The following is a 72,089-nucleotide window of genomic DNA, read 5'->3' on the forward strand; positions in this document are numbered from 1 at the left end:
ATCCTGTGACTTGCAAGGTCAAGTGGAGCCAGGATTCAAATCCATGTCTTAACTCCAAAGTGTACACTCTTAACCACCATATGATACTGTCTTATTTACTGAGAACTTGTAAATTTCAGGCACTGTGCTAGGCCTCTGGGATAGAGCAGTGAGCAAAGCACACATGATCCCTACCCTCATGGAGTTTCAATCCATGTTAGAATGACCCATATGAAAACTGGATTCTTTTGTTTTGATATCATTGCAGTTACATAAGTGCCACTTCTATCTTACCAGAATTCCAGAGAGAGAGAGGTGTGCTGTTTATTGATGTTCACGCCTAAGCAATTACAGAAAATGACTAGACTAGCTGTTGACTAGCCTTAGAAGGATGAGGCCTTTGTTTTAGGAAGCTAAATTACGTATGCCGGGATGAGCAGCTACTGATGAAATAGGAAAGTGAAGGTGATTGTTCTCTATCAGTTTCCTACTATATATCAAACAAAAAGGAAATGATTGAAAACATTTATTCATGGTGTCTCTTTGGAACTAAAGAATACCTGTTAATATGGATCTCCTGCCAGTTGTAAGTTTCTTTCTTTCTTTTTTTTTCCTGCTGTCAGTAACTGTCAAAATTAAGATCTCATATTTAGAGCTGCTATTGTGGGGGTTTGTGACTCTCCAAATCTGAACCTTACAATATTATGAGACATGACACCTCAGGTGACCCTGATAATTGGTGTAGCCTATTAAGTTCTGCCATTATCCATTTCTGACTCTACAGGATCAATATCAAAGTCTAAATATATATCACCTCCTTTTAGGATCTGCTTGATCCATACCTAGGTTAGGAATTGGCAACTATGGTGTCAAGGCCAAATCCAATCTGTTGCCTGTTTTTGTATAGCCTATGAGCTAAGAATAGTTTTTACATTTTTAAATGGTTGAAAAATTCAAATGAAAAATAATATTTTGTGACATGTGAAAATTATATAAAATTCCAATTTCAGTGCCTATAAATAAATTCTTATTTCATCACAACCACCCACATTCTTTTATATATGGTCCGTGGCTGATTTCCTGCTACAGTGGCAGAGCTGAGTAGTTACTACAGAGAATGTGTGGCCCACAAAGCCTAAATATTTACTATTTGATCCTTTATGAAAGAGGTATGCTGACCGCTGGCCTAGAGGAAGGGGCTGATCCTGTTTATAGAACATGTACATGAGAAAGCTCATAATTACAGGAAAAGTGAACCATCATTGCTTTGTTTTGGAAGAAACAACAATAACAGCAAACATAAGTTGACCCAGTAGTTGCAAGTCATGTGGAATCTATAAAAGTTAAGAAAAAACTTATACTATATCTCTAATTATAGTCTTCCTAGATATTTCTGAAAACTTCTCTTTATCTTGGCTATGATCAATAGCTATTGGTCACTGATAACTAGAAGCTACAAGCATTTACCTTAAGATTCATATTTTAGCTGACATTTACCTACATAGTACATGTATAATATGTATATACAGTGTAAATACTTTATATGTCTCTGTTCATTTGAGTTTGCCTTCTGGCTTCATTATGACTGGTGTTAACCCTGGAGACGCCACTGAGTCAAATGATGTAAAGACATGATTTACTTTTTGTTACCTGTTTCTCAGAGTTTCTTAGTAATACTTCTGACTCAGAATTGTGGTGCTACTTTTTCCTTCAAAGCGAAGAGAGGAAAGATTTTCTCCCTTGCTCTCTTCTCCCTGGCTTATTTTCCTGCAACAGTACCATTCATTACCTGCTATGCAGAGATGATGAGCTCAAAAATATTCAGTTAAGATATCACTGTCAGTGTTGGTTTAATAAATCAACACTTGAAATTAAACGATTAATTTTTCAAAACATTAAACAGCAAAGGAGCACCAGAAGAAAGATGAAGGGAATAGGAAATTAGCACCTAAGAAATATTTACCCTTCATGGTAGCCCTTGTATAACATTGCAGATTGAGATTCTGACATTTGTAATTGAATAACATAGCAAAGGAAACAGGTTGCTGTACATCTTTTTCAGAGCTGGCCTGGGTTCTGGGTGAGTGAGCAAATGAGCAAAGGTCTAGGGACTGAGTAGACCAGGTCAAAGGCCACTGTAGTGAAATATGGAACAGACTCAGATGTTTTCATCATACTGAGAGAAGCTGATGGGGTTCAGGGTAGGCCATCCCAGAATGTGCCACTTTGGCACGTGGATTATTGTGAGCTGAAAATAATCAAGGCCCAACAGACTCAAGAGGAGCTTTTTACCTCCCCCTTAACTGCCTAAAAGAATTGAGATAGAGGGCCTGGTCCAGGAAGAGGACTATCACCAGAGATAACTACAAAGAGTATGGGCTCAATGTGGTAAGCTGGGGGTAGCTCAGCAGGACTTGTTTGTTCAAATTTCTCTCTGTGCCCCATCATCTCTGCATGGCATGGCAAACATTTATTTACCCAAAATTTGCTCTTCCCATCTTCCTGTGAATTGTCTTCCTCCCCTTTGAAGTTCCAGACTCCATCCCCATCTCCTTAGCTCAGGATGCGTGTAAGCCTTAATTGCCTGACTGTCTTTGAGCCTTCCATGTCTATGTGAGACTCTCGGACCTACAAAGTTAAATTTGTTTTTCTCCTGTTAATCTGTCTTATGCAAGTTTAATTATTACAACAGCTAACAGAACCTAGAAGGGGAAAGGAAAAATTTTCCTCCCCTACAAAGCACAGTGATTGGGAGCATGGACTCTGGGACCAAATGGACTTGGGTTTGAATTCTGGTGCTGCCATTTACTGGCTGAAGGGTCTTAGTCAGGTTATTTAATCTTAATGAACTTTGATTTCCTCATTTGTAAAATGGAGATAATAAGACTACTTCCTTTTTGGGGTTGTTGTGAGAATTGAATGAGATGTTCATAAATGTGCTTAGCAATGGGCCTGGCAAAAGTACTCAATGTATGTTTGTTATTTTTATTGTTAGTATGGATTCTAAGTGAAATCGTACCAGAAATCATTGCAGTAACTAGCCAATACTTTGTTAAATGGCAAATCTCTGCCTACTCATATAAAGGAAGGTAGTGAAAGGAATAATGAGTGGAAATTAGGAGAGCTGTGCTTTAGTCTGAAAAAATAATGACAGCAACAATAAAAGGTTAGAATTTATTAGGCTTTTGCTAAGTGTTTAATACTCACAACAACCCTAAGTATGTAATGTCATTATCCCCATTTTAAATATGGGGGAACTGAGGTTTAAAAAGACTTGGCTATTGTATAAGGTAACACAGCTAGCACTTAGCAGAAGTGGGATTTGAACTCAGGCAGATTGACTCCACATCCTCCATACTTAACCATGAACCTTCTTGGTTCTACAGTTAGCTAGCTCTATGACCAAGGGCCTACAGGATACACATATGGTTGTGCAGGTTGTGCACTGCACAACTCAAAGGGGGGTATTCTACTCATATTGGGTACATGCAGTGAATAACCTGCACACTTATATGGGTGGCCGTGGCTTAGTTCCTTAGCATATCTGAATTTTAGTTTCCTTGTCGCTAAAATAAAAGGTTTGAACTAATGGTCACTGGACCTCTTCTAGCTGAGGGTCTAGTATGAATGTGTGGATAATTTAAAAATAATTTCTAATTTGTTTTGGAGAGTTTTATACATATATTTGAATTTGTCAGTATCTGATGAAATGAATTCCTAGAATAAACCAAATAAAGCCACGGCACTGGGAAGACCTGGAGCTGGCGGATTAGGGGAGCTGCCTAGTCTTCCTGTCAGGTTCCCCTGCTCAGGTTCTCCATGCCATGTAGAGACAGTTCATATCCGCAGCTGATGCAATGAACAGCAGAAACCAAATGTCCCTTTCGTAGATATCCCCAGGATTGGGATATGGTTAAGTGAATGGATTTGCAAGGCTTTCTTTACTATGATGTGAACTGCATGAAAATTAAGTGTAAATAACATCGTAGATTTGAAAGCAGATATTCAAGTAAATTAGCTGTTGTCTACAAAAACCCATTTTAAAGAAGCAATTAATTAAGCAAGAATTTTATGTGCTACTTATCAATAAAGGCACACTTGGTTGATAATATTGTGAATCTATACATATGTACAGGTAAATTAGCTTTAGGTATTAGGATATCACTATCACTATAGTAGGACTCAGACTATCCCCTCTTAGATATTTGCTTTCTTTCAGTTAAATGATGCTTTCTGTAGGCATGCTTAACTGAAAAATAGATGAGCATGTTCTTCTACTCAGTTGTATTCCACCCCTAAATAGAATTCTTTTTTAATAGTTTACACATCACCATTAAAGATATATAGTTAAGGTAAATAAAAAAAGTATAGCAGTCTTGTTCTTCTCATCCTTCCACCTACCCCATCTCCTACACACACACCGCCCCCACCCCCCCGCCCCAACAAGGCTTCTTTCTAACTATTCTTAGAGTTACAATTTCTCCCCATTCCTAAGAAGCTTTCATGGCTCTGGCACCTCACCAAGTGTCATAGCCTCTGCAGCCTGTCCTCCTGTGTAAACAGTCAACTTAGCTCCCCTGTGAGAAAGATATCTGCTTACAGCTAACCTAAGGTCAGGAATTCCTTTGCCATTTCTAATGTTCCTTAAGTTTTAAGGTGACTTATTGTTCCCTATTCCTGTCATACTGGTTTATTCATCATTCCTTGGCTCCATCCTTCTTCTTCCTCCCTCAGAGCTTTTGCTTAGGCTGATTTCCTTTGCCTGAAATTTCTCTCCCCTTTACTCATTTCTGCCTGTCACTCGCCCTGTTCAAAGCCCAATTTAAATTGCAGTTCCTCTAATAAGTCTTTCCATCTTCTGTACCCCACAGCAATTTGCTTATACTTTAGTTATAACTACAGTGACTGCATTTGCTGAACTCTAAAATCAGGACACATGCTTTGACAACTATAAGTATACTTATAGGAACAATGTGATAGATTATTTGAAATCAAGATGTTTCCAGAAAATTCAGAGTGCATGTTTTCCTTAATTATAGCATTCATTACAGTCTGCCTTGTGTTGGCGTTAATTATGTATTTGTTTGGATCCTTTCTGATGTTGTGAGCAAGAATTGTGTCATAGGCATCCCTGTATCACCCCACACCTGTCAGATTCCTTTGTCTACAGTAGGCAATCTTTCTTTTACGCAGTCATCAACTACTTATTAAGCTCATATGATGTGGCAGGCACTGTGCTAGGTGCTGGGGATGAGATGAGGTATTTTCCACTATGAAATAAACTACCATGAGATGAGTGCCATGTTAGGGTAGACCTGAAACACATAGAGGTCCCCCTCACCCAGACTTGGAGAGTTAGGGAGGTCTTGAAGGAAGTGGTTTATAAGCAGAGAACTGAAGGATGAGAAAGATTTTGTCAGGGAATGATAGGGCTTAGGGGCTGCGGATTACAGAGGTGACAAAGATATGGTCCTTTGCTCTCAGAAATCTTGTAGAGAGAACAGTCTGTGTAATAAGTCCAAAGATGAGAGAGAGAGCGGCCTATTGCAGAAATTCAACTTTTTTTCTTCAGTCCCATTTGGAGTGTGGAGTGTGAAGCGGGGAAAAAGAGAAGAGGCTGAAAATGGAAGCGAGTCAGGTGCTAGGGATATAGGCATGAGTAAGACATGGCCCCTCGTCTCCCAGAATTTACATTAGAGGAGAGGTTCCCCTGTACTGTAGGAACACTTATTAAGGCACCTTACCCTCCTGAGGGTAGGGGAGGTTTACCCAAAAATGTGAGCTCTAAGTTGAAATCTAGATCACTTAGTGCAGAAGGAATTAAATTGCTAGTATTTAGATATTTTGCCTTTTCTGCTTTTCTGAATCTTAGCGTGAGATGGAAACTGTCAGGGAATAAGAGAAGGACAGCATCTCCTCTCTGCTTCTGTACTACTACTAGCTTTCCTCTCTACATACATGCTGAAATAGAGAGATTGATTACATAAAACATAATCTGTTTTTTTTTTCCTTCCAATCAGAAAGCAGTTTCTCCAGTCACTTTGTTACTTGGCTTGAAGCTTCTTCCCTTTTTTTCTGATCAATATTTTAATCGAGTCTTATGTAAAATGAAATTTACATTTAGGTGTTCCCTTAGCAACCATAACATAAAATCAAATACATCTGCTTTCAGAATCAGTTCATCTTTTGAAAAAGCTTGTAGTTACCCAATTTTCTATTCTTAGCAAAATTGCTTTCTAAATGGGCTAACAAAGCATTTTAAGAACCATATTTAAATAGAATTTATGAGGTTTTAAAATAGAGATAAGTGGCTTTACCATTTATTTAATCAATCTGTCAGTCAATCAATAAATATTTATTATTACCTATAGGTGCTATGTTAGGTGCTGTGGATTACAAAGATGACAAAGATATGGTTCTTTGCTCTTAGAAATCTTGTAGTAGGACAGACACCTACAGCAATAACTGTAATACAAGGTTTAAAGATGAGGATGCAGATTAAATGTGGGAGCATGCACATATGAGTTTGTTTTAATAGGATTTGTTAAAATGATCTTTAACTTCTTTTGAACTGAATTTGAGAGATATCAGCTGTCAGCTCCTAAAGCTCTAGTCCCAGAAGTAAATTCTAAAGATCTAAAAAGTCCTTGCATCTCGGAGTTCTCACATTGTCATAGGAATCTGGGAAAAAATATCCTAAAGTGCCATGAGAAACTGTCAGAAACCGTTTGCTACATTAAGTTGATGTAAAGTTCACAGAGGGATTTCTGGACTCTAATTTTGCAGTAAATGTGGTGTTCTTGCCAAGGAAGAACATGGAAAACTGAAAGGATGTAAAATGTTCAAATATTACTATGCTTAAAATAATATTTAAAATAACCTGATAACCTGAGCTAGGCTCACCAGCAATTTAGACTTGCAGTTGTCCAACAAAGCAGGATTCTGACCAGGATTACAAAAGACTGAAGAGCCAGTGAACATGGATTCTAACAGTGGTTTAAAACTCCATAATGTGGAATTATGCACAGTCTCTCCCTTCATCCTTTTTCCCCCAGTTTTCTTGGGAAATAATTGACATACATTACTGTATAAGTTTAAAGTGTACAGCATAATGGTTTGATATACATAATATTGTGAAATGATTGCCACAACAGGTTCAGGTAACACCTATCTTCTCACTTAGATACAGTAAAAAGAAAAGAAAGAAACAAAGGAAAAGAATTCTCCTTCTGATGAGAACTTTCAGGGATTACCCTCTTAACTTGCCTATATATTATCAGCAGTGTTAGCAATAGTCATTATCTTCTACAGCATTGTTTCATCTTGCTAGCCCCCCTCCTCATGCTCACCTCTGTTCCAAAGCCTGCCCTCCAAACATGTGATCTTCCGGGCATCATTTTAGCTCTCTGGAAAATGTAGGATAATCACTCTCCATCCAACCTACTCGCTACCCTGAATGTTTCTTTTGTGAAGAGTAGTCTCTTAGGGCCCATCTGCTTTTCCCAATTCCTCCAGAAATTAGGGAAATATTTTTTCTTTATCTTTTTATGCCTTCATCATATAGCTCTTAAGGTTATATTCAAATGGTTTGCTTACTTGTTTCTCTCTTCCACTGTAAGGGTGGAAGAGACCACATTTGTGATATTCATTACTGTGTCTCTAGGGTTTAGCACAGTGCTTGACACATAATAGATCCTTAATGTATGTATGGTAAACTGTCTTTTGAACACATTTTGGAAAGCTTTGAGTTAGTGCTCATGCTAATGTGTTCAAGGTTTGTAGGTTTTGTCTCTGGGTAGGGCATTTTCTTTTGTTTAGTTCCATAGTCAAATTTATACCACAAACTCATGTTAACTGGGTACTTTGTAAACAGACACTGTATCCTATACTGTGTACTAAGAATAGGTTAAAAGAATGAATAAAAGCTACCTAATGAAAACTGGCCCTGTTCTAAGCACTTTATGCATAAATTACATTTCACAACAATCTCTATGAAATAGATGTTATCATCTCCATTTTCCAAATGGAAATTGAGGCACAGTGAGGTTAAGTAACTTGTCCAAGGTCATGCATCTAATAAGCAGAATAGCTGGGATTTTTGCCTAAGTAGTCTAAGAACCTGCTCTTAGTCACTGTATAATGCTGCCTTGAGAGCACAAGGATAAGATTGTCATGTACAGATTGTAAAGTCTGTAAGCATTAGAGAAGAAAATCTTCTCAAGGGATGGAATAATCACAAAAGTCTGCATGAGAGAGGTGCACATTGCAAGACAAATGGATATCTATTTTTTATTCAACTGTAATTGGCTAGAATTGTTTTTGCCACAACCAAATTAATATAAAGACTATAACCTTTGGATTGATGGTCAGCAAAAGCCAAAGCTGTTGGCACTGGATGGGCCACTTGACCTTTCTTCCACTGTGTAAGTTATTTCAAATGGCCAGTATATTCTTGGGATTGGCTTACTGGTAGTAGGTCACCTGGTTTGTTTGAATTGCACAGGAATTAGAAATGCCTTGGTGTTGACAACTTAAAAACATAATTCACACTGATGGTCTGCTACCTTTTTTGTGAATATAATTATCTGGGTTCAGATTTTAGTGCCCAGAAATTTAGAAGCCATGTGTCCTCAGAGTTATTTGCAATTCCTATAAAAAGGTGCCCATATTCAAAAAGTCCTTTTTCTCTTAAATATTCAGCAAAATACTTTAAATTATAACAAGTATTTTGTAATTATCTCTTAAAAGCTGTAATGAAACTCATAGATAATATAATCTTTATCTAGGAATATGTATATATTCATAAATGTACTATAAATGCTAAAGGAGAAGAAATAATTTTTAATGGAGTATGTATTTGAATATGTATATGCTCAGGTACTACTATTGATATATATAAGTTATAATAAATATTTCCATTCACACGTTGAACTACTACGTATACAACTTCTGTAAATGTAGGGTGGTGTGTTGATGACTTAAATGCAGTGATATTTATTGCCATTGGTGATATAATTATCTTAAATGGTGAACAATTCTTGCTTAAGTTGTGAACTTACATAAGCAGAACAGTCTTCTGCTTATATAAGTAGATGCTTTCCTGGAAAATTCAGTGTATATTAAAACCATGCAAAAGCATTTTATATAAAATGAAGTTGAGATCTTGGCTCAGATAGTAATAAACAGATTTTTCACCTGAATAAATATCTGGTGGGGTGTCAAAGATTGGGAGAAACATGGTCACATTAAGTCTTGGTTGTATGGTTGCATTTAGGAAGTCTAGCAACCCTAGACCTCTCCTGGTCAGTATCTCCTCCCATGCCAATAATGTAGACTTTAAGGCAAAAAGAATTACTAGGGTATAAACCAGATTGTATATAATAAAAGTTTCAACCACTCAGGAAGAAAACAATTATAAATTTGTATGCACCTAATAACATAGCCTCTAAATATATAAAGCAAAAATTGACTGAAATACCAGGGAAATTTGGCAAATCTGCAATCAAAGAGATTTTACACACCTCTCTTGCTAAATAATAGGAGATAAATATCTTTGTTCAGGCTGCTATAGCAAAATACCATAAACTAGGTGACTTATAAAGAACAAAAGTTTATTTCTCACACTTCTGGAGGCTGAGACGTCCAGGATCAAGGCATCGGCAGATTTGGTGTTGGCTGAGGGCCCACTTCCTTATATATCGCCATCTTCTAGCTGCAATCTCACATGGCAGAGGGGGACTAGAGAGCTCTGTGGGCTCTCTTTTTTAAGACCACTACTCCTATTTATGAGAGCTCCACCCTCATGACCTAAGCCCCTCCAAAAACTCACACCTTCTAGATTTCAGCATGTGAATTTGGGGACACAAATATTCAGTCCATAGCAATAAATCAGTCAGGATATCAAATATTGAACTATTCAACTGATAACTTGATCTAATAAGACATATATACAGTGATAAAGTAGCCCATACTGACTTGTGAGAGTCACATGTGTGCATCAGTGATCTCATGTTGATTGCTTGCAATTGGATGGTGAGAGTATTTACCCCATGGACATTGTCCAGCAGTGCACATCTGGGTATCTGAGAGTCAGTTGTTAAACATTTACCAACATAACACTGCATGTACAGAGAACTGCATCTAACACTTGCAGATTATACATTTTTTTCAATTACATACAGAAATGTTTCCCAAATTGGCCATATGCTGGGCCATAAAGCAAATCTCAATAAATTTTTATGGATTTAAGTTACACAAAGTGTATCATTTGGCCATAATGGAATCAAGCTAGAAATCAGTAGCAAAATCATAACCAGTAAATTATGAAATATTTGCAGAATTAGCAGTATACCTCTATATAATCCGTTAAGTCAAAGAAAAAATTATAATGGGCATTAGAAAATATTTTGAATTGAATGATAAAAATATATATCAACACTATGGGATGTAGCTATTATTAGAGGGATATTTGTAGCCTTAAATACATTAGAAAGAAGACAGGCTGAAAAGCGATGATACAAACATCCATTGCATGAAGTTGGAAAAAGCAGCAAATAAAATTCAAGAAATATAGATTGGGAGTTTGGGATTGACATGTACACACTGCTATATTTAAAATAGATGACCAACAAGGACCTACTGTATGGCACAGGGAACTCTGCTCAATATTCTGTAATAACCTAAATGGGAAAAGAATTTGCAAAAGAATAGATACATGTATATGTATAACTGAATCACTTTGCTGTACACCTGAAACTAGCAACATTGTTAATCAACTATGCCCCAATATAAAATAAAAATTAAAAAGGAGAAAGTCAATTATCTTCTGATAACCAAAAAAAAAAAAAAAGTAAAGACAAGAGCAGATATGAAATAGAAAACAAACCTACAGTAGAGAAATTCAACAGCGCCAAAAGTTGGTTGTTTGAAAAGATTAATAAAATATATAAACTTCTAACAACATTGTCCAACTAAAAACCAGGGAAGGCACAAATAACCAGTATCAGGGATGAAAAGGGGAACATTCCAGTAGATTTTTAAATGCAAAAAAGATATGAACAACTTTACGCTGGTAAATTTGAAAATGTAGTTGGTATGGACAAATTCCTAGGAAAATACATCTTACCAAAGCTGGCAGAAGAAATAGAAAATTATAAATGGTTTTATACCTTATGACATGGTTGTGTTGTTGTGTACTTACTATTTTGTGCTCTAATTTTTTTTCACATAACAGTTTTATATATTATATATAACAAATTCCTCTCATTTGTCACTTTTAATATCTATAAAAGATCTCTTTGTTACATTATCAGTAATAAAGGGCATTTGGACTCTTTCCTAGTCTTTATATTGGATTGGCCAAAAAGTTCGTTCGGGTTTTTCATAGCATCTTACAAAAACCTGAATGAACTTTCTGGCCAACCCAATAGTTGCACAGAGCACTGCCATGAGAATCATAGTACAAATCATGTTTTCCTTTTGGTTATTTCCTTAGGGGTGTACTCCTTACAATGGGATTACTAGGAGAAAAATTATGAGTGGTTTCTTTATTTTTTTTTATAGCCAAATTACCATCCTGCAAAACTGAATCAATTTACAGAGCCAATAGCAATGTATAAGCGCACCCATTTCCCCAAATTACTGCTAGCAATTGACTTTATAAACTGTATGTGTTTATGTTAGTTTAATAGATAAGCAATGGAACTTTTAAGTTGTTTTAATTTGTATTCATTTAATTGCTATTGAGGCTTTATCTTTTTTCACATGATGATATCCTATTTCAGTTCTTTTTATATAAACTGCCTGTTCATCTTCGTTAACTTATCAAGTAGAATCTGAGTATTAGCCTGATGTATGTGCATTAATTTTTTATTTAAGTTGGATAGTGAGCCTTTATCAGTTACATTTTTCTCATGAATTTTTCCCATTATGATACTTTCTTTTGATATTCATTTTATTACATTTCATAGCTTAACAGCCTTTTTATTTTTAAGGCATTTGAATACATTTATCTTGTATGAGATGGCATACTTTATTTCTTTAAAAGTCAGAAATATATCTCCCTTCCACAGCTGCAATAAAATTCCATTTCGTAGTGAGCTATCTGGTTCACTATCCCCAAGCTCTTTAAATCCTCACAGTTAGAACCACTTAACCTCTGCTTGTATACTAAGCCTGAACTGGATCAATCCGTTTTCTACTAACTTGGTTTCTGCCTCATTCCTTGTAATTGTGTTTATACTTGTACAGCAGTTCTGTGACAGGGCCTCTGCTTTGATAATCTACCTAGTTTCTGATTCTTATAAGACTGGGACTTTGGGGACTTCCCTGGTGGTCCAGTGGTTAAGAGTCTGGTTTCCAGTGCAGGGGACGTGGGTTCGATTCCTGGTCAGGGAACTAAGATCCCACATGCTGCGGGGCAGCTAAACCCACACACTCTAGAGCCCGCGCCCCACAACTAGAGGGAAGCCTGCAAGGAAGAGCCCACGCGCCGCAACGAAGACCCAGCGCAGCCAAAAAAGAAAAGACTAGAACTTTGCCTTTTCCTCCCCTGTTCTTTCAGGAACTTGAATTCTGATTCTAAGTCCCAGACTAGCAACTGGGACTGCAGAAGTTGCTGCCACAACTCTGGACATTTACTGCCTAGACAAATAATGCCTATCTTCATTGCCACTCACATTGTTCTTTACCTGTCTACCACATCACCAACAGCTGCCCCTTCTCCTGGCCTTCCCTAATGCTGACTGCTTACCTGGACTGCCATCTCTTATCCCCAGATTCTCCAGGCATTGGCCTGCCGGGCTAGACTTCTTCCCCATTTCCTTTAGCTGAATCTATCTTGTCCCAATATAGTGAATGTGTTTTTATTCTCAGATACTAGCTTTGTTTGACTTCTCCTGACACTGAATTTCAATTCTTAAAACATAATTTAACTTTATAACTTAACAAAATACTTTGTCATTAAAGCTTTGACTGTTACCTGGAATTCGCTGCAAACATACAGTGTAAGGCATGGGTCTGAGTGAGTTATTTATTTTTAACCATGTATGTAACCAACTGGTAAAACATTTATAAATGATTCTCTTCTCCATTTCCATATTACTTATATTTTTTACAATAGTTTTAGTTATTATAATAATAATTTGAGTCTGTTTCTGCACACTCTATACCACTGATTAGTCTCCCTCATTTAGTTAAAATATCGCATAATTCTGACAACTGTTGTAGTATGTATTTGTGAGTTTGAGTACTCTCATCTTTAATCTTTCTAACAATGAGGAAGGTACATTTCTTCATTTATTTAAATCTTCCACTTTTCACTCATTAGGGTCTCAATTTTCTTTGTGTCACAAACTTAATTAATGCACAGGCATTAATGTTTCTAGTAGCTACTGTGAATGTAATCTCATTTCTTTTTTGAGTTATTCATTGTATTTTCTGTATTATTAGTATATAGGGATGCATTTAATTTATTTTTGTGGACTTACTTCACTCCACAATTCTGATGAACTCATTTTATTACCTCTGGTAATTTTTTGGTTAACTTCTTTGGATTTTCTGAGTACTGTCTATTCATGTCATAAGCAAGAAATGGTTTTTAGTATCTTCCTTTCCTAAATGTACCTTCAGTTCCTTTTTCTTCTCTCTGATAATCTTAGTCAATATTCCATTAAAAGAGAGTGGCAACCAGGAAAAAAAAAACAGCTAGCATTTGTGGGGTTCTGTTTTTGCCTGTTCTTGATTTTAGAGAAGGTAATTCCGGTCATACTTCTCTATTAAATATATTATTGATTCTATTTTTTAAATGTGTCCTTTTCATGTTAGGAATGAAAACGTGTAGTTTTATTAATCAAGAAAATATGTTGAATGTTACCAGTGTTTCTTGGCAGCTATTGAAAAAATAATTTAATATATTTTCCCATTAACACATTATATTAGCTTGTATTCATAGAATAAATAGTTATAGTTGATACTTTAAAAAATTATATCCTAGTGTTCTATTTCTTAAGACTCTAGGATTTTAGTCATGTTATACACACATACATAGATCAAATAATATATAATAATATATATTATATATGTATATACAAACACATACACACATTGTTTGATCAAAAGTAAGATCAGCCTAGAATGCCCTCATTTGGTACTTTTCTTCTCAATTTTAGAATAAAACCATATCTGCCTTATACAATGACATGGGTAGCATACCTTCTTTTTCTGTATTTAAAAATAATTTGAAGCAAAAGAATGTGTAGTCTAAGAAAGTTTGAAAGAAGTTCTACTGAATCCATCAGTTCCAGTTGACTTAAGCATTTGTCTTAAAAAAATGTACTTTTCTATTGTTGGAGTATATGCATCTCTATTTCTTAGAGAAATAGAGATGCTGATTTTTATTTTTTGTATTTTAGTAGAAATTTATTAGTAGAAATTTATTCTTTTTTAATGAATGATTACCAAATGTATTTGAAAACCCAAGAAGATTTAAGTTTTCCTCTTATTCTGATTAAAACATGTGGTTGAATATATTTTTTGAGCACTTACTGTGTGCCAAGCGCGCATTCAAGCACTAAGGATGAAGCAGTTAAAAAAAATAGATAAAAGGCTCTGTCCTCATTTATAGAGCTTGTAGTCCAGTAGACAGACCTGGTCATGTGGGTAGGGTGGTCTACTTTAGATTGCATTATCAGGGAGGGCCTCTCTGAGGAGGTGATTTTTAAGCTAAGTCGGTCAAGGAAAGGGCTGGGGGAGGAGTATTCTAAACAGGGGGAACAATAAGAGCAAAGACCCTGAGATGGGAGAGAGCCTGGTATGTCTGTGGTTTGCATTTTTCCTCTTTTTAATTAATTGGTGTAATCTTTTATTTGCCAGTTGTAGTATTTTTCCCTTATACCCAATCATTGGCTTTATTTATTACCCTGCCATTTTTTTCTTTCTGTATTTTGCTTCTATCTCAGTGTTCTTGTTTTCCTTTTCCTTTTTTTATTTTTGGCTTATAATACGTCTTTCTCTTTCTGTTCCTAAGAAATTGGATTTTTTTTTCTTTACTGAACAACAACAGGACTCATGTAACCCATTGGACCTCCCTGTTTGTATCAATTGCTGGGATGCCCTGAACTAAGTTTGTGACCATTCTCTAGGAAGTGGAAAGACATTATAGTGTGCATTTTTTAAAAAAATTAATTAATTAATTTATTTATTTTTGGCTGTGTTGGGTCTTTGTTTCTGTGCGAGGGCTTTCTCTAGTTGCAGCAAGCGGGAGCCACTCTTCATCGCGGTGCACGGGCCTCTCACTATCGCGGCCTCTCTTGTTGCGGAGCATAGGCTCCAGACACGCAGGCTCAGTAGTTGTGGCTCACGGGCCCAGTTGTTCCGCGGCATGTGGGATCTTCCCAGACCAGGGCTCGAACCCCTGTCCCCTGCATTGGCAGGCGGATTCTCAACCACTGCACCACCAGGGAAGCCCTATAGTGTGCATTTTTGTACTAACCTCACTGCTAGTTTAATCTGAATTGTACTGCCTATGTGTTTTCTCTGCTATGATTTCCTTACTCACTTTTTTGGGGGAAGGAACTTCGATCATCACAATTTATTACATTGTTATTTCAAATGATAGCACTTATTTTTAAAATGATTATAAAATTTGTTACCTTTTGCATTAGATCTATTTGTAGCCATATCCCCTCCTTTTTTGAAACAAGATAGGACTCAAAAATGCAAATAGTTTCATTATAAGTACTTTAAGTGAGGCTTTTTTTTTAATTAAAAAAAAATTGAGGTATAATTTACATACAGTAAAATTTGCCCTATTTAGCATACAGTTCTGTAAGTTTTGACAAGTGCAAACCAACAAAATTAAGATATGAAACAGTTCCAGTAGCCCCCCCATCTCTTTTCTATCCCTATTGTTTTCCCTTTTCCAGAATGTCATATTAATTGAATCATACAGCGTGTAGCCTTTTGCGATGGCTACTTTCACTTATCGTAATGAATTTGACATTCATCCATGTTGTTACATATCTGTGGTTCATTCCTTTTAATTGCTAAATAAGCTCTGAGATTCCATTATTTGATGTGATGCACCACAATTTATTTATGCACTAGTTGATAGGAATTTTTACCCAGATTTTAATGATTAAGAATAAATCCTGCATAAATACTCACATGCATGTTTTTGTGTGAGTGTAAGTTTCATTTCATTTAGTTAAACACCTAGGAACATAATCACTGTGTCATATGGTAAATGTATGTTTTTTTAAAAGAAACTGGCAAACTATTTTCCAAAGTGGTTGAACCATCTTACCTTCCCACCTAGGTAGAGATTTAATTCATTACATTTCTCTTTTTCAGGTGCTACTCATATTTTTATTGCTTTTGGACAATGGTAGTTGTAAGGTTTTCAAAGCAAAGAGAAGATATGGTGTGTAATATTTAAAATTAGCTATAATTTTCAAAACAAAAACTAAAAGCATGTCACAGGTAGTACGTTCATTTTGATTTCATAAAATGTCAAATCCATTCATTGATTTTGTTTTAATCTTGCAATTTTCTTTTGGGCTTATCCTGCTTTTAATAAGTGATGACAAGTCTAAGATAGCTCTATTTTGTATGGAGTGTTGTCCTTTAGCAAGTAATGTTGTATCGAGAATGAATTAAAAATGGGATATTTATTTAAGAGTGGAATAGCATATTGAAAGCCTTCTATTTTATTTTTCTGTAACTTTACATTTATTTACATATTGAACAAATATTTGTTGAGTATTATGTACAAGTAACTGGGCTATGTGTTGTGGGCAATACAAAGATGTGTGAGATAGAGTCCCTGCTACCAAGCAAACTCCCATGGGGTCATTTTCTCAATCTCTTTCCCAGATTCAGCTTCTCCATTTGATATATAAAAGGTTGTATTTTGTGTGCAGTTGTTGCTGTCTTTGGAATGTAAGAAAACCAGACTCAGACCCTGACTCTGTTACTTACTAGATGTGTGACCTTGAGAGCAAGTTGCTTAATGTTTCTAAGCATCACTTTCTTCATCTAATAAATGGGCTGATAATACTTTCTTTACATTTTGCTATAGGATTAAAATTTAAATGCAATAATATATTTAAAGTGGTCGTAGAGTAACTGATACATAGTAAGTGTTCAAAATTGGTACCTTTAAAATTATTTCTATGACATTTACAATTTATAATCTAGTAGTCAAGATAAGATGTATACCACTATTGTAGTTTAATTGCCTTGTATAACCATGAAATGGTTCTTTTGTTGCAAAACACAGTCTGCATCAAAGGTAATTGTTTGTTTGATTAAACAAGTCCTGGTCATTTTACCATTGTTAGAATATTCTTATTTTAGACATATGGGATATATACTAGTGCCAACTGAGGAGCAAAACTCCAGAGACCGTTCATTTTCTTAACAAAAAAAAGTTATATATAGTTGGTGCTTTGGCAACTGAGAGGCAAATTCTAGTTAACTTACTGATAAAGAGGCAACTTACAAGTTTGCAAGTTTTAAAAATGGGAAAATCTCTATTGAAATAGTTGAAGAAGGGCCAAATATGCAGAGTGTCACAAGCAGAGAGGTGTGAGCTCTCAAAATATGCATGTTTTGACCTTTTTTCCTTTGTTTTCGCTTTCAGCCCTGCAAACTATTAGAAAATGGAGGACTTCGGACATTTTGGTAAGTTGGGATGGACTTTCATTTCAAATCACTTTGATCCAATACCAGTTTCCTTTTTGGATATGGTTTAGTGCCTGTGAGTCCAGGGAAGCAGTCGTTGGCTTGGACGGATTTGTGGCCTGGTGCTGAGGAAATGTAGAGCTGTAGAGCCATGCCCAAAAGAGATGTGCAGGGCCAAGCAGTTGGTAGCTGTGAACAAGGAGAATTATTTCATGCCAGGGAGAATTCTTCAGCATTTTATGTCTTCTCATTCCAGGGTCAGAGTTTCTTTCCTTTCCAATTTTAATTAATATCTTAATTACATTGTTCTTTTTAAAAAATGAAACATTATATATGAGACAATAGACCCAACTCCAGTCTACTCTTTCTTCTCAGAATTGACTTCTTCCATGAGTTTGATTTTTATCCTTCCAAAATTTTGCCAGGCTTTTTCATACTTATATATGTATGTTCCTATTGGGGTGTGTCTGTGTGTGTAGGTACCTGTGTATTCCTGTGTGCATGATCACATAATTGGTATTTTTCTGTACAAAGTGTCTTGCAACTTGTTTTTTCTTTACTCAACAAAGTGTCTTGGGAGAGTATTTGTTGCTGCATGTGTATCTAGCTCATCCATTTTACTAGCTTTGTATTGTTCTATAATATGAACACTCCATAGTTTACTTAGCTGTTCTCCTTTTCATGGGTTTTTAGGTTGTTTCCAAATTGTCACTAGCAGAAACAGGGCTACAATCAACAATTTTGTATATGGCTTTGTGTGTACAGGTGCAAGTATTTTCTGTAGCGGTAATGGAGATGATTGAATTTATTTTATCTTTGGGTACAAGCAATCTTAATAACTATGTATTATCAAATTGCCCTCCAAAGCTCTTCGTGGCATTTTCTTCACATCTTATGCAAATATTATTAACAAAATCAGACTTTTAAAAATTGAAGTGTAGTTGATTTACAATATTGTGTTAGTTTTAGGGATACAGCATATTGATTCAGTATTTTTGCAGGTTATAATCCATTATGGGTTATTACAAGATAATGGCTATAATTCCCTGGGCTATACAGTAAATTCTGGTTGCTTATCTATTTTATTTATAGTAGTTTGTATCTGTTAATCCCATACCCCTAATTTGTCCCTTCCCCCACCCTCTCCCCTTTGGTAACTACAAGTTTATTTTCGATGTTTGTGAGTCTAGTTGTTTTGCATATACATTCATTTGTATTATTATTCAGATTCTACATATAAGTGATATCATTATAGCATTTGTATTCCTCTGTCTGACTTATTTCACTAAGCATAATATTCTGTAGGTCCATCCATGTTGCTGCAAATGGCAGTATTTCATTTTTTTATGGCTGAGTGATATTCCATTGTATATATATTCCACATCTTCTTAATCCAGTTGTCTGTTGATGGGCACTTGGGTTGCTTCCATGTCTTTGCTATTGTAAATAGTGCTGCTGTGAACATTGGGGTGCGTGTATCTTTTCTTTTTTTTTTTATAATCTTTATTGGAGTATAATTGCTTTACAGTGTGTGTTAGTTTCTGCTTTATAACAAAGTGAATCAGTTATATATATACATATGTCCCCATATCTCTTCCCTCTTGCGTCTCCCTCCCTCCCAGGTATGCTTCTGGAAAAAATGAAAACACTAATTTGAAAAGATACATGCATGGGGTGCATGTATCTTTTCAAATTAGTGTTTTCATTTTTTCCAGAAGCATACCTGGGAGTAGAATTGCTGGATCATGTGGTAGTTCTATTTTTGTTTTTTTGAGGAATCTCCTTATTGTTTTTCATAGTGGCTGAACCAATTTACATTCCCACCAACAGTGTACAAGGGTTCCCTTTTCTCCTTATCCTCACCAACATTTGTTATTTGTAGGCTTTTTTTTTTAATAAATTTATTTATTTATTTATTTATTTATGGCTGTGTTGGGTCTTCGTTTCTGTGCGAGGGCTCTCTCCAACTGTGGCGAGCAGGGACCACTCTTCATCGCGGTGCGCGGGCCTCTCACCGCCGCGGCCCCTCCCGCTGCGGAGCACAGGCTCCAGATGCGCAGGCTCGCTCAGTAATTGTGGCTCACGGGCTTAGTTGCTCCGCAGCATGTGGGATCCTCCCAGACCAGGGCTCAAACCCGTGTCCCCTGCATTGGCAGGCAGATTCTTAACCCCTGCGCCACCAGGGAAGCCCCCTATTTGTAGGCTTTTTGATGATAACCATTCTGATAGGTGTGAGGTGTTATCTCATTGTGGTTTTGATTTGCATTTCTCTAATAATTAGCAATGTTGAGCATCTTTTCATGTGCCTGTTAGTTATCTGTATGTCTTCTTTGTTCCAAAGTCTATTGAGGTTTTCTGTCACAAGTAACACCTAGATTAGCAAAGTAGGTGAGTACTATAGTCTAAGCAGGTTGCCACAAAATTAACCATTACAAGTAGTTAAGTGGAAGAAATGGAATTGTGAACCCTTTCATGATTGGCTATAAAGCCTCCATATGTAACCACTGGGATCCTGTTTTATTTTCCTGTATCTGAGTTTTTAGAATAAATAAATAAAATTAATTAATTAATTAATTTTACTGGATGAATCAGTAAAATCAACTACCTCAATAACTGAATTTCTTGACTTTATGAACCCCAGTCTCTCTGGGACTCAGCATATTTGCTTTAGGCTGTACGCTGTTCCAACTAACTGCCTGTTTGGCCTAATGATTAATTGAATATCCAGAATCGTGGGATTACTTTCCACTGCCCTACCTATTCTTTCTCATACCTGGTTTTGGATTTCTCCATGCCTGTCTATCAAAAGTAATATAACTGACAATGTTTCCTGGATCAGATGCCTGGCTTTTTTGGCCCTAAATTCCAGGACCCAGGCTTTCTCAGAATCTCCTGTCCTCTTCTAACCAAAACCACAGTTCAGGATGTTAAGGGTATCGTGGTATAAATCAGTGATCATGGTTCAGGATTAGTATTAACAAGCAAGAGACTGGGCTGAATCTGTACCGACCTCAGGGCTTTTCCTAGAATTTGGCTTGTTACTACTGATGTTTTTAATAAACCTCTGACAGAAGCTTATCTTGTGATAATAATCTTTCTACTAAAATGTGAACACAGTGGGGAAAAACAGTTTAATTGAAAGGACTGTTAGTTGGATTCCAATTAATTGAGATTTTATGGTATTTGTTTTTGATAATGTAACAGTTATCCTGGCACTATCTTATTTAATATCTGCTAAAAACATCGAGAAGTGAATTAAAATAAATGACAAGGAAGTCCATTGCGAGTCATTAACTCTTATGAAAGAGTGAGAATGTAAACAAGCATGGTGGCAAATCACAGTTCCTACTTACCCGAATAGAGTGTAATTTATTTCAAGTAGTGTCACTTTCTCTACAGTATTTGGACATCAGAAAATATCCTGTGCTGAGTTGTAAGAAATCAGTGCTTGCTTTAGCTCTCTAGGCTGATTGTTTCCTGTGAAGTGAGGTGAAACCACTAGATTTGTATATACTCATATTTAACAATTGTAAAGAAATTTATTCTTAAAAAGGACAGAGAAAAATAAATCCTTCCCACAGAGCCAGTTTGGAGTACTTATTTGTGAAAAGGGCTGGCCTGTGATAACCTCATGTAAGTTGTTCCTAGCATTCTCATTATTGTTCTCAAGGGAGCATTTCCTAGATGCATTCCTGGAATAAGCCTGGCCCACAGGATCATTCGCTAGCTCTGAATTATTTCAGCACTTATATTGCTTTGAAATATTCACGAGTTGTAAGAACTTGATTATAATTCAGTCATTTAACAAGTATACCTACTGTGTGCCTATGTAGCACCTACTATGTGCCATACACCATTCTAGGCAATGTAGGATAAACCTATGAATGTAATCGTAGAGTCTTTAATCCCTGCTCCAGCTAGCCCCACACAGGGTCAAACCTACCTTGGTCTTCTTAACTAATGTTGTTGCTTCAGCTTCAGTATCCCTGACTTACTGAGCTCTGGATTTCTTTCTCCTTGGTTCCTGAAGACCTGCCTGATCCTGGGGTATAGTGGAGTCAGAGAGTGGATTCCAGACCTGATTCTGTCAGTTTTCCTAAAGAGTATGCATTATTTCCTTTCATCTCCTTCCCTGAAGTTCACACAGACCTTCACAGAAGCCTATGTGTAAGAGATTGGAGGATGGTAAAATCCTGGGCCTTGTAAGCAGTAAAATGTTGGCTGTGTCACTTTACTCGGTGTATGACCTTGGGCAAGTTAATCTTTCTGAACATTAATTTCCTCATCAGTAAAATGAGAATAACATCAGTCACATAGAGGGGAGCTGGGAGGAAGTTTAATAATATTATTTTGCAAGTAAGATGCCTAACATATAGTGCTAAAGAAATGGTATCTGTTGTTATTATGTTATTGCACGTACCCCAGAAGACAATAATGATTTTAAGGACTTGACGTATTCAAACAGCACAGGGTACTAAACAAGCTAATCAGTACAGCCAGCCTCTCCTCTGCTTCTTTCTCCTCTTTATCCCCAATTTCTGGATTTTCTAGGCCTTACATCTCTTTATCTTAGTGACGAGACATCTGGGCTTAGCTTTGGTTTCTTTATCCTGCTGTGGCCTATATTAATGCAAAATGCTGACAGTGCTGAATTATTCAAATAAGTTAAATAGCATCCCAACAGAAGCTTAGTGGCCAGGAACTCTTTGGGGATATGTGGTCCTTGGAATATGAGGGATTTTAGTGAGATGTAGGAGAGAGAAGTGGGGATAAAGGTAGCTTGTCAGATTCAAGTTTTTTAGAGGCCTTTAGGTACTCCTTGTTTAGGTAAAAAATTGAGTTTGCTTATTTAGGCAATTCTAGTTGATCCCACATTTCTACCAATCATGTTTTAAAGTCATGGGATAGAGGGAAAAGAGAACAGTAAAAGGAATTAAGAGTATTGAAGTCTCATTCTTTTTTTAAAAAATATTTATTTATTTAATTTATTTGGTTGCGCCGGGTCTTAGTTGCGGCTTGCGGGCTCCTTAGTTGCAGCTCGCCTGGCTCCTTAGTTGCGTCATGCATGTGGGATCTAGTTCCCTGACCAGGGATCGAACCCAGGCCCCCTGCATTGGGAGCATGGAGTCTTAACCACTGCGCCACCAGGGAGATCCCGAAGTCTCATTCTTTATTTGTCACTGAGTAGTTATATGATCTTAGGTTGGACATTGAGGAATAATCGAGGAATATTTGGGTTAAAGAAGAAGATTTAGTTCGGACACGATCGCTGTCCTCCAACATTTAACTTCTATTAAGTGGCCTCAAGATATAAGAGCTAAGACCAATGGATAGAAGCTATAGTAAATATAGACTTTGACTTAATATGAGAAAGAAGTATTGAAAAAGGAAATAAATGTCCTTCTTAATGAGCTTCCCATAACTGGGATTTTTCAAGCACTTGGAAGGAATTGCAACATCTAATGGAGAGTTAGGTAACAAGACCCTTAAGGATCTTTTCAATCCTGAGATTACATTTTTTTAGTCACTTTATTTCTGTGGACCTTAGTTATTCCATCTAAAATGAGAAGCATGAATTATATGATTGTGTGTGTGGTTGCTTTCCACCTTTAAGAGTCTACAGTTTGTCTGATGAGCAACATGTGGAGGAAGTTCAAACTAGATTTCTTTTTATTGCTCTTACCTGAGGCTTGCTTTTGTGGGTCGTGAGACAAGTCAGTAGATAAATACGGTAGAAGAGGCCCAGTAGTCTCAGTCTGGCGGCTTCGTGTGTCTAACCAATGCTTTAGCAGTTTAAGTCTCTTATAAAAATTATTTTAATTTATCTTTTTTTCTGTGGTAATTCATGAATTTTGCCAGTTATGGGGGGAAACTGTTTTATTTCTACTCTGGCGATTTGTACATACCAGCACTATAAAGAAATTCAAAGCAATGTATTACTTCAATTTCCTGTATTTTCCCTTGGAGGAAGTTATTATTAGTCAGGTCTGCTCATTGTAGCAAAGTATTTAGCTGTATGGGAATTTTATCAAAGAGGAGAATAAGCTGTGACATTCACAATCTATAAGACTTGCACATGAACAACGGCCTCTTTGTAGTGACCAGGCATGTAGAAGGAAATGTTTCAGCTAAAGAAAAGAAAGGAGGGAGTTTTCTGATAACTAGCACTAGTTCTATTGTTCATCTTCAGGGATTGCATTACAGATGAAGACAGGCTGCTGAGTTTGAGGGGTCCAGTACAAAATGAAAATGTGAGGCCTCTTGTTCAAAATGCAAGGACTACGTACCATTAAAAAGTACTAAAATATAAAGTTTTCCCTTTCATTCTTCCTTGATGCCTGTCTCACTCTCCCCATCTTTCTCTTTATCTCTCTCTCTTTCATTATGTCTTTAATGTATCTTTGGCATGGAACTTAGGTGTTCATGGTATAGACATCGGTGCCATACCCTTTGCACAGAGTTGAGTGCAGCTGACTGTGGTACCTTTGGTGGGCATCAGTCATGTGACTGCCACTTTTGTCTTTGGCAGCAATCAGGCATTGCCTTTGCTAGCTGAGCAGGACAGGAAAAAAATGTCAGATCCCACATGGTGGTTGAGAAAAGCACATCTCAGAGGCATTTGAGATACCCGCTAAGGCTTCTGAACTCTTTGAGGGGAATTTTGGGGAAAGGAGGGGTCAGTCTGGAGTTCTGCAAAGTAGGTTAGCTAGAGTCAAAGAAATGTGTGAGGTGGTAAAGGTGAGTTTTGGCTGTTTTTTTCCTCCCATATGTCTCCCTAACTGGGCTGGGAGTTGTTTATGATAGGGACCATGTGGATAGATTGTATTATTTGCTTACAGTGCTTCCTTTCATCTTTACCCTCATTGTGGCTCACTGTGGGCACAATATATTTTCCTATCCCATTGATTTTGGACTTGGTCATGTGATTTTGGCCAGTGGAATATGAGTGGATATAACAGCCTGCCAACACATCCCTCTTGAGCTTCTGACTTGTGCCATGAGAAGAACATGACCCAAGTATCCATTCTTCCTTCAGCCTAGGTCCAGGGATGAAGACTGGAGCAGACCTGGACCTAACCTGAAGTCTAGAGTCCAGTCTACCTTAGATGAGCCCAGCTGAGATCAGCCAAACCCCAGCTATCCCACAGACCCATGAATGTGCAAAATAAATGTGATAGTCCACTGAGATTTTGAGATTATTTGTGATACAACATTATTGCATCAGAAACCTGACTAATACAGATCATATCTTGGAGTTTTTATATCCATAATACCTAGGTCAGTGCCTAGTAGATAGTTGCTGAATGAGTGAAGGAAGGACTTTACAAAGGTTGGACTGATTATATTGCCTCACTTATTACCTCAGTGGTATTTCAGTTGTTAGAGCAGGGTACTTGGGGGAGTCAAATCCAGCATTTATGGACTAGTTTTCTTCACTTCAAAATCCAAGGCAGATGTCTCAATAATACATAAGCCTTTCAACGGATATCAGTCTAGCTGGAGGGGGGAAAAATGAGTTAATACACAGGCACATTACTACCAGAAAAGCACTACACACGTCTTGCTGCTGGTGGATCAAAAGGACTATCTCTACATATGAAGGTCACCTCTGAATGAAACAAATAATCCTTGCTAGTTTATCCTTTTTAGTGTGTGATTTTATATTAGCTCTTAGGAACACCAAGGGTTTGGAGTTTGGATACCTGAAGGGTTCCAAAGGAAATGGAAGTGGTATGGTTTGGGGTTAGTAACAAGCAAAGAGAGGTAGCAGAAGTGAAGAGGAGCTTTAAAAGGAGTGGAAACCTTGAAGAAAAAATTGTCAGGATGGAGGGGGAAGGAATTACACACGAGAATATGGGTGCCCTTTGAGGATGCTGTAAGCAGGGTGGTCTGGGGGTGGAAAGAGATGGGGTTTTGCAATAAGAGAGAATGATACAGGCAAGCAGATGGACTTGTTGCTGAGACAAGGGAGGTCCTGGATAAAGATGGGGGATCAAACTAGCATGGGTATCTTGGGTTAGCTGCCAATAAGTAATTTGGGGCATTTTTCAAGATTTTGTAACCCAAAGAACTATTTATTTTTAGTGAAAAATACTGCATATTCTGATTTTTTTAAAAATTGAGTAATAGTCCTTGAAAACAGAAAAAAAAGAACACTTTTAGAATCTGTTTTTCAATGCTGCTCTAATCCTAGTGGAAGAAGTGCTGCTTTCCACAGTTTAAGGAGGATTTGGAACTCAGACAACTATTGATTGATTTTCTCTGGGATAGAGGTTGGAATTAGGTCTGATTAACCTTTTGATTACTTTAAAAATATGTACAGCATTTTATTTTCCTTTTGTGTCTTTAAGACTAAGGAACAAGGAAAGAAAAATTATGCACTGAGTAATGGAAGCTATTACCAATCAGATTGCTTGGTGGTGGGGAGGAGGAGGGGCTCAAAAGCAGGTTCTTTCAAAATTTTTTTTCCTTTTTGCTTACTCACAGGGTTTGGAAAATGGTTATTTTTGTATGAAAAATAATTTTATTGGACTTAGTGATTGATCACAAGCAAAGTGCTTATTAATGAGATTTTGATTCTTTGGCATTTCTAGTCAATAATACTTGAAACATAAGAAAGGAGTCAGATGTTAGTTATCTTGGGCTTAGTTATTTCTTGAAAAGGCAATTAGTGACGCTTTGTTGTGAATGCATTTTGATCAAAGGGTATGATGTCTTATGGCTCAGTGGTAAATGCCTTCAAGTTGATAGCTACAGTTTGAGTATCCTGGCACAGTAAGTGTTCCAGGATTTTTTGAACATTGTTTAAGAGGTAGGCAAATACCCAGGACTTTTTCCCAGTCAGTTCTGTTGTTTCAGTTTGAAAGGGACATCAGGTGGCTTTGGTGAACAATTTCATTGGTACTCTTATTTAACAACTTTGTATAGGTGTCACAAACCAGGGTTGGTTGATTTCTTTCGTTTTCTTTCCTCCTTTCTTTTCCCCCTCGTTCTTCCCTTCCTTTTCTGTCTTCCTTTCTTTTTAATTCTGGAGGTTGTGTATACATATATTTGAATCTTCACTTTAGTTGTTCCCAAACTTCTTACCAGCTAGTTCTCTAAACCTTACCCCTTCACCTGCTTTCTGATTATTTTAATCTCAATTTTGATTCTGAAGAGAATGCATTTTTTAAAGATAAGCCTGTTTTTAATCAAATGTATATGTTCATAACTATCTTACAAAAGAGAATAAAGACATCAGATACAATTGTAGGTGTTTGCCATCTTTAAATAGACCCAACATGTGAAGAGGCAGGTTTATAAAATTAATAAGTATTTGCTATGCAAAAAATGATCACTTTAGAAAATAATTCATAGCAGCATTCACAGAGTCAACGAATCAAAAGAATCATTAAGTTTGAAAAGACCTTAAAAGTTACTACTGAAGCCGAATCCAGCCTCGGTACCCCGACACCGAATTAAATCTTGGAAACAGAGTTTTGCGTGAAGTAGAAAAGGATAGCTTTATTGCTTTGCCAGGCAAAAGGGGTCACTGCAGGCTAATGCCCTCAAAACTGTGTGTCCCCCTTGGAGAGAGGGTAGTGAGAAGTTTTATAGTAATGGTTCAAAGAAGGTGTGATCAGTTTATGGACATTCTTCTGATTGGTTGGTGGTGAGGTAAATGGGAGTCAACATCATCAGCCTTCTGATTCCAGCCCATCTGGGGTCTACGTGCTTAACTTCTCCCACCTGGTGGGGGTTTAAGTATCTGCAAAACAGCTCAAAGATATTGTTGTGTGTATCCCTTGATGAGGAACCAGGACCTTGCCAGAAGGCTGCACTATTGTTTCTCTTGACTGGGATTGTTTCTCCCTTGTCTCATATCCCCTCCCTTCCCTAATTAACAACTACTTGAACCTGCCCTTTGGAACTCAGGGAAGGTCATGGAGGCCGAATAAAGCCTGTTTCCTGTAATCAAAGGAATGGGGGACACAGAAAGGCTTTTGTGCCCAGGAACTACACAGGGCCCTGCTCGGTATCACTACTGTAAATCCAATGACTGAATTGCATTACTAAATTCATGATAAGTATTATTTGCCTATCCTTGGATGTCTCTAGTGACAGGGAACTCACCACCACCAGAGGCAGTCCCCACCCCAATTTTTTTTGTTTACTATTATGCCATATTATTATTTTAAATGACCGGACACATTTTTCATATCTGTTCTTTTACAACTTTTATATATTGCTTCCAATTTTATTTATTGCTTTTTCTTGGCCTTCATAATAAAAGGAGGTTAGTTAGCTGAAGAAGGTGTCATTTTCAAAAATTTGCAGGTAAGAAATTTGGAATGTGGAGAAGATATGTGATTTGCCCAAAATCTGGTAAGAAGTTAATGAATTCCTGATCCCCAGCCTCTTTTCACTTTTTGTGATCTGAGTAACAAAATTACACTTACATCCAACTGTTAGGGAAACATATCTTGCAATGTGAAATACGACAGTGTATGAATGCAACCTAGAGAATATGCATCTGAGGTCTGAATGCAAAAAAAGAGAAAACAACCCACAAACTTCTAGAATCTTCCTTTATTTCCTCCAATATGTTTTCAAACTGTATTTGTAGTTACTGTTGCTTCAGCATAATTCTTTATATCTCTGTAGAGGAGTATTGTTAGTCTTCTGTGAGAAGACATAAAGAAGAGAAAGATGCCCAAATATCTGGTGGATTTTTGGGTACTATTGATTTGGCATATTGATGGTCCATTATCTGAGAATAAAAAGGACATCATTCTCTTACTCCTTGCCCACTCCCTGCCCAAGAGCCCTGAGACACTTTGTTCTTTTATTTCTAAATTGTAGGTGGATAGTTAGCTGAGAGTGTTCTCTCTGGCTTTTAATTTTGGAAAGATGTCCAAAGTGAATTGAAAGAAAAAGGAATTCTAGCTAAGAGCACTGGACAGATGCCTCATGTTTGCGTCCGTGATGACATAAGCTTTGACCTTGGGTCTGTGTCATTGTTAAAGGAGTAGTCACACTCACCACATCTGGTTTTTGGTGTATTAATAGTAATAATGGTGCTAGCTTTGGGGGAAGTGTAAGTTTAGACCCGCTATGATTTTTCATATTTTGTGGGACAACTGTACTTGAATTCTTCTTCATTATCCAATGATTTCTTTGTATTTCCATGACAGCCAAAATGAGCTGTTTGGTTAGCTTGTGTGTATGTTTATTTTTGCATGTGAAAAGGACTCCATGTAGCTTTATTAAACTGCTTTCAGGAACAAGCAGTTTAATAATCAAATGTTGAAATTGTATGCTTGTTTTAACTGTTAGAACTATTTTTCTGTTTTACTGAATTTTTAGTTCCACTATCATCTGAATAAAATTTAAATGCTTCTTTATTCAGTTATGTATGTCCTTGAATGGATTTTAAGAACAAATGTGCTCAAAATGCGAAGAAATGTAGGGAAATACAATATAACGAAAAAGAATTTTTAGCTGATCAGATTGATCCTTAGTCATAATTGAAAATGTGTTTTCTTTGCTTTCTTCGTGTGTGCGTATATGCAAGGCTGTTAGTATTGTGGGGCAATGCATTTTGCAGTGGGGTGAGTAGTCCACAAAGAGGAAGGCCTGTCTTATTGGCTTCTCAATGGCACTAGCCCTGTTGCTGCTAGGCATGTTTTAAGAACTGCCTCCTCAGACAGGAAGAGAGTCAAAACTCAGACAGGAAGAGAGTCAAAACTATCTCCTACGTCACAAACCAAACCTTTGCTTAGGCTTGCCACCCTGTTAACTTGAACCTCAGTGTTCCAGAAGTTCTGTTATTTGCTTATATTTCCTAGGTTCAAACAGAGAGTATTTTCTCTTCGAATTAAAGACCTTGAGGATGTTCATTTAGTCTTTACATACCTATTTGACTTCATAGGCCAACAAGTCCAACTGCCAAGCCTTTGAGTCTAGCAGCTTTGAAGCTGGCAGGAATGCTGGGGATATGGGTTTTCTTCATATTTATGACAATTGGGAATATATATATATATATATATATATATATATATATATATATATACACACACACAATATATATATACTGAAATATACAGTATTTCAGTATATATATTGAATATATACTGAAATAATAGCATTCCTTTTTTATATCCCTGGAAAACAGAAAGTTAAAATCTGTAGGTTTTTGTTTTAGATTTCGGCCAGAAGTTGAGCAGAGGAGAGAAGGAAGGCGAGAGTCATTTTATAAAAATGTACACTAGTACTTGTAGGTGTTAAGATTGTTAATATCCTTGTTAGAGAGTAAAATGGCTTCCCAAAGTATAGATCCTTTCAGCCCTTAGTCTTTCAGCAATAGCTATATTTAAATTATACTTCCATGTGGCAAGCATTTAATTTTTGCAGCAGCGTTTGTTCCTTTTACTATTCCACACATCATGTTTTTTTCCAAGTCAAATCTCACCCTTTGCCATGAATCATTTATCTGGGGGTAAAGTAAATCTGCCTGCTGCAGGTCATTCTGTGGGCTGCTCCTGTTTCCCTCCTAAAGTGGCCTGGGCTTACTGAAACTGGGATTAGTCAGTCAGTCATAGAGATCACCTCGGAGCCTGTAGTTGATACCAGATATGGTAGACAGTCATATGAGGAAGAGAATTAGCATATACCAATTGTTATACATCCTCAATAAACATCATTTCAGATTTTCCAATCTTGATGTGATTAATTTAAATAGGCAGACAGCTTTGCATCATGTTCCTCTGGTGGAGGGAGGCTGACTCATGTCAGTTTAAGAATAAAAATAGGGAGTACTAATATCCACAGAGTTTTTATAGAATGTGTCCCCATGTTTGTCATCCTTTTCTTCCCTCTGTTCCTTTTAAATCAAGAGATTTGCTCTCTCTTGGCCCTTCCCGGAAATTGTTCGTGCATTGAATAGGCAGATGGTGGGTTGAGCTTTGAGAGACCTAAAAGGGCATAGTCGTGCCTCTAGCACAGATGCCTGTTTATGCGTTGGTATCTGGTAAACCTTTGCTTATTGCAGTCAGATCTTAATTTTTAGTGTGATTCAATACTCTTTTTCTTTTTTACAATTTTCCATTCTTGAGTCCTTATGTAGTTGGCCTCTCACCTAACTGCAAAGTATTCATCCTCATTCCCTCTGCATATACAGATCAGTATGTAAAGGAGGAGGAGGTCACAGCACTCCCAAACCAAATAAAGCAGCTGGACTGAGTTCTGGGGAGCTGGGAGTCATTTTGGTAATATTAAGCTAAGAAATGGGAGACAGGATTTGAAGTGCAGAAAGATGGTCCTTGATTAATCCCCATAGCTCTGGACCTTATTCTAGGCTTTCTCAGAAGAAATCATGAAAGAGAGTGGAATTCTGTACTCAATGTTTTCCTTCCCTTTGTGGCAACTTACTGTAATTTAACTTCACCTGTTCTGTTTGAGTGTCAGTCAGCTTCAGAGCTGTTCTTATATTTATCTCTTCTTTCATATATTCTTATATGTATTTCTTTTTTTCCATTTGGATTTTTGGAGAAGTCAGAGAACTTAGACAGAATAATCTACAAAAGTTGACCAAAACATACTCAAAGTACCAGAATGAGGCTCTCCTTTAGTCCTGCTTACTCAAATATTAGAAACAAGTAAGATATCCTAAGGTAATTTTATCCTTAGGAAGCATCCCAAATACCATCTTCTCTAAGGCCTCTTAACTTCCTGAGATTTTGTTCTATAAAGTATTCCCTCTATAAATAATTTCAATCTCTATTACTTCCTTTGCCTTACCCTGTACACATACTTAAATAGCTTTGGTTAAAAATAAAATCTTCCCTTCGTGCTGTGTTTTCAGATAGACAGTATTCTTTCTTTTTCAGTATAGTGTAGCAGTTACCAGCTCAAACTTTGGAGCCAGATATCTTAGTTTGAATTTCAGCCATTCCAATTACAAACTATGTGAACTTGGGCAAAGTTACTTTAGAAAACAAAAAAACTCTCTGTGTCTCAGCTTCCTCATTTGTAAAGTGGGGATAATAATTGTACCTGTCTCATAGTGTTGTAAGGATTAAATGACTAAATATTTGTAAAGCACACAGAACAGTATGTGGCAGTTATTAGCTTTATTTAAATATCTGTTATTATAATTCCTTTAGAGATAAGCTTTACTACTCTTTGTCTGTAATACTTAACACTTTCTATCATACTACATAATTGATTGTTTTGACCTTTTTTTCCCCCCACTCTCTCTCTTCCTCCTGCTAAATTATAAGCTCTGTGAGGACAGGGATTTTTTTCTATTCTCTTCATTGCTGTATATCCTCTGTGCTTAGCACACAGTAGGTGTTCAATAAATATTTGTTGAATGAACTCATTGTAATCTGGCTTTCTCTCCTACCAATCTATTGAAATTGCTCTGGCAGAGGTTATTAGTAACTGCAAACCTGTGAACCATCTTTAACACCTCCCCCTCTCTTGCTCACAGTATCTAATCAATGATGACATCAGGTTAATCATACTGCCAAGTATCTCTCAAATCCATCTGTGTCCTCCCAGCTCCACTGCTACTACCTTCTCTAGTCCTAGCTGCCATCTGTTTCCTGAGTCTTGCAATAGACCTCTAATTAATTTTCCTTTATCCATTTTTGCCTCTTTCAACCCATTCTCCATATAGTAGCCAAAGACAGTTTTAAAAATGTAAATCGAACAATACCATACTTTAAAAGCTCTTTACTAGCTTCCTATTGTCCTGTAGAGTAAAATGCAAAATCATTTGATGATCTACATGAAACTCTGATATCTGACCCTTTAGTTACTTAAAAAGTTAGTTACCATTTGACCCAATAGTTCTACTCCTAGGTATATACCCAAGAGATTGAAAATGCCCAGGTATAAACTTGTACACAAATGTTTTTAGAAGCATTATTCATAATGGCTAAAAAGTAGAATCAGGTCAAATGTCTGTCAATTGATGAATGGATAAACAAATGTAATATTATCCATACAAAGGAATATTATTCAGCTGTAAAAAGCAATGAAGTACTGATACACGCCACAACATGGATGAACCTTGAAATCATTGTGCTAAGTGAAAGAAGCCAGAAACAAAAGGCCACGTATTATATGATTCTGTTTATATGAAATGTCCAGAATAGGCAAAAGTATAGAGATAGAAAGTAGATTAGGGGTTGGGAGGAGGGGAACGTAAATGCTAATGGGTATTGGACTTTTTGGGGTGTCAAATGGCAAAAATAATACAATTTAGTCATGAGTTTGATGTCCTTTATTCAAGGGAAAACAATCCATGGGTTGGGGGTGTTGACTGAAAAAAATGCACAACCTAAAGGTTGAGAGTTATGCTTTATTCGGCGGACATTCTGAGGACTTCAACCCAGGGAGACAGGACTCTCAGATCACTCTGAGGGACTGCTCCAAAGAGGCAAGGGGTGGGGGCAGGATATATAGGAGTTTTTGCAACAAAGACCAGGTAGTTGTAACATCAAAAGATTACTGTTAATTAAAGAAAACCAGATATCTCAAGTTAAGGAATTCAGCGCTTTTCTAGGTATGGGAAGGTGCAAAGTCTGGGCTCATTGAAATCATTTCTTTGATGTGCACCTCAGCTCTCTGGGGCCAGTATCCTGTGTTTTGTCATTCTGAGTCTCCTCAGGGTGCACCATTGTTGGAAGTGGCTGCAGCAGTTGACTGCTAGGTGGTGAGCATCCTGTTTCATCCTGAGTCCCCTTGATGGCTGCAACATCCTTTGTTTACTGATATGGCAGGCGACATTTTTCATTCATGGGGCAGTACCTCACAAGCAGTGGAGCATTCTTCCCAAGGGATTTTGGGCAAGAGCGAGTTTGATGGAGAGTTAGACGAGGCAACGTGGAAAAGGGCATGATTGGCTAGGAGGTTGGGGATTTCCTTATAAGACTAGCATGTCCTGTTTTCTAGGGTAATCTTTAATTCACTAAAGCTGACTTGGAGGATTATAATTGGTTTATGTTAGATTTCCTTGACAGGTGTTTCCTGTAAGTGTAGGCTTACTTAGGTTCAGATTTGTGATATGGGCCAGGCCACTGCGTGTGACCTCCATTTTGTGGGTCTGAAACCACGCAACCCAGATTGGGACTTGAACCCAGGTCTTTTAATTGAGATCACACACCTGGCCTCAGGACTTAATGAAGCTCAGGTTCTTTATGTCTCATTGCAGAAAGAATTCAGTGAGAGACAAAGTGATAGGTAAGAAGTGGATTTATTTAGAGAGATACACATTCCATAAACAGAATGTGGTCCATCTCAAAAGGCGAGAACGGCCTTGGGAGAAACACACTTTGCAGACAGAGTGTGCATCATCTGAGAAGGCGAGAGGCCCTGAAATATAGTGTGGTTAGTTTTTATGGGCCGGGTAATTTCATAGCCTAATGAGTGGGAGGATTATTTCAACTATTTTGGAGAAGGTGCATGGATTTCCAGGAATTGGGTCACTGCCCACATTTTGGCCTGTTATGGTTAGCTTCTGAACTATCATGGTGCTTGTGGGTGTGTCATTTAGCATACTGATGTATTACAATGAGTGTATAATGAGGCTCAAGGTCTACTGGAAGGTGAATCTTCTGCCATCTTGGACCTAGTTGGTTCTAACCAGTTTTTGTCGTGTCCTATGGCTCTGTCATTCTTTTAAAGGTTGTGCCCTGCCCCCTTCCCTGCTGTTTCAGGTCCTGATATACGAATGAACTTTATTAGGGGTGATGAAAATGTTCTGAGAGTAGATAGTTTGATGGTTGTATAACTTTGCGAATGTTAAAGAAAACACAGTGAACGGTATACTTTAAACTTTATAGTATATTAATTATATCTCAGTTTAAAAAAATTTAGTCCTTGCCTACCTTCTAATCTCACCTCCTGACATTTTCTCTCTCACTTGCTATACTCTAGCCACAACGGTCTTCTCTCAGTTTCCCAAACATGGCATGTTCTCTCTTATCTCAGGACCTTTGCGTGTGCTTGTCTGTGTTATAAAACTAACTTCCCATCTTCCTTACCTAACTCACTCTTGTTGATTATTCAGGATGGAGGTGAAACACTACTTCTTCCTTCTTTCAGGAAGCCATCCTTGACTCCCTTCAAATTATGCTTGTTCCCTTTTTATACATTCCCCACAGCATCCTGCATTTCTCCATTAAAATTACTTGATCACATCTGTCCTTCTGATTGGCTTCATAGACCATAAGCTCCATGAGATCAGAGACCATACCTATCTTTGCTTATTCTTCTCCCTCCCTCGTCCCTTCTTCAAACCCAACAAATATTTATTAGGCAGAGACTATGGTGCTAGGCCCAGTGCTAGCTGCTAAGAATACAATAATGACCAAAGGAAACAATGCCTATGCCTTCATGAAGCTTACTTTTTAGTGGAACATAACAGATAAATAAGAAAACAAATATCTCAACAAAATACTTTATTTCATTGATTCTGAGATCCCATTTTTTCTACATTTTAACATCTATGTAATTGGGGTGTGTCTTAGAATCAGTGTAAGAAGGAAGCATTTTCTTTCTTTTTTATTAATACCTAAAATATTTGTGTGCCTTGCAGTTGAAGATATCTTAGATTTGATGAAATAGGATAGTTAACAAATAAGTTAAATGCTGCAAAGGAAATAAAGTGATAAGAAAGATGGTAAGTTTGGAGGACAGGCTATATTCTCAGTATTTAGAATCATGGTTGGTACCATTATAAATATATCTTGAACTCACAGTCTTTTCTATCTTCCTGAATAACCTCTTCCCTCCCGCTTCCCAGTACTTGCTATGTTGTTTATTTAAGGACACTTAGATTCACCTAGTTGACAAAGCCAGAAACCTGTGTTACATACCTGATTTTTGCCCCAAATCTTTTAGTTTACCACTGATCTCCAAGTGCTGTTGAAATCAACATTTTATATATCTTCCACATCCCCCCACCTCCCACCATCCCCGCTGCTACTGCCTTTTAAGATTAGGCATTCATTGTTTATTGACTTAATTATTGCAATAGCCTTCTAACTCAGTCTCTCTGATTTATTCTTTTATTTCTTTAACCCATTCTCTCAGTGCCAACAAAGTAGTCTGCATACATTGCCAAACTATTCCTCACTCATCACCCTCCATCACCAAAGACCCATGACATTTTGTATATATTTTGGTTCATAGCTATTATCACCTTGTATTATCTCCTGTAAGTCTCAGGAGGGCAGGGATCATGTCTGCTTCAGTTCACCATTGTGTCATGGCAATCCAGGCACATAGTGGATACTCAATAAATGCTTGTTGAATAAATGACTGTTATGCTTTCCCCTTTTAACCTCAGCTATCTGAGCATCAGCACAGATGTTTAAATGTAGGAAGTTTAGGTGATTTTCTGGTTAAAACTGAATATTCCCAAATGTGGCCCTTTGTTGCCTTTAGACATTCTCAGTCTGTGCACTTCTTTATAATGTATCAATTTCTTGGCATTTCTAGTTTTCTTTGAGGGGGGTTGGTAAATAAAAGTATCAAACAAATTGCCCCAGGAGTACACATCAACTCATAGTATAACATGTCCTTTTTTTGGACATGTAAGCCTCCTCCCCCACCCTGTACCCATGGGAATCAGTAGTGAAGCATTGTGACAGTAATAGGAGACATAAATTGTCATCCAGATACGGGCATTCAGCGGTATAACTCTCTTAAGTAAAAGGAACTTTGTATGCCTTTTAAAAGGTGCCTGTTATATTAGAATCACCTTTCAAAATGCAGCTAGTATGTGAAACTTGAAGTGGTAGAACCAAAATGAAGTTGAAAAGAGAATGTTGAGTGCTTCCGTGAGTTGCATAACAGTAGTTTCTCTTCTTCCCCTGAGCTCACCATGAATGGTTAAAAATCACCCCTCAGGGTCTTTGCTTGAATCTCCTGCTTGTAACAGGAGGTTTGTGAGCAAAAGAGCAGCTACCCATCCCCTAGGAAAATGAAAGGAAATAAATCAGGCTTATCCATTTTATGCTGAAGATCCTTGTTATCTGAGGTGGCTTTTAAAAAAGTACTTCTTAGTTTAAACTAAATGAAAATATAGCTTATTTCCTAGTCATAGAGGCAAAAAAAATCTTAGTTTCTTAAAATGAATCAACCTCAATGAGGCCTTTAAATCATTAGTGACCTGGCTAATTTTTTTGAGGGGATTATTTATTCTATTTATTTTTGATATATACAAAAAGCTGTGTATAATTAACGTATACAACTTGATGAGTTTGGAGGTAAGTATACACCCATAAAACCATCACCGCAATCTATGCCATAAACTATCCATCACCTCCAAAAGTGTCTTCCTGCCCTCTATCTATTATTATGATTTTTTTGTGATAAGAACACTTAAAATCTACCCTCTTACCAAATTTTTCAGCATACAATACAGTATTGTTAACTATAGGCACTACCTTGTACAGTAAGTCTCTAAGGCTTATCATAACTGAGACTTATACCCTGGATCATTTTAAAAATTATTGTTTTTCTTATTACACAAGTAATGCATGTACATTTTAGACAATTAAGAAACTCAGACAAGCAGAAATAGGAAAAAAAATCACTATAAGCTCATCAGACAGACAATGTTAACATTTTGATATGTGTGCATAGCATGATATATGTGTAATGTGTATTTGTGACAACAGAATTGGATCATACTGTACGTGTTTTTATAACCTGCTTTATTCACTCTGTTATATCATGAATATCTTTCCTTGTCAATAAATATATGTGTAAAGCCTCATTTTGAATGGCTACATAGTATTAACTATATGTAATTATTTTTTTAAATTAATTAATTAATTTATTTTCTGGCCGCATTGGGTCTTCGTTGCTGCATGTGGGCTTTCTCTAGTTGTGGCGAGCGGGGGCTACTCTTTGTTGCGGTGCGCGGGCTTCTCATTGCGGTGGCTTCTCTTGTTGTGGAGCACAGGCTCTAGGTGCGCAGGCTTCAGTAGTTGTGGCTCGCGGGCCCTAGAGCGCAAGCTCAGTAGTTGTGGCACATGGGCTTAGTTGCTCTGCGGCATGTGGGATCTTCCTGGACCAGGGATCGAACCCGTGTCCCCTGCATTAGCAGGCAGATTCTTAACCACTGCGCCACCAGGGAAGTCCCTGTAATTTTAAATTCCTATATTATGGGGCTTTTAGGTTGTTTCCAGTTTTCTAGCGTTATTTTAAAAATCTGTTTATGTACATTAATACTTATTTTTTAGGATAAACTACTCTATCAGTTAGGATAGGCTCGGTTATGTGGTGACAACAAACACTTGAAAATCTCTGTAGCTTAAAACAACAATGGTTTATTTTTTGCTCACACTACATTGTAGGTTGACAGGAGAGTTCTGATTATTAAGTAGAGACCCAAACTTACTGAGGCTCCTTCATTTTCTGGCACCCTCTCAACATGTGCTCTCATGAATACCTTGGCAGGGAATGAGAATATAGAAAATTGCCTACTGGCTCTTAAGTGCTTTTGCATAGAAGTGAAACATAGATGCTCACAACTCACTGGCCAGAACTAGTCATGTGGACACATTTAACCTCAAAGAGGTGGGGAAAGTCCGTGCTCCCATTTGCCCCAAAGTACAGGAGAACCAGATATTGTCTCCCACAGTAGCTAAATGCTGAATTAAATGCTGAAATAGCTATTAGAATATGCACATTTAGTAAATGTTTGTGTTACCTATTTAAAAATTACTCTCCAGGAGGATTATAACATTTTATGTTCAAACCATTGGTGATTTAAGGAAATTTCCCTACACTTTCCCTCTTCTAATCAGTAATATATTTTTAAAATATCTTTGACAATTTAATGAACAAAAGTGTATTTTTGTTTAATTGATATTTCTTTGATTATTAAGAGGATAACCATTTTCATATAGTTACATGGCCTGGTTCATACTGATGGCTTTAAGGAAGCTTTTAAAAACATGACTTTGAGCATGATGCAGTGATGTTGTTATATCTGGAGTGACTGCAGTAGTGGAATGCACCTTAAAAGATATAAATTGCTATTGGTATGGTGCTCTTTTGGCTGTATTTTCTTATCCTTCAAATTCAGCAAGAAATTGAGCTCATGAATACAATTAAATTTGGAATGAATATAGCTTTCTCAAAGAAGGCATGGTAGAATATTTGAAAATTATGCCTATGTGTTTAGTCAGGAAATAGAAGATTCTCTACTTGTACCCAGATTTTAGGAATATGTTAGTTCTATAATTGTTTCATGCAAAAAGCCTCACCTCCCTTACCATATTGGCAGCACCTTATTGTTAAAGGCATTATCCTCTTCTTTTGACTCCCCATGTGTCTAACAAAAGTGCCAGGTATGTAAGGAGGATCTTAGTAACATGTATTCAGTGAAATTAATTGAAAAGGAAGGTAATTTATTTTGCATATGTATTATTCACTCATCTTATGTCAAGCATTTGGGTTGGAAAGTGCTTCTTTGCTAAGAGAAATTTTAAGTATTTTGTAATACTGTCAAAGGCAAGACCAAAGACAGTGTTATGTCCCTCTTTGTGTCTGTAAGTGAGAAGCCATGCTGAAAGGAATTCTCCAAACCTGGATAGAGTGTAGACATTTTTACCTCACAGAGTACTTTTATAAACTATGTTTGGTTGGGACCATGGAGATTAAAGGCCTCCCACTTATGATTTAGCTTCTGTTGAGATATTACACTAAAAATCCCCCTAGCCTTAGAGCTGAAGAGTCCGTCCTGAGGAGCCAAGGTGGACTTTACCACTTTGGCCTGATTTAAGGGGGTCCCAAAGTTAAAAGGGATTAAAAAGCATTCTCATGACCTGAACTGTAAGATATTGAGATTTCATGTTAACACACTGTTGAACTTTGACAGGTCGATGTGTACCAAGATGGAGAGGATTTATTATGAATTTCCATTTCTTTGTGGTTGTGTTTGGCATTTGACCAAAACTGCGAGGATTGGAGGCTGGACATAAAGAGAAGGGAGTAAGATTGTTCTCTTCTGAATTAGTGATCTAGCATGAACCAGTTCTCAGTGGCTCTGGCAACACGGTACCCAACTGAATCAGTCAGTTTAAATGAAGAAGAAATAATCAGAGGAATCACTGTGTGTTTGAGATAGTATAGATTAATGTAGGCAATTTCATTTTCAGAAAGTAGGAATTTTTAACGTCGGGGGGGAGATATTGGAAATAACATTCAAGGTAAGAATTGGATGTTTCTGTCTCTCTGTTCTTTAATAAGAGAACTAATTTGGTTAAATACCCATCTGCCTGAAGACAGGAGGCTGGACCAAATAATCTCTTGCTGTTCCTCCTGGCAATAAGACCCCAACTTTATACTACCGCCCTCTGTTACTAGTTCAGAAATCTAATTTTCCTTCAGAAAATACTTCTTTTTCTTTATAAAATCCATCCATTGTGGAGATGGGGGGCTACCATTAACCTCCTCTGTTTCTCTGAATCTTAACTGTTCTTCAAGATTCCACTGGTTTCATCTTGTCCAGGAAGTCTTCTCTGACCACCCCAGCCCTCACTAATCTTGCCTTCCATTCAGCAAGTAAAGCACTTCCTCTCTGTGCCTGTCATTTGAAACTTAGTACACACTGACTTATCTTATCCTTTGACTTGGTATGTGTTTGTCCTAATCACCTCTCAGTGCCCCAGCCACATGATGTACTTCTTGAAGTAGAGGCCATCTTAAATCTCTTTGACTCCATCTTCCTCAGAAGATACCTTGTTATAGTACGTGATCCGTAAATATTTGTTGGTTGACTGTCATCATCACTTACTTTAAACAGTCTTAGAGAACTCAGTTATATTTAGGCATATAGTCCCCATAGAAATTGGCTAAGGAGTTGTACATTCTCAGTTCTCAGAAGGCTTTTAAGCCATTATTTTATTTTAAAATACATAATTTAGCAGACAATGAGATTAAGTAGGGAATTGTACAAAAACACAGAATTACTTTTCTAATTCTTAGATCCTGTCCAACATACCCTTCAGCTTATTGTGAATTCATGATGCTTCTGTTTTTTTGAGTCATAAAATGAGAAGTGTTTTAATTAACTATAAGAAAAATGTATATCATCCTAAAGGAAGCAATTTCTAAAGTAAATGTCCACCTCTGGACATATTTTGAACCTAATTTGAACTGGAAATTATTGCAATAATCCAGTAAGACCCTTTATCCTAGGTAGAAATGTCTATTCTTACCAAATTTTCAGGCTAAGCCAATAGGAACAATTTCTTCTTTCCTCTACAGTCCTGACCTTGGGGTAAATATTTGATCTTTCTGTCTGTACAATGATGTGAATATGTTTATAGGATTTATAATTGAGAGTTGGAAATTTATCAGAATTATCCAGTGTTTTCAAATTGAAAATGAGTACCTTCGTATTCTAATGTGAACTAGCTTAAGAATTCAAAGCTCTGCATTAAGATGCGGTATATTGGGTGGTAAAAAGGATCATTCTTTTGTGCTTATATAGACAGGGTACTGGGTTATGATTGGATTGCTTAAATTGGAAGTCCCAGTAGGGAAACAGTTTTATATCTTTTGAGCAGCAGTTGTCTTTGACTTTTAGAATTTCAAAAATGCGTATGACTTGAGATGATTATTAAGTAATAGCTTGGAGTTAAGTGGGTGCTTCCATGCTCAAAATAAATGCACTTCTCCGTTGGCATTTTGGGAGGGGTCAAGATGAGCCCTGTGTTTTTGGAGTTAGACAGTCACTCCATTGATCTACATTGGCTAAGATAAAAAAAGGAACCCTTTATGCTTGAGGTAAGGCCACCCCTTAACTTGGCCTCTTGTTGGCTGGAGTCAGTAGGGAGCCTAGATGCCTTCTGACCGCTCAGAGTAAGCCTATTCCTCTATGGAACTTGATACCTTTGTGAACAGGGCTCAAATGTGTACCCCCAAACACTGCATGTTTCTGATAAGAAGCCTGTTTTTCCTCTACTTCGTTACATAAACTAACAGCTTACTTCCCCCCCTCCCCTGCCCACCCCATTTGCATTTAGAACCCTGGCACTGATCTAATTGTGTTCTTTATCTCTTTATTTTAGTCATCACAAGATGTCCAGGTAATCACTTGTCCCCCAAACTCTAATCTGCATATCCTTCCACATACCCCTTTTCTGATCCCATCTTCTATTCCTCCCCAACCGCCTTTCACTGAGTCCTCTGGAATTCATTGTTAGTCATCAGCAAATCTCCTATATCTTCAACTGCTTTTGGAAAGCTCTTTTCCCTTTTTGCTTTAATTGAAAGCTGTGTCTCTCCTGAGGATACTGCTTCTCCTGCAGCCCTTTCATGTGATGGTTGCTTTCTTTCTTACATCCTTCACATAAATAGGCCTGGAGATGGGGTAGATGCCCTCCTTTCTCTCCCCATTGCTCTTTACAGGCTTTTTTTTTTTTTACCAGCTCAAAACTGCCCAGCCTGGAATCTTATGTCACTAGACTTTATCTCCTTGATACTTTCATTAGTTAATCTATAGTTCACTTTCTCCCATTCCTTAAAGATTTTAGCTCCTGGCTCACTATCATTCCCTCCAATGCTACTCCCATCATATTTTCTGATGATTTTATTATGAGTAAAGATGATCTTTCCAATAACGTTGACTTTTAAGTCCTTCACCTCCACTCTTCTAAATAATATCTGTCCTCCACCCTACCTTTAGACATTGACTTGTATGGTCATACTCCACACCTTGTCTTTAACAATTGCTGTAGCCCATTAGAAATCCCAGTTTTAGGCATTCTACTTTGAGTGCTAATTCTTCTCTCTCTAGCTTACTTTCTTTAGAACCCAATTCCAACAATATATTAACTCCACCAGGGCTTACAGTCCATTGATCCCACCACCATTTTGCTGTCCCTTAAACCCCTCATGTCTTTACTTCTTATCTAGCTTACATGTCATGGACAATCATTATAATTTCTTCCTGTCATATACCCTTAACTCTGTCTTCACTGTTTCATTTTGTTTTTTACTTACTACTTGGCAAAACCACAGAGAAGATTAAATGTAACTCTCACCCTATTCTATATCAACACCTGTACAGCTGAATATGGCTGGAGGAAAACACATAACTGTGTTGGCTGGTCTCATTTTAAATTCATGATTAGTAATCTCCAGTGAGCCCAACAGTCTTATTTCCCTACTCTAACATTCAGCTGATGACCTTGTTTCCTAAACCAGAAATAATTAACCATAAACTGTTAACAGTGCATCTACTCATCTTCTTCTATGCCCACCTACCCTGCCTTCTCTTTTCTTACTTTGGAAAAAATGTTCTTGCTCCTATCACAGACGATCCTCTGTACTGTGCACTAAATCCTGACTCTCCTACTTAAGAATATTGCTCCAAATGTTCTTCCCTCTCTCTCTTGCATCACTTTTCTCCACTCTACTGGATATTTCTTATCAGCATAGATATGCTATTATTTTTTCCGGTATTAAAAAATTCTCAGGGAAACAATAAAAGAAAAGGAAGAATGCCAGCTAATAAATGTGGAAAGAATGATGGAATTAAAAAAAAACTATTTGCAGGGCAGGAATAGAGATGCAGATGTAGAGAACAGACATGTGGACACAGTGAGGAAGCGGGGTGTGATGAATTGGGAGATTAGGATTGACATATATACACTACCATGTGTAAAATAGTTAGCCAGTGGGAACTTGCTGTATAGCACAGGGAGCTCAGCTCGGTGCTCTGTGATGACCTGGATAGGTGGGTGATGGGGGGTGGGAGGGAGGTCCAAGAGGGAGGGGATATATGTATACATATAGCTGATTCACTTTGTTATACAGCAGCAACTAACACACTTCGTGGCACAGCAGAAACTAACACAACATTGTAAAGCAACTATACTCCAATTAAAAAAAAAAGTTAAAAAAAAACCAATTTGTGACCTCCAATGTAATAATTGGTTGAGGCAAATGGCTGCTGAAAACAGTGGCTAAAAGGCTTTGGGGAGAAAGTTTTATGGTGTCAAAGTTTTTACTCTAAAGATAATTTTAAAATGCAAAGAGAAAAATGTACCTTTATAAAAGAAAAATCTGGTGATCAGTATCTTAATAAAATGACCAAACTTCCTATCACTAATAGTGGAATGACCAGGAATTTTGTGCCTTGGTGCTTTGATTTAGGCAAAATCAATTACACAAAATCACCTTTCAAATACTTGCTCCAAAATGTTCAATCTAAATCGAAACAAGCCTATAGATCTTAATGTTACAGAAAGAGGAGGTACAAATTAAATAATAATACAAGGACATAATCAGGCAAATCTAGAATGTGGGATATTCTATAGGACAATTGGCCTATATTTTTCAAAAAGTCAGTGTCATAAAAAATGGTGGTGGAGAAATTAGACTAAAAGAGATGAGAGGCATAACAATCAAATGTATTTGAATTTTCATTGGATCCAAGCTATTCAAAACAACAACTATAAAATATATTTTGGGGCAATTGGATAGCTGGGCTGGTTCCATCATCTCTTAATCCTGAGGGAATTTTCTGGTCCTGATTTTTTTTGACCTTTGAAATGTGGAATGGACAGTATGTAGTTTTGAGTCATAGTTGCTAATACCTAGAAAATGGGAAGAACCTCCTCTATATTTTGTTTCAACATTTATTATAATTTTCTCAGAAAAATACATTTCTGGTTTCCAGGATATCCAAATATATCAAAAGAAGAGCAACAAAACTGAGAGTTTCTCATTTTTTGCCTCCATCTGTCATGTCTCCTGTTATCACTATTAACAACAAATATTGAGCATCTACTATGTGCTTAGCACTGTTTTTCTGCTGAAATAGACCAGTGATCAAAACATCCATTGCCCTCCTGAAGCTTAAATTTTAGGGGAAAAGAAAGAAAATAAACAAATATGCAATATTGTAGATGCTGATAAGTGGTTTGTAGAAGAATAAAGCAGAGAAGTGGAGTAGGGAGTGCCAGAGGATACAGTTTGCATTTTAAATAAAATGATTGGGTAGGCCTTTGCCAAGAAATTGAATTTGAGCAAAGATCTGTAGTTATCAGGGGGAGGAGCATCCCAGGCAGAGGAAACAACATTCAGCAAGGAAACAGTGTGACTGGAATGAAATAAGCAAGAGAAAAAGCATAGTAGGAAACGAAGTCAGAGAAGTAACAGGGAAACTGAACATGTAGGGTTTTATAGGCCCTTTTAAGGATTTTGATTCTTACTCACTGAGATAGGGAGCTCTGGAGATAATTGAGCAAAGAAGTGACTTTATCTGACTTGAGTTTTCACAAGAGTGTTCTGGCTGTTGTAATAAGACTAGGCTAAAAATTGGCAAGGTTGGAAGCAGTAAGACCTGTTAGGAAGCTATTACAGGTATCCAGGTGAGAAATAATGGTGGCTTGTCTTCAGTAAGGGGAGATTGGCATCTCATTTCCTGAAAGGGCATAAATCTTACTAATATGCACCTTGCTAAGCTGGGAAAAAGGAACCTGTAGAGAGGCAAAAGGGTGAGAATATGTGCTCTAGTGAATCACTTTACACTCTCATGGGTTGTTGTGGAAGGGATGCATGAATTTTCCATGGGTAGTTGGTCACTGCAGAAGGTAACTAGACCTGAGCTGTCTTGCTGATATACCATCTGAGAGGGCTACTCATTAACAGGGATGTAGTTTACTCTTCAAGTGGGTGGAAGTGGTGGAAGATAGTGAACAGGAGGCAGATGGTTCACATTAGGGAGCTGTGCATAGAGTCTTCTGTACCAGTTCCCCAAAATCTCATGCATCCCATTTTATGCCTGATAGAGAATCCATGGTCAGTCAGCATTAGCCAGAAAAATGGTGACAACTAGCAAAGAGGGGATTATAGTCGTGGGCAGTTAAGAAAAGACATTTGTACTTCCTCCAATATTTCCCTTTGAGTACTCCAACACCAGAGAAGTGAGGCATTGAATAGAGAGAGGGAGGAAAAATCCCAGAACTAGACTTTTAATTCCCCTACCCCATGGTTCTGGAAAGGAAGGGGAAGTATAAGTGAAGCCCATTCCTTATTCCTACTTCTCACTGTGAGTCCTGGGGCTGTGAGCCCTGGCCAGCCTGGGGGGTGGAGGTGAGTGGCAGGGGCAGGGAAGGGATTAAATTAAATTGAATATAATATTAAAGTTTTAAACTGGGTTGACATGTAATAGTCGAAAATGACTAAGTATTTCTGAAATATGCCCAGGAGGCAGTAAGGTACCAGAAAAGTAATTTCTGTAGGGTTAAGGAAAGCAGTGATTGGAGAAAATTAGAGCCACTCAGTTCAAAATGCTTAGTAAATCAGTTACACACAGAGGATGTACTATATGTAGTTGACTTTATATGTTTTATCACAGTTAATCTTCATTGGCAACCTAGTTTCACACATACACATAGCAAAAAACCCAAAACATACTCAGAGACTTAGAGAGTTTAATGATATGTTCCATCTCACATGCGTAACAAGTGGCATAGCAGGGATTCAAACCCAGGTAGTATGAATTTAGAACCCAAGTTCTTAACAGTCATACTCAGTAGAGTAGTGGAATGGGAATTAAGGATTCCACCGCTGACAAACCATGTAATCCTGGTCTAGTCACTTAACTTTTCGTTCCTTAGTTTCTTTATCTTTAGGACATGGAGAATAAAAATTTCTTTACTCCATTGGGTACATGTCGAATAAAATGAGATGATAAATGGAATATAATTTGCAAAGTAAGGCATTATCATATTATCATGTATGTATTTCTAGAATTCTATAATAAGGCACAGAGGAAGAAAAGGTGTTTAAAGAAATGGGAAGGTTTAATATCCCTCTTCTGTTAACTTTTTCTCAACACCCCTGCCTCCCCCCACCCCCAGTCCTCACTCCCAGTGTTGGAAGATCAGGTAAGAAATCCTTTGCTTTCCTTGTGGGTTTTTTTTTTTAACATCTTTATTGGAGTATAATTGCTTTACAATGGTGTGTTAGTTTCTGCTTTATAACAAAGTGAATCAGTTATACATATACATATGTTCCCATATCTCTTCCTTCTTGCATCTCCCTCCCTCCCACCCTCCCTATCCCACCCCTCTAGGTGGTCACAAAGCACAGAGCTGATATCCCTGTGCTATGCGGCTGCTTCCCACTAGCTATCTATTTTACGTTTGGTAGTGTATATATGTCCATGCCACTTTCTCACCCTGTCGCATCTTACCCCTCCCCCTCCCCATATCCTCAAGTCCATTCTCTAGGAGGTCTGTGTCTTTATTCCCATCTTGCAACTAGGTTCTTCATGAACTTTTTTTTTCCCTTAAATTCCATATATATGTGTTAGCATACTGTATTTGTTTTACTCTTTCTGAATTACCTCACTCTGTATGACAGACTCTAACTCCATCCACCTCACTACAAATACCTCCATTTCGTTTCTTTTTATGGCTGAGTAATATTCCATTGTATATATGTGCCACGTCTTCTTTATCCATTCATCTGATGATGAACACTTAGGTTGCTTCCATGTCCTGGCTAGTGTAAATAGAGCTGCAATGAACATTTTGGTACATGACTCTTTTTGAATTATGGTTTTCTCAGGGTATATGCCCAGTAGTAGGATTGCTGGGTCGTATGGTAGTTCTATTTTTAGTTTTTTAAGGAACCTCCATACTGTTCTCCATAGTGGCTGTATCAATTTACATTCCCACCAACAGTGCAAGAGTGTTCCCTTTTCTCCACACCCTCTCCAGCATTTATTGTTTCTAGATTTTTTGATAATGGCCATTCTGACCAGTGTGAGATGATATCTCATTGTAGTTTTGATTTGCATTTCTCTAATGATTTATGACGTTGAGCATTCTTTCATGTGTTTCTTGGCAATCCGTATATCTTCTGTGGAGAAATGTCTATTTAGATCTTCTGCCCATTTTTGGATTGGGTTGTTGTTTTTTTGTTATTGAGTTGCATGAGCTGCTTGTAAATCTTGGAGTTTAATCCTTTGTCAGTTACTTCATTTGCAAATATTTTCTCCCATTCTGAGGGTTGTCTTTTGGTCTTGTTTATGGCTTCCTTTGCTGTGCAAAAGCTTTTAAGTTTCATTAGGTCCCATTTGTTTATTTGTGTTTTTATTTCCATTTCTCTAGGAGCTGGGTCAAAAAGGATCTTGCTGTGATTTATGTCATAGAGTGTTCTGCCTATGTTTTCCTCTAAGAGTTTGATAGTGTCTGGCCTTACATTTAGGTCTTTAACCCATTTTGAGTTTATTTTTGTGTATGGTGTTAGGGAATGTTCTAATTTCATTCTTTTACATGTAGCTGTCCAGTTTTCCCAGCACCACTTATTGAAGAGGCTGTCTTTTCTCCACTGTATATGCTTGCCTCCTTTATCAAAGATAAGGTGATCATATGTGCGTGGGTTTATCTCTGGGCTTTCTATCCTGTTCCATTGATCTATGTTTCTGTTTTTGTGCCAGTACCATACTGTCTTCATTACTGTAGCTTTGTAGTATAGTCTGAAGTCAGGGAGCCTGATTCCTCCAGCTCCATTTTTTGTTCTCAAGATTGCTTTGTCTATTTGGGGTCTTTTGTGTTTCCATACAAATTGGGAAATTTTTTGTTCTAGTTCTGTGAAAAATGCCAGTGGTAGTTTGATAGGGATTGCATTGAATCTGTAGATTGCTTTGGGTAGTAGAGTCATTTTCACAATGTTGATTCTTCCAATCCAAAAACATGATATATCTCTCCATCTATTTGTATCATCTTTAATTTATTTCATCAGTGTCTTATAATTTTCTGCATACAGGTCTTTTGTCTCCTTAGGTAGGTTTATTCCTAGATATTTTATTCTTTTTGTTGCAATGGTAAATGGGAGTGTTTTCTTAATTTCACTTTCAGATTTTTCATCATTAGTGTATAGGAATGCAAGAGATTTCTGTGCATTAATTTTGTATCCTGGTACTTTACCAAATTCATTGATTAGCTTTAGTAGTTTTCTGGTAGCATCTTTAGGATTCTCTATGTATAGTATCATGTCATCTGCAAACAGTGACAGCTTTACTTCTTCTTTTCCGATTTGGATTCCTTTTATTTCTTTTTCTTCTCTGATTGCTGTGTCTAACACTTCCAAAACTATGTTGAATAATAGTGGTGAGAGTGGGCAACCTTGTCTTGTTCCTGATGTTAGTGGAAATGGTTTCAGTTTTTCACCATTGAGGACGATGTTGGCTGTGGGTTTGTCATATATGGTATTTATTATGTTGAGGAAAGTTCCCTCTATGCCTACTTTCTGCAGGGTTTTTATCATAAATGGGTGTTGAATTTTGTCGCAAGCTTTCTCTGCATCTATTGAGATGATCATATGGTTTTCTCCTTCAGTTTGTTAATATGGTGCATCACGTTGGTTGATTTACGTATATTGAAGAATCCTTGCATTCCTGGAATAAACCCCACTTGATCATGGTGTATGATCCTTTTAATGTGCTGTTGGATTCTGTTTGCTAGTATTTTGTTGAGGATTTTGGCATCTATGTTCATCAGTGATATTGGCCTGTAGTTTTCTTTCTTTGTGACATCTTTGTCTGGTTTTGGTGTCAGGGTGATGGTGGCCTTGTAGAATGAGTTGGGGTGTGTTCCTCCCTCTGCAATATTTTGGAAGAGTTTGAGAAGGATAGGTGTTAGCTCTTCTCTAAATGTTTGATAGATTTCACCTGTGAAGCCATCTGGTCCTGGGATTTTGTTTGTTGGAAGATTTTTAATCACAGTTTCAATTTCAGTGCTTGTGTTTGGTCTGTTCATATTTTCTATTTCTTCCTGGTTCAGTCTCGGCAGGTTGTGCATTTCTAAGAATCTGTCCATTTCTTCCAGGTTGTCCATTTTATTGGCATAGAGTTGCTTGTAGTAATCTCTCATGATCGTTTGTATTTCTGCAGTGTCAGTGGTTGCTTCTCCTTTTTCATTTCTAATCCTATTGTTTGAGTCTTCTCCCTTTTTCTCTTGATGAGTCTGGCTAATGGTTTATCAATTTTGTTTATCTTCTCGAAGAACCTGCTTTTAGTTCTGTTGACCTTTGCTATTGTTTCCTTCATTTCTTTTTCATTTATTTCTGATCTGATCTTTATGATTTCTTTCCTTCTGCTAGCTTTGGGGTTTTTTTGTTCTTCTTTCTCTAATTGCTTTAGGTGCAAGGTTAGGTTGTTTATTCGAGATGTTTCCTGTTTCTTGATGTAGGCTTGTATTGCTATAAACTTCCCTCTTAGAACTGCTTTTGCTGCATCCCATAGGTTTTGGGTCGTCGTGTCTCCATTGTCATTTATTTCTAGGTATTTTTTGATTTCCCCTGTGATTTCTTCAGTGATCACTTCGTTATTAAGTAATGTATTGTGTAGCCTCCATGTGTTTGTATTTTTTACAGATCTTTTCCTGTAATTGATATGTAGTCTCATAGCGTTGTGGTCGGGAAAGATACTTGATATGATTTCAATTTTCTTAAATTTACCAAGGCTTGATTTGTGACCCAAGATATGATCTATCCTGGAGAACGTTCCATGAGCACTTGAGAAAAATGTGTATTCTGTTGTTTTTGGGTGGAATGTCCTATAAATATCAATTAAGTCCATCTTGTTTAATGTATCATTTAAAGCTTGTGTTTCCTATTTATTTTCATTTTGGATGATCTGTCCATTGGTGAAAGTGGGGTGTTAAAGTCCCCTACTATGATTGTGTTACTGTCGATTTGCCCTTTTATGGCTCTTAGTATTTGCCTTATATATTGAGGTGCTCCTATGTTGGGTGCATAAATATTTACAATTGTTATATCTTCTTCTTGGATTGATCCCTTGATCATTATATAGTGTCCTTCTTTGTCTCTTGTAATAGTCTTTATTTTAAAGTCTATTTTGTCTGATATGAGAATTGCTACTCCAGCTTTCTTTTGATTTCCATTTGCATGGAATATCTTTTTCCATGCCCTCACTTTCAGTCTGTATGTGTCTCTAGGTCTGAAGTGGGTCTCTTGTAGACAGCATATATATAGGTCTTGTTTTTCTATCCATTCAGCCAGTCTGTGTCTTTTGGTGGGAGCATTTAATCCATTTACATTTAAGGTAATTATCGATATGTATGTACCTATTCCCATTTTCTTAAATGTTTTCGGTTTGTTATTGTAGGTGTTTTCCTTCTCTTGTGTTTCTTGCCTAGAGAAGTTCCTTTAGCATTTGTTGTAAAGCTGGTTTGGTGGTGCTGAACTCCCTCAGCTTTTGCTTGTCTGTAAAGGTTTTAATTTCTCCATCAAATCTGAATGAGATCCTTGCTGGGTAGAGTAATCTTGGTTGTAGGTTTTTCTCCTTCATCACTGTAAGCATATCCTGCCACTCCCTTCTGGCTTGCAGAGTTTCTGCTGAAAGATCAGCTGTTAACCTTATGGGGATTCCCTTGTGTGTTATTTGTTGTTTTTCCCTTGCTGCTTTTAATATGTTTTCTTTTTGTTTAATTTTTGATAGTTTGATTAATATGTGTCTTGGCGTGTTTCTCCTTGGATTTATCCTGTATGGGACTCTCTGTGCTTCCAGGATTTGATTACCTATTTCCTTTCCCATATTAGGGAAGTTTTTAACTATAGTCTCTTCAAATATTTTCTCAGTCCCTTTCTTTTTCTCTTCTTCTTCTGGGACCCCTATAATTCGAATGTTGGTGCATTTAATGTTGTCCCAGAGGTCTCTGAGCCTGTCCTCAGTTCTTTTCATTCTTTTTTCTTTATTCTGCTCTGCAGTAGTTATTTCCACTATTTTATTGTCCAGGTCACTTATCCGTTCTTCTGCCTCAGTTATTCTGCTATTGATCCCGTCTAGAGTATTTTTAATTTCACTTATTGTGTTTTTCATTGTTGCTTGGTTCCTCTTTAGTTCTTCTATGTCCTTGTTAAATGTTTCTTCCATTTTGTCAATTCTATTTCCAAGATTTTGGATCATCTTTACTATCATTATTCTGAATTCTTTTTCAGGTAGACTGCCTATTTCCTCTTTATTTGTTAGGTCTGGTGTGTTTTGATCCTGCTCCTTCATCTGCTTTGTGTTTTTCTGTCTTCTCATTTTGCTTATCTTACTGTGTTTGGGGTCTCCTTTTCACAGGCTGTAGGTTCATAGTTCCCGTTGTTTTTGGTATCTGTCCCCAGTAGCTAAGGGTGGTTCAGTGGGTTGTGTAGTCTTCCTGGTGGAGGGGATTAGTGCCTGTGTTCTGGTGGATGAGGCTGGATCTTGTCTTTCTGGTGGGCATGTCCACGTCTGGTGGTGTGTTTTGGGGTGTCTGTGGCCTTATTATGATTTTAGGCAGCCTCTCTGCTAATGGATGGGACTGTGTTCCTGTCTTGCTAGTTGTTTGGCCTAGGGTGTCCAGCACTGTAGCTTGCTGGTTGTTGAGTGAAGCTGGGTCTTGATATTGAGATGGAGATCTCTGAGAGATTTTCGCCATTTGGTTTTACGTGGAGCTGGGAGGTCTCTTGTGGACCAGTATCCTGAAGTTGGCACTCCCACCTAAGAGGCACAGCCCTGATGCCTGGCTGGAGCCCCAAGAGCCTTTCATCCACACGGCTCAGAATAAAAGAGAGAAAAAATAGAAAGAAAGAAAGAAGTTAAAATAAAGTAAGATAAAACAAAATAAAGTTATTAACATAAAAATTATTAAGAAAAAAAATTATTTTAAAAGTAAAAAAAAAAAAAGAAACGGACGGACAGAACCCTAGGACGAATGGTGAAAGCAAAACTATACAGACAAAATATCACACAGAAACATACACATACACACTCACAAAAAGAGGAAACTGGGAAAAAATAATATATCTTGATCCCAAAGTCCACCTCCTCAATTTTGGATTATTCGTTGTCTATGCAGGTATTCCACAGATGCAGGGTACATCAAGTTGATTGTGGAGATTTAATTCGCTGCTTCTGAGGCTGCTGGGAGAAATTTCCCTTTCTCTTCTTTGTTTGCACAGCTCCCGGGGTTCAGCTTTGGATTTGGATCCGCCTCTGCATGTAGGTCGCCTGAGGGCGTCTGTTCTTCTCTCACACAGGATGGGGTTAAATGAGCAGCTGATTAGGGGGCTCTGGCTCACTCAGGCCAGGGGGAAGGAGTGGTACGGATGTGGGGCGAGCATGCGGCAGCAGAGGCTGGCGTGACGTTGCAGCAGCCTGAGGTGTGCCGTGCGTTCTCCCGGGGAAGTTGTCCCTGGATCACAGGACCCTGGCAGTAGCGTGTTGCACAGGCTCCCGGGAGGGGCGGTGTGGATCGTGACCTGTGCTTGCACACAGGCTTCTTGGTGGCGGCAGCAGCAGCCTTAGCGTCCCATGCCCGTCTCTGGGGTCCGCACTGATAGCCACGGCTCGTGCCCGTCTCTGGAGTTCCTTTAAGCAGCGCTCTTAATCCCCTCTCTTCGTGCACCAGGAAACAAAGAGGGAAGAAAAAGTCTCTTGCCTCTTTGGCAGGTCCAGACTTTTCCCCGGACTCCCTCCTGGCTAGCTGTGGTGCACTAACCCCTTCAGGCTGTGTTCACTCCTTGTGGGTTTAAGTCAGCCAACTGAAGATAGTAAATGACATAGAACGAGAGTGCTGGGATGCTTCATGAACCTAACAACATTCCTGCTCCCTTTGAGATTTCCTTAAGAGTGTCTATCTTTGAGCTCTCAATATTTAATAGGTCCCAAGCTTCTCATTCTCTTTGTATGCAGCTAATTGGGTCATAAGTTGTCCATACTTATTGACCATTAGTGATCCGTTCGCTCTCAGTACTGGGCTGGTTGGGTTTTGCAAGTGATTGCGTTAATTGAGCCAACTCATCAACTAAGGATGAGGAAGAAAGATTTCCTGGCTTTTTCTCTCCTAATTTTAGTCTGATGGAATAGTCTTCAATGTGTTCCAGGTCCTCTTGGTTAGCAGGCTGAAGTAGAATGCAGTCTCTCTGGTAAGGCAATCTGAAATTATAGTGGAGCTGTTGGAATTTCACCTAATTGAGCCAATTTTTCTCAGAGAATGCTCAGTTAGTTTTGCTTTGTTGCTTAGCTGGACACTGCAGCCCTCATTAGCACTAGTCATATTCCTTGTAAACGTGGGTCACTTGTCACCAGGGGCTTCTGAATAAAAGAGTATGGCTATCTCTTTGCAAATCCATCCTTCCCTGTAATAACTGACAGAGCATGTTCTAGTATTGGTAGGCCAGGATGTCATTATTGTCTTTAAAAGGACAGAACGTTCTGACAAAATGCTTAGTATGGGATGAACAATTCTTAATAAGTTGGAATGAATTAACCACATTCATTTTATAATGTCATAGCCTTGATTTCCTCCCCGTTTTTTACTTAGTTTTCTCCTTTAGTTTGATTTAGTTAAATTCCAGTTTTCTATAACATTTACTTTATCTTTGTAAAAGTACTTATATTTGGTATAAATCCATGATTGCCTGGTTCTGGAATTCATGTACTTAATATAATCATTATTACTTTTTGCTTCCATTCTAGGATCATTTTCTGTTTTCCTGGATTATATTCTGTGAAATTTTCGTTAGTAAATATCTGTTGGTCATGAACCCTTTCAGTTTTGTTTGTCTGAAAATCTTTAACTTGTCTGAAGATCATTTTCTGGATACACAACTCTAGGCTAACAGTTATTTTACCTCAGTACTTTTAAGGTATTACTGCACTATTTTCTAGTTTTTATTATTACTCTTGTATAGTTCACTGTCCATCTATTTTTAAATTTTTTTGTGTGTGTACATTCTGCCTTTTCTCTCTGACAGCTTAATTTTTTTCATTGTCTTTGCTATTCTGCAGTTTCACTGTGATAAACTGTGGTTAGATTTCATCTTACTTGAAATTCATTGTGCTTTCTGTATCTGAGGATTCATTTATGTAACAATTTTGGAATATTGTCTCTTTGAATACTGCCTCTCCCTCATTCTTTTTTCTTTCTGTAATACAGTAGATGTATATTAGATGTCTCTATCTTCTGTGTTTCTTAACCTTTCATATTTTCCACCTTTTGTTTCTGCTGTATTCTGTGCTACTACTTCAGCTATTTTCTAGTTTACTGATTTTATCTTCAGCTATACCTGTTCTGTTTTTATACTGTTGGTTGATTTATTTTTGCAATTTTAATTATATATTGTTATTTCTAGATGTTCTGTTTGGTTCTTTCTGATCATTAAAAACGTCTCTTGTTCCTTATTGATACTTTTGATACCCTCTTAAAAATTAAACTTACTTTGTAATGTGTATCTGGTAAGCTCATTTCTGAAATCTTTTTGAGTATGATTTTGCAATGTTTGTACATATGTGCATGCACATTTGTGCTGGATTTTGACCCTAGTTTCTTCCTTTCTTGTGTTTCTATAATTGTTGGTTGTGAGTCCATGTTAAATAGAACTGTATTTGGGGAAATTTGCTGATACCTATGATCGAAGTGCTTTCCTGTAGAGAGGGCTTTGATTTGCTTTTATCAGATACTTGGGTTTTCTATTAACCCACTACAATTTAAAATAAATTTTCAAGTTGGGGTTTTTCAGGCAAGAGATAGTGGAAATTCAGACTGCACTTCCATCCGAGATCTTTGTTGTTGTTAGATTCTCAGAGAAGATACTTTTCTACCTCTACCCTGCATTAAGATTGAGACTGGAAGGTATGCAGGGTGTCTGCCTCTGTGGGGTGGGCTTTTCTCTAGTTCATGTTTTTTTGCAGAGGATGTACTCTTTCACAGTCCTAGCTTTGTTCAGGAGTTCCTTATCAGACTCCTGCCTTTGAGCACCCTAGTTGTCTTCCATGCTCTTCACCATGTATAGCCATGGAAACAGGGGCTCAAGACCAAGAGGAATCAGCATATGCCTTCACAGCATCTGGGACTTCAGTTTTTTCTTATTTACCTCTTTAGTAAGGCCTGTGACGATTGCTTTACTTTCTTTTCAATTCATATATATATAAATTACATATATATATATGTAATTTTACCAGACTTTTAGTTGTTTTATAGCAAGAAGGTTTTTTAGGATACATGCTATTAATTTTATAAATGAACATGCAAGCCAATATTGTCAAATATACAAGTATTTACTCTGTGAGGAATGTAAAATGAGACTAAACCTTCTTTCTATATGGAGTTTTCCAATTTAAGTGGGAAGGAATTAGAAATAGCAAATATTCAGAAGAAGTCATATAATGGAATACTGAATTTGGCACTAAATGCCAAGAGGAAGTTCATTGTGAGTTGAAGAAGTCAGAAATGACTTCTTGTAAGAAATTGTTTTTAAAGAATTTGGACAGGCAGAAAAGAGGGAGCTTCCATTTTATAAAAATATAAACAAAGATAAATGTATCACATATGCCACATGAAACATTGGGAAATAACATCTTAGTGTTTTACTCGGAGACTAGAGAGAACATAGAGTTGTATTAGTTTTTATTCATTTTGAGACAGTATAGCTAAAAGACTTCTGTGTCATTACTATAGAAATGACTAAGTATCATCTTTTTTAAATATATGAAGTACTGTCAAGAAATTAGATTATATATCTGTTTATATGTGTGCATCTGATTAGATCTGGAGTGAAGTATAAAAAATAATTTAAAAAATCCTTACTATTTTATATGGCTGCCTCTATTAGTAGAGAGAACTGGATATATTATCAAAAAAGCCAAATTGTTTATCCTTAATAAAAAGAAAAATCTCACCTTAGATATTTTAAAATCCAGTCAGATATTTTAAGAAAATTTCTCAGTATATGTTTACTTGAATTTCCCACAATGGCCAAGCTGATTGGCTTTAAGGAAATCCAGTTAGCATTTATTTAAAAATATCATTTCAAAGTTAGTGTTATTATACAAGTTTTTAGAAAATACATGCAAAAAGAAGAAAAATAATTCTGTGATGTAATTACATACATGGGATAATCAATGATAGCATTTTGGTTAATATCCTTCTAGTTCTTTTTTAAAATTGGTATAATAACACTTACATTACATATTTTTTATGTTACAAATCATTTCCAGTTTTGTACATATATTTTAATCTTGTTCTGTTTTATAATCCTTATTATTTACCATTAAGGTTTATAATCTTTATATAGTCAAATCTTGCATCATTTCCATTATAGTTTGTGGCTTTGAGGGCATGTTAGAACTATATTAAATTATATTTATATATAATGAAGTCATATTATACATTTAAAATATTTAAAAAGGAAATCATACGTAAAAATTGTTTAATAACTTATTTTACACTTAATGTATTGTGAACACTTTCCATTACATTTAATATTGTTCATTAATATTTTTATTGGTTGTATAAAATAATTTTGCACAGATGCACCATAGTTGTTTATACGAGTCCTCAGTTTCTGATAGTTAGGTTGTTCCTAATTCTTGACTTATGAAGAATACTCTAAGGAACTTCCATATAGCTTGATCTTTGAATGTATCAAAAATAATTTCCTTAGGAGAACCTCTGTAAAATATGATTAATATATCAAACAGTATGCGTTTAAGGTTTTGATATCTATTGCCAAATTACCCTCAGGAAAGACTGTACTGTTTATACACTCCCCACCAATGTCTAAGACTGCCCATTTTCTCATGTATTCAAGAACACTGGAAGTTTTAATAATATAAAAAATACTTGAGTCATTTGGGAAGTGGAAGATTGTAATTTATTCTTTTTTTTTTAATTTGTTTTGCTTTTCTTTTTTTTTTTAATATTTATTTATTTATTTATTTATTTATTTATTTATTTATTTATGGCTGTGTTGGGTCTTCGTTTCTGTGCAAGGACTTTTCTCTAGTTGCGGCGAGTGGGGGCCACTCTTCATCGCAGTGCACGGGCCTCTCACTGTCGCGGCCTCTCTTGTTGCAGAGCATAGGCTCCAGACGCGCCGGCTCAGTAGTTGTGGCTCACGGGCCTAGTTGCTCTGCGGCATGTGGGATCTTCCCAGACCAGGGCTCGAACCCGTGTCCCCTGCATTGGCAGGCAGATTCTCAACCACTGCACCACCAGGGAAGCCCGTAATTTATTCTTAAATTTGTCCCTCATATGACTTCTAATGAGATGAGATATTTGAAAATCTTCATTGATCTTTTGTATTTGTATTCATTTTTTAAAAATGTATTTATTTATTTTTGGCTGCGTTGGGTCTTCGTTGCTGCGTGTGGGCTTTCTCTAGTTGTGGCACACGAGCTTCTCATTGCGGTGGCTTGTCTTGTGGAGCACAGGCTCTAGGCCTATGGGCTTCAGGAGTTGTGGCATGCAGGCTCAATAGTTGTGGCTCACAGGCTCTAGAGTGCAGGCTCAGTAGTTGTGGTGCACAGGCTTAGTTGCTCCATGGCACGTGGTATCTTCCTGAACCAGGGCTCGAACCCATGTCCCCTGCATTGGCAGGCTGATTCTTAACCACTGCGCCACCAAGGAAGCCCCGTATTTGTATTTTTAAAATCCCTGTTTCAGTCCTGTTGAAGAGCTTATTTTATTTCCTTTACTTAGTCTCAAATGGGGATGCTAATAATCAGTGAAGAGACTAAAAGGTTAGAAGAAGCTATGGAACTGAATAATCCAAAAACTAGGTTCCTGAATTTATGTATTATTCAATACGTATTTATTGAGTACTTTCTATTTGCCTGGCATTTTTCTAGCTACTGGGGAAGACAAAATTTCTGCCCCTCTCTCCAAAAAAAATTATAGAATTAAGTAACATAAGATCTCTTAATGGTAAGTGCTAGGAAGAAAAATAAAGCAAGTTAGAAGATAAAGAGTGATGAGTACCCTAGCTGTTTTATTTAGGGTAGTCAAAGGAGGTCCCTATGAGGAAGTGACATCTGAGCACAGACTTGAGTGAATTTAGGAATCAAGGCATGTGACTGTCTGGGGGAAGAGTATTCCAGGCAGAGGCAACAAGTACAAAAGTCCATCGTATTTTAAAGATTATTAAAATCAGTTTACTTCAGTTATTCACCAAGGTATAGCCCTTTTCCCTCTTGAATCCATCTCTGTAGCTTTTCTTCCTAGTCAGCTTAGTTTTAAAACTAATGAGTGGAGATGAAAATCAGCCAACTCTTCCTAACCAAACTTGCATGATAATTAGAATTTTAAGAAAATACATAGGGCAATAACTGTTTTAAGTTAAATTTAGTATAATGGTGATAGTTTTACTTACTTCATTTCGAGTATCATGTAATTACCAGGAAATGGTTTCTGTAGAAGTGCTGAGTGATCAAGAGCAGCTTACTGCTTTATAAACTTACAAGTGATGGAAATTATTTCTTTTAATAAAAAAAGAAAAATGGAGGATGTATCATGGGCTATAAAAAGAGGCTAATAAGAGCTAGGGCACAATCACAATTTATTCTTCAGAATAGTTTTGTATCTAAGAAAATGGCTGACAAGTGGGGCATATGGCAGACCAAGAACAGAAGCATATTGATTTCAGGGAAGATTTTATAGAAAATATCATCACTCAAATGAGTCAGAAAGTGTGCTATGGTGTTAATTTCACACTGGATGGCAGATGGAAGTGTGCTTCCATATAAAGTGCAGTCTTTGGTTTGAATTTCAGGGTGTTAATGGGCTGCCCTTTTTCCATCTGATTCTGTTCATAAGGAGATCCATGCTTAATATTTGTAACAATCCATTATTCTGTAACTTTCAACTCTTGTGTTCTTATCCTGTTCCATTTTTTACCTGTGTGGTTTTGAAATGTTTTAGCTTTCTGCACATTTTCTCTTCATTAAGTCTAAAAAATCCTTAAGGACAGGAACACATATACTCAGATCAACAACTATAGCACTGTTTTGTTAGGCCCTCTAAAGTATATGATATAAGACTGTTCCCTTAACAGGTAATACTCATGCTAAACAAATGAAAGAATGAGTAGTTAGTGGCAAACTCGGAGATTTTTCTTGGAGACCACTAATAATTGAATAGCAGTACATATTGATAAGTATGTTGAGGAGTCACTCCTGCAAAATGGAAAAAAAAAAGCACAGATTTTAAAGCCAGTGATTTTAGTTCAAATCCAGTCACTATTATTTGATAGCTTTATACCTGAACCCTTATAATTAGTTAAGATTCATTTAACTTCAGGGAAAAAGCCAACTTCAAAAGTAGTTTAGGTAAAAAGGGAATTTATTGCCTTATATATGTGAGAAATTCAGTGATAGGGTTTGCTTTAGGCATAGTCTCATCTGGAAGTTCAAATGCAGAAATCCAGAATGTCTCTCTGTTCCTCCTTCCGCTCTTCCAATCCTCCACCATGATTTAGTGACTGTGTCCCTTTTGGATGACTTTATTCTCCAGCTGACATTCTCCATGGGGTTGCTGGTTCTAAGCCTCTAAGTTTATGACATGAGTTAGCAGTTCCAGTGGAAGAGTGTTCTCATTGCCAAAACTCTCATAAAATGTCCTGGAATTAAGTCTCATTGGGCCAAATACCTATCCGTGAACCAATCTCTGAGACTAGAGGGATGGAATATGCCAGTTAGCCAAGCCTGGGTCACATGCTCATGCCTGGAGCTGAGGGTGGAGTGGTGTCAGTCTACCAGAAATGTATGGTTAGAGAGTGGGGAAATAATGGTCCTCCATAGAATAGGAGTCCTATTGTCAAAAGGAGAATGAGTCCAGATCAGGCAGAAACAGTAGATGCCAACTTTAATAGATTTCTTGGCACAAAACTTACAGCAGGTGCTCAGATGTTTTGGAAATGACTGAATCTTTGGGAGCCTTGTTCTTTTTTTGTTCTGTTTTGTTTTTAAAATCTGATAAACTATGGTAATCTGTTATCCTTTTGCCTTTAAAAACTTGTAAGGATTAAATAGAATGATGTATAAAATGTTAAGCACAGTCTCTTACACATTTTTCTTGATATTATATGGATTTTACATCACCTTGGATTTAGAAGAATGGTAACTAAGCAAAATATCAAGCCCTGATGGCTAATTATTTTTACATTTAAAGTCTTACATGAAAATAATGCAATTTTAAGAAGTAGTTTATTCTTCCATGGTTGATTCAGACTTGCTCAAATGACCAACTTCCTTGATTCATGAATGCAGCACGTAATTTTATTTTATTTTTTTATTATTTATGTATTTGGCTGTGCCAGGTCTTAGTTGCTGCATGCAGGATCTTTGTTGCAGCACGTGGGTTCTTTAGTTGCGGTATGCAGGTTCTTTAGTTGCAGCATGTGGGATCTAGTTCCCTGACCAGGGATTGAACCCGGGCCCCCTGCCTTGGGAGCGTGGAGTCTTAACCACTGGACTACCACGGAGTCCTGCAGCACGTAATTTTAAATTCAGTGTATTCTTTATAGAAGGCCTTATTTTTCAGAGGTACACCTGTATATCCTTTCTCCAAAGTCCTTCATTTATTTCATTTAATGAAAATCTATTAAAAGAAAACTCCATATGGACTGCTACCAAGGGCTTCAGTGGATGTTCCTGATGCTATACTTTATAATTGTGATGTTGCAATGAATGTTCAAATAACTTGTCAAAGAAATATGCCCATGCTGATGACCTTGTTTCAGTGCTCATGCCTAACCATTTGATGTCAGAGCATCTCCTCAGAATAAATGTAGCCTGCCATATGTACCTAACTTAAACAGGCTCATTGTTTTACCCTTTGGATTGATGTAAATATAGAATACTGCTGTCTTCTATGAACTACATTTATGAGTGTGTTATCTGTATCTTTTTTATGTAGCTACTGAGTGAAAATGCCATTCTTGATCTGTTTTCAGTAAGGCATGAGCTTGGAGTTGTTACTTCAGGCTTGAGGTTAAGCTTTGTCAATCTATTTTTTGTACTCTTTTGCCCAGTATTCCTTTTAACCAAGGGAATATATCTGTGAGACGGATGATGGAGTTAAAATCTAGGCTGTGGTCATGTAAGAAATTGAAGAATAATATGCCCAAGTAAGATTTAGACTTTTAAAAATGGACTCATGTACACTGTTCTATAACCAGCTAACCTAACCACAGACTTTGGATACTACAGATCTTCTTACATGTCCTTTTGCTAACATACAAGTGAAAATGAATGAGCTCTATAAAGAAAGGCAAAAAACAAGTATACTTTACATGCTAATGGGACTGTGAGTTGTGGTTGGCTCAACTAAAAGATATGCTACTTTCATTCTTGGCAGTTATCACACTCTAATATATTCCATATTTCAATGATTTAATTTTTATTATCTGTCACCCTCACCAGAATTCCAGCTTCATGAAATCACAGTTTTGTCTGTGTAATTCACAACTGATTCCTCAACCCCTGAAATAGTGCCTGACACATAATAGATGTTCAATGAATATTTTCTGAATGAATTCTAATTGACTGTTATGTGCCAATACTCAGGTTGTGGGGAGGGAATCCATGGAGAGATGCCCAAGTAGGGCTGGGTTGGGCTGATACTTGTAATATAGGTCCCTGCCAGAGATAAAAATATGCACATTGTCTTCAAAGCAATTGTAGATAAAGGTACAAGATTGAAATATGTTTCTATAAACCTTACATAGATGATTGACTAATACTGATGGGATAGAGCTATTACCACTGATCCCCATCTCCTTGAAATGTCACCTTTTTCCTGCTTTAGGAAATGTCTTTTCAACGCTCATCCTCTCAAAAGTACATAGTGAAGTTTCTAGAGTGTATTTGACAATGTGATGACATCATCGTTCTGTCAGCTGATAGAAAGTGTGCTTATGTATTCAAGTATTCTAGTGTTTGTAAAATTTGTTATAATTTTAATTACCATGAATATGGATAGATGTAGGCCATGTAAGCAAAAGCTCTTTGGGGTCTTCAATAATTCTAAGAGTATAAGGGGCTTCTAAGCTCAGCATGTCTGAGAACTGCTGCCATATAGCTTGTAATACCTCTACTTCTGCATTGCCCTCTATCCCTCCCCTCCTTTCTACTTTCCAGTTTTACTGAAATATTAGAAATTATCTAAGCTTGCCTTAATTTGTATTAAGTTGCCAGTTGAGCATGTACATGGCTTTTCTTCTGCTTAGAATGTCCTTCTTTCCCTTCTTTACTTGAATAACTTCTAATGATTCTTAAAATTATAAGAATTTCAGTTCAAACTGTAGCTCCTCTATGAAGCTCTGTAAGAATTACCCTGACAGACATAAGTACCCTATCCATTATGGCAATATAACACCATTTGCATTAATCAATAATAGCATGTGTGATGCTTTGAAAATGACTTTTAATCAAAAGGGCAGAATAGGAATTTTCTACCATTTTCCCCAAAGAACATCAATTTTGACAATCACCTTATAGATGAGAGTGCCTTTGTGGAAGTCTGGGACTTGAGTGGAGAAGTTCTAGCACACCATTGGAGCAAAAACAATCTGAGATTGGACACACTGAATATGGTAAGAGGAACAGTTTTACTTTACCTGCATCACCCCTCCCCAAAGGCAGCATAGCTCAGTGCCAAGGGAGACTTTCTTGATCCATGATTCTCCCATAGGGGAAAGTGAAAGCATGTGAGTGAGCTCCCAGCTTCTCCAGCTGTGCAAGATGCTGCCAAAGAGAGCCACTTCTTCTCACCCCATCCAGAATAATGAGGGTGTGCTGCATGACTGAGGGATGGGGAGCAGCTGGGAAAACAGGTAGAGATCTGGGACGGCATCAAAGGGATGCAGATCCCACTAATCACTTGGCAGATTCCATCAGGGAGCCTGTCCATTTGCCACTGGGGACACCTAGCCTACCTATCTCCCCAACTGGCCCATGGGCACCCCTAGTGCTTTGTGCACCTTACTCACACACCCTACTTGGCCTTGTGGCAGGTTCCTTGTGCAAGTCCCTAAAGGCGGCAAGACTGAGCCTTTACTGATGGCTAGTGAACACATCAGAAAGCCAGCCCAACTTTGTGGGAATGGGAGAATGTACACAAACTTGAGCATCCATCACTGCCCTAGGGAAAGCAAATAGGAGGCTGTCAGCACCTGGTCTGGCTTTGCAGAATTGAGAGAAGGTGTACAATCTTTAGAATTCCTCCAAGAGGGAACAAGAAGTATGGAGCAGGAGTATCCATAGACAAAGTCTGAGAAAGCCTCAGAATTCCGAACAAGGCTGAGTTAAGGTACATTGTCAAACCTTTAGGTAGCCTAAGAAGAAAAGCAGACTCAAATAATCAGAAATGAAAGTGGAAACATTACAACTGATATCACAGAACTACAAAGAATCGTAAGAAACTACTATAAACAATTATATGCCAACAAATTGGATAACCTAGAAGAGATGAATGCATTCCTAGAAATATACAACCTACTAAGACTGAATCCTGAAGAAACAGAAAAATCTGAGTAGACTAATAATGAGTATGGAGATAGAATCAGTAATCAAATAACATCCAACAAAGAAAAGCCCAAGACCACATGGTTTCATTGGTGTATTTCAGCAAACATTTAAAGAAGAATAAACACCAAACCTTCTCAAATGCTTCCCAAAAAAATTGAAGAGGAGAGAGTACTCTGAAACTCATTTTACAGGGCCCACATTACCCTGATGCCAAAGCTAGATAAGAGTACTACATAAAAAGAAAACTGCAAGCTAATAACCCTGATGAATACAGATGGAAAAATTCTTAACCAAATACTGTCAAACTAAATTCAACAGCACATTGGAAGATAATACAACATAATCAAGTGGGATTTATCCCAGGGATGCAAGTATGGTTTAATACGTGCAAATCAATAAACACCACAACAATAGAATGAAAGATAAAAATCATATGATCATCTAAATAGGTACAGAAAAAGCATTTGATAAAATTCAGCATCCTTTCATGATAAAAATTCTCAACAAACTGGGTATAGAAGGAATGTACATAGTAAAGTCCACATATGACAAGTCCAAAGCTAACATCATGCTCAACTGTGAAAGGTTGCAAGCTTTTCCTGTAAGACCAGGAAGAAGACAAGGATGCCCACTCTTGCCACTTCTATTCAACATGGTACTGGAAGTCTTAGCTAGAGCACTTAGGCAAGAAAAAAAATTGAAAGCTCCCAAATCAGAAAGCAAGAAGCAAGTATCTCTGTTTGAAAATTATCTCTGTAGATGACATGACTTTGTATATAGAAAATTGTAAAGACTCTACCAAAAATTATTATAATGCATGAATTCAGTAAAGTTGCAAGATACAAAATAAAAATACAAAAATCAATTGTTCCTATACACTAATAGCAAACTATCTGGGAAAAAAAACAATTCTATTTATTTTTTTTTCTAGTTCTCCCCAGCATACTTTATTGTAGGGGTTCTGATTTAATCACGCAATATGATATTTTTTTTACATCTTTATTGGAGTATAATTGCTTTACAATGTTTTGTTAGTTTCTGCTGTACAACAGAGTGAATCAGCTATATGTATACATATATCCCCGTATCCCCTCCCTCTTGAGCCTCCCTCCCACCCTCCCTATCCCACCCTTCCAGGTGGTCACAAAGCACAGAGCTGATCTCCCTGTGCTATGCAGCAGCTTCCCACTAGCCATCCATTTTACATTTGGTAGTGTATATATGTCAGTGCTACTTTCTCACTTCGTCCCAGCTTACCCTTGCCCCCATGTCCTCAAGTCCGTTCTCTATACCTGCATCTTTATTCCTGCCCTGCCACTAGGTTGATCAGTACCGTTTTTTTAGATTCTATATATATTTGTTAGCATACGGTATTTGTTTTTCTCTTTCTGACTTACTTCACTCTATATGACAGACTCTAGGTCCATCCACCTCACTATGAATAACTCAATTGCATTCCTTTTTATGGCTGAGTAATATTCCATTGTATATATGTGTTACATCTTCTTTATCCATTCATCTGTTGATGGACACTTAGGTTGCTTCCATGTCCTGGCTATTGTAAACAGTGCTGCAATGAACATTGTGATACATGTCTCTTCTTGAATTATGGTTTTCTCAGGGTATATAGCCAGTAATGGGATTGCTAGATCGTATGGTAGTTCTATTTTTATTTTTTTAAGGAACCTCCATACTGTTCTCCATAGTGGCTATGTCAATTTACATTCCCACCAACAGTGCAGGATGGTTTCCTTTTCTCCATGCCCTCTTCAGCATTTATTGACTCTAGATTGTTTTGATGATGGCCATTCTGACTGGTGTGAGGTGATACCTCATTGTGGTTTTGATTTGCATTTCTCTAATGATTAATGATGTTGAGCATCTTTTCACGTGTTTGTTGACAATCTGTATGTTTTCTTTGGAGAAGTGTCTATTTAGGCCTACTGCCCACTTTTGGATTGGGTTCTTTTTTTGATATTGAGCTGCATGAGCTGCTTGTATATTTTGGAGATTAACCCTCTGTCAGTTGCTTTGTTTGCAAATATTTTCTCCCATTCTGAGGGTTGTCTTTTGGTCTTGTTTATGGTTTCCTTTGCTGTGCAAAAGCTTTTAAGTTTCATTAGGTCCCATTTATTTATTTTTCTTTTTAATTCCTTTACTCTAGGAGGTGGGTCAAAGAGGATTGTGCTGTGATTCATGTCATACAGTGTTCTGCCTATGTTTTCCTCTAAGAGTTTTATAGTGTCTGGCCATACATTTCGGTCTGTAATCCATTTTGAGTTTATTTTTGTGTGTAGTGTTAGGGCGTGTTCTAATTTCATTCTTTTACCTGTAGCTGTCCAGTGTTCTCAGCACGACATATTGAAGAGGCTGTCTTTTCTGCCTTGTATATTCTTTTTTTTTTTTTTTAAATTGTATAGCTACTTTATTTATTTATTTATTTATTTTTGGCTGTGTTGGGTCTTCGGTTCGTGCGAGGGCTTTCTCTAGCTGCGGCAAGCGGGGGCCACTCTTCATCGCGGTGCGGGGACCGCTCTTCATCGCGGTGCGCGGGCCTTTCACTATCGCGGCCCCTCCCGTTGCGGGGCACAGGCTCCAGACGCGCAGGCTCAGTAGTTGTGGCTCACGGGCCCAGCCGCTCCGCGGCATGTGGGATCTTCCCAGACCAGGGCTCGAACCCGTGTCCCCTGCATTAGCAGGCAGATTCTCAACCACTGCGCCACCAGGGAAGCCCTCTGCCTTGTATATTCTTACCTCCTTTGTCAAAGATAAGGTGACCATATGTGCGTGGGTTTACCTCTGGGCTTTCTATCCTGTTCCATTGATCTATATTTCTGTTTCTGTGCCAGTACCACACTGTCTTGATTACTGTAGCTTTGTAGTATAGTCTGAAGTCCAGGAGCCTGATTCCTCCAGCTCCGTTTTTCTTGCTCAAGATTGCTTTGGCTATTCGGTGTCTTTTGTGTTTCCATACAAATTGTAAAATATCTTGTTCTAAGTGTGTGAAAAATGCCATTGGTAGTTTGATATGGATTGCATTGAATCTGTAGATTGCTTTGGGTAGTGGAGTCATTTTCACAGTGTTGATTCTTCCAGTCCAAGAACATGGTGTATCTCTCCATCTGTTTGCATCGTCTACGATTTCTTTCATCTCTGTCTTATAGTTTTCTGCATACAGGCCTTTTGCCTCCTTAGGTAGATTTATTCCTAGGTATTTTATTCTTTTTTTGCCATGGTAAATGGGAGTGTTTCCTTAATTTCTCTTTCAGATTTTTCATCATTAGTGTATAGGAATGCAAGAGATGTCTCTGCATTAATTTTGTATCCTGCTATTATAACAGATTCATCGATTAGTTCTAGTAGGTTTCTGATGGCATCTTTAGGACTTTCTGTATATATTATCATGTCATCTGCAAACAGTGACAGTTTTACTTCTTCTCTTCCAATTTTTATTCCTTTTATTTCTTTTTCTTCTCTGATTGCCGTGGCTAAAACTTCCAAAACTATTTTGAATAATAGTGGTGAGAGTGGGCAGCCTTGTCTTGTTCCTGATCTTAGAGGAAATGCTTTCAGTTTTTCACCATTGAGAATGATGTTGGCTGTGGGTTTGTCATATACAGCCTTTATTATGTTGAGGTAAGTTCCCTCTACGCCCACTTTGTGAAGAGTTTTCATCATAACTAGGTGTTGAGTTTTGTTAAAAGCTTTTTCTGCATCTATTGAGATTATCATATGGTTTTTCTCCTTCAATTTGTTAATATGGTGTATCACATTGATTGATTTGCATATATTGAAGCATCCTTGCATCCCTGGGATAAACCCCACTTGATCATGGTGTATGATCCTTTTTAATGTGCTGTTGGATTCTGTTTGCTAGTATTTTGTTGCGGATTTTTACATCTATATTCATCAGTGATATTGGTCTGTAGTTTTTTTTTGCGTGACATCTTTGTCTGGTTTTGGTATCAGGGTGATGGTGGCCTTGTAGAATGCGTTTGAGAGTGTTCCTCCCTCTTATGTTTTGGAAGAGTTTGAGAAGGATAGGTATTAGCTCTTGTCTAAAAGTTTGATAGAATTCGCCTGTGAAGCCATCTGGCCCTGGGCTTTTGTTTCTTGGAAGATTTTAAATCACAGTTTCAATTTTAGTGCTTCTGATTGGTCTGTTCATATTTTCTATTTCTTCCTGGTTCAGTCTCAGAAGGTTGTGCTTTTCTAAGGATTTGTCCATTTCTTCCAGGTTGTCCATTTTATTGGCATATAGTTGCTTGTAGTGATCTCTCATGATCCTTTGTATTTCTCCTATGTCAGTTGTTACTTCTCCTTTTTCCTTTCTAATTCTGTTGTTTTGAGTGTTCTCCCTCTTTTTACTGATGAGTCTGGCTAATGGTTTATCAGTTTTGTTTATCTTCTCAAAGAACCACCTTTTAGTTTTATTGATCTTTGCTTTTGTTTTCTTCATTTCTTTTTCATTTATTTCTGATCTGATCTTTATGATTTGTGTCCTTCTGCTAACTTTGGCTTTTTTTCGTTTTTCTTTCTCTAATTGCTTTAGGTGTAAGGTTAGGGTGTTTATTTGAGATATTTCTTGTTTCTTGATGTAGGATTGTATTGCTATAAACTTCCCTTTTAGAACTGTTTTTGCTGCATCCCATAGGTTTTGGGCTGTCATGTTTTCATTGTCATTTTTTTCTAGGTATTTTTTGATTTCCTCTTTGACTTCTTCAGTGATCTCTTGGTTGTTTAATAGTGTATTGTTTAGCCTCCATTTGTTTGTATTTTTAACAGTTTTCTTCCTGTAATTGATATCTAGTCTCATAGTGTTGTGGTCAGAAAACATGCTTGACACAATTTCAATTTTCTTAAATTTACTGATGCTTGATTTGTGACCCAAGATGTGATGTATTCTGGAGAATCTTCTGTGTGCACTTGAGAAGAAAGTGTATTCTGTTGTTTTTGGATGGACTGTCCTATAAATATCAATTAAGTCTATCTGGTCTAATGTGTCATTTAAAGCTTCTGTTTCCTTATTTATTTTCTGTTTGGATGATCTGTCCATTGGTGTAAGTGGGATGTTAAAGTCCCCTACTATTTTTGTGTTACTGTCGATTTCCCCTTTTATGGCTGTTAACATTTGCCTTATATGTTGAGGTGCTCCTGTGTTGGGTGCATAGATATTTACAATTGTTTTATCTTCTTCTTGGATTGATCCGTTGATCATTATGTAGTGTCTTTCCTTGTGTCTTGTAATAGTCTTTATTTTAAAGTCTATTTTGTCTGATATGAGTATTGTGACTCCAGCTTTCTTTTGTTTTCCATTTGCATAGAATGTCTTTTTCTGTCCCCTCACTTTCAGTCTGTATGTGTCCTTAGGTCTGAAGCGGATCTCTTGTAGACAGCATATGTATGGGTCTGGTTTTTGTTTCCATTCAGTGAGCCTGTGTGTTTTGGTTGGAGAATTTAATCCATTTACATTTAAGGTAGTTATTGATTTGTATGTTCCTATTACCATTTTCTTAATTGTTTTTGGTTTGTTTTTATAGGTCTTTTTCTTCTCTTGTGTTTCCTGCCTAGAGAAGTTCCTTTAGCATTTGTTGGCAAGCTGGTTTGGTCGTGCTGAATCCTCTTAGCTTTTGCATGTCTGTTAAGCTTTTGATTTCTCTGTCAAATATGAATGAGATCCTTACTGGGTAGAGTAATCTTGGTTGTAGGTTTTTCCCTTTCATCACTTTAAATATATCCTGCCACTCCCTTCTGGCCTGCAAAGTTTCTGCTGAAAGATCAGCTGTTAACCATATGGTGATTTCCTTGTATGTTATTTGTTGCTTTTCCCTTGCTGCTTTTAGTATATATATAGATATTTTTTAATTTTTGTTTGATTCATATATGTCTCAGCATGTTTCTCCTTGGGTTTATCCTCTTTGGGACTCGCTGGACTGCCTGGACTTGATTGACTATTTCCTTTCCCATGTTAGGGAAGTTTTTTGAGTATAATCTCTTCAAGTATTTGTTCAGACCCTTTCTTTTTTTCTTCTTCTTCTGCGACACCTATAATTCGAACGTTGGTGCGTTTATTGTTGTCCCAGAGGTCTCTGAGACTGTCCTCTATTCTTTTCATACTTTTTTCTTTATTCTTCTCTGTGGCAGTCATTTCCACCATTCTGTCTTCCAGGTCACTTATCTGTTCCTCTGCATCAGTTATTCTGCTATTGATTTCTTCTAAAGTATTTTTTATTTTAGTTATTGTATTGTTAATTACTGTTTGTTTGCTCTTTAGTTCTTCTAGGTGCTTGTTAAACGTTTATTTTGTTTTTTCTATTCTATTTCTGAGGTTTTGGATCATCTTTCCTATCATTACTCTGAATTCTTTTCAGGTAGTTTGCCTATTTCTGCTTCATTTATTTCGTTTTGTGGGTTTTTATCTTGCACCTTTGCCTGCAAGATGTTTCTTTGTCTTCTCATTTTGTCTAATTTACAGTCTTTGAGGTCTCCTTTCCCTAGGCCGCAAGGTCGTAGTTCCTCTTGCTTCTGTTCTCTGCCCCCAGTGGTGAGGTTGTTCTAGTTGCTTGCGTAGGCTTCCTGATGGGAGGGACTGGTGCCTGCGTTCTGGTGGATAGAGCTGAGTCTTTTTCCTGTGATGAGCAGGGCCGTGTCAGGTGGTGTGTTTTGGGGTGACTGTGAGATTAGTATGACTTCAGGTAGTCTGTATGCTGATGGGTGGGTTTGTGCTCTTGTCTTGTTTGTTTTTTGGTGTGAGGTGTCTAGCACTGGGAACTTCAGGCAGATGGGTGGAGCCATATCTTGGATTCAGGTAGAGGCATCTGTGAGAGCTCTTGACCATTAATCTTCCCTGGGTCCAGGAATTCTCTAGTGGTCCAGAGTCCTGGACTCGGCGCTCCCACCCCAGAGCCTCAGGCCCAACTTCCAGTCGAGGAACTAAAGCCCTGCAAGTCACTCGTCCTGGCAATAAAGGGGATTAAAAAAAAAAAAAAGGCTAACAAACCCCCAGACAAATAGTAAAAAGTAAAATCAAACAAACAGAAACAGAAGTAGGGAAACATGCAGACACACAGCAAAGAAAGGAAAACAGAACCAAATAAAACAAAAAGCAAGAGAACAACCAGACAAACAATAGAACCCAAGAAGGAAATCAAACAATTAAAAAGAAAACTAGCAAAAACCCAAAACCAAAGCAAAGTGCCAAGTGAAGAATGAAGCAAAGAAACAAAAAAACCCGGCAAAATTGATAAAGAAAAAGAGAAAGGGGCAAGAAGACAGAACAGAAAAGCAACGTAGAAATATAAATATAGAAAAATAAAATAAAAAGTATATTTAAGAAAGAAAATAAAAGGACAAACAAAACCACTGAGAAATGGTAAAAACAAAATCAAACAAACAAGAACAGAAACAAGGAGACACACACACATGCAAAAGAAACACAAACAGAAACAAATAAAACAAAAAACAAGAGAACAATCACACAAACAGAAAAACCCAAAAACACAATCAAACAGAATCAAAACTAACAAAAACACAAAACCTAAAAACAAAACCAAAGCAGTGTGCCAACTGAAGAATAAAGCAAGGAACAGAACAAACCAATAAAAATGATTTAAAAAGTAATAAAATAAAATAAAATAAGAAGGGGAAAAACCACAGAACAACAGAAAAGCAAATTAGAAATGGAAATATTAAAAATTATATATATATTAAAGAAAAAGAAGGAAAAAAATAAGGGAAAAGAACACAGAACAACAGAAACAAACTAAAATATATATATATAAAAAATAATATGTTATAAAACATGAAGATCCTAAAAGACTACATTAAAAAAAATACTAAAACAACAAGAAGAAAAAACCAAAAAAAAGCCAGAACCAACAACAGAATGAATCAAAACATAATTGTCATATTAATAGAAATTATTATAGAAATTAATAGTCATAATTATGTTCCCCTGGGGTCTCTGCTGTAAGTGTCCTTGCACATGCTGTGAGCCACAGCCCACCTCCACCTCCCCCCAGAGGCCCTCCTGTCCTCTGGGCTGGTCTCTGGACCTGATGTGGGCCCTGTGGGAACCACTCAGACTCTGATCTGG

This window comes from Balaenoptera acutorostrata, chromosome X (assembly GCF_949987535.1).
Source record: "Balaenoptera acutorostrata chromosome X, mBalAcu1.1, whole genome shotgun sequence".
Lineage (NCBI taxonomy): Eukaryota > Metazoa > Chordata > Mammalia > Artiodactyla > Balaenopteridae > Balaenoptera > Balaenoptera acutorostrata.